Raw genomic sequence first — 64,351 nt, 5'->3', positions numbered from 1 at the left:
GAGGAGAGGAGAGGAGAGGAGAGGAGAGGAGAGGAGCACGGCCAGGCCCTTGGCAGGAGCATCCTCCAGGGAGTGACGGGCTCTGCAGGGCTGGAGCCGGCAGCTCGGGCACTCAGTCGGGCTGCCGTCCCTGCCGCCGTGCCAGCTGCCCAGGGTCCGGCTCCTGGCTGCAGGAGAGGAGGGAAACGCTGCCAAAACCTTTCCCTGACACTTCCCCCTGGGCTGTGGGCGCTGCCTGCACTCTGCAGGGACACTTACTAATAAGTGTTCAGTGCTTGAACGTGTTTAGCAAATCAGCTACAAGTCAAAATAGTTTTATACGAAGGGATGTTTTTCTGCCTTTGACAAGGAGACACGGTGGAATGTGTGCTCTTCCTGCTCAGCTCGGGAACAGCAGCAGGAGCAGAGCTGGTGCTGGCAGCGCCGCAGGGCAGCGTGGCACGGCAGCAGTGTATTTCAATAACATGGCATTGATTAATTCCGTGTGAAATTCTCTCAAAAGTGCACTTGAAATGCATCAAAACTTAAAAAGAGACCAGACCACCAGCAGACAGTTGTGTGGACAAAGAAATAATGTAGGATGTAGGACAAATTGGAGTTGTGTAGGTGCCAGTGTAAGGGTTACCACTCCTGGCTCTGACACGGGGCACGGTTATGTCAGGAGCTGCTGAGTCACCTCCCTCACCTTCTCTGGGGTGGAAGCTCCTGTGGCCACAGCTCACCTCCAGCCAGGTTCCTAATGCTGCCAAAGTGACTTTGTCATACAACAGGGTCCTAATACCTGAGATTTTGTAGCCTTTACATCTAACGCAGTTGCTCTTCAATGGCTTGCCAGCTGGGTGAACACAAGCTCTAAAAAGCTGCCAATTTTGTTCAGAGGAGGTGGGAAATTGAAGTTATGGCTGGCAAGTCAAACAGTGGATACCACAATTCCCTGGGTCTCTGGTGGGGCAGGTTAAATGGGGACACGAATTTTTGAATCAACTTTTTTGTCCCAGGGCAAGTAGATTTCCCCAAATTATATTTTCCTCATCTCTCGCATGTTTTATGAAGTGTTTCTGTGGTGTTCAGGAGAACTAAGACCTGCTGTAAAAATAAGTGTGATGTCTCAGGTGACATTTGTGATTTGCTTTACAGGTGATCAGTCTGACTGATCAATCACTAGATGAGAGAAATAAATTTAGACTGAATCCTGGTATGATCCTTGGCTGGCTACTGGCAACTGCCTTGAGACAGGCAGCCATGTGCTGGGAGCTGTTCGGACAGACAGAGCCACCTGTAAAACCAGCAGTGAAGCCCTTAGGTCAAGCTGCTTTACACCAGCCATAGACCTGAACAGAAAGGGAGTTTATACAAAGGCCAAAGAATAATACAAGTGGCAGGACGGTGTTGAAAACACCTCTGACCTGGCTGAGCAGTAACTTCTGTGGTGTTAAGGGTGCCAAAGATGGGTAGTGTTTGGCCACAAAGAGAGGTCTCTGCAGAAGTATGGCAATATTTCACATCATCTACAGCTGGCAATAATGTTAGGGAACAGACCTATCAGAGAACATTTCCCAAACCAGTACACTGATTCCTCTTTAGCCCTCTTACAGAGTGATTGCAGAGCTCCCAGGCACAGGGGAATGGCTCACATCTCTTAAACTTCTTCTAATTCAGTCTCAAACTTTAATTCGCAGCAGCAGCAGAATCTGTCCAGGTTTACCTCATTTGTGGGGCTTATAGCTGTGAGTGTCTTTAAGGTATTATGTCCCTGCACATATTTACCCCAACCACCTGTGAGGGATGAGAGCAAAGTGAGACATCAGAGGAGATGCTGGTCAGCGTGGGATGCCCAGCTGCTTCCTTACGGATGAGTTGACCCATGACAGCGGCACGAGCTGACAGGAGAGCACAGCACTGGAGATTAATTGCTTCTAATGAGAACCACTGCAGCCCACAGAGAAGGGTGAACACGGGACTGCCTCAGAAACTACAGCACTTTAACCCTCTGTGGTGTGAGACCCCACATCAGAGCTTTTTGGACAGTCTGAAAGGGAGAGAGGGTTTCTGCATGGTCTGTTGCCCACAGAAAGTGAAAAGGAGGAGTCCCAGCTCAGCTTGCTCAGCCACAGAGCTGTGCAAAACACTGGTCCTGCCACAAGCTTCTAAACCCAGCATGAATTTGTTTAAATCTCCCCTTTCAGGACAGACTTATTTTCTAATCTTGCTGCAGCCTCCCTTTTCCCCCATAATTTGTCCTGTTCTCCTGCAGCGGCTCTTCCAGCTAGGACTGCTTGAACTCCAGTGTAAATTAAGGGTAACTCCATGGAACCTCAGAAGTGCACACTGTATTTACACCTCTGAGAAGGAGCTTGGGCTTGGATATCTGTCATCTATCTGGAAGACCTCTATGAAGTGTCTCTCTCTCTCCCCTCCCCCCCACCGCCCCATTTTTTTCTTCTCCCTTTCTGTAGCTCTTTCTTTGTCAGTACATCTTTTAATAAAAAATTAAAAAACAAAACCCAGAAATAGAGCATTCCCGCCTTCAGGCAGCTATCTGGGGCAGCCATGAAAATAGCAGCAACCACTGGGTAGCTCAGGGTTTAGATCAGGTCAACAGCCCAAAGTCAGCTACCAGCTCTCTTTTAGGTAATTTCTGCAGGGTTCATCAAGTTTGCCATTGGGTCTCTCCGGGTTCATCAGGTCAGTGCACAGAAGCACACAAACGATTCCTGTGCCACCATCCCACTGAAAAATCCCCTCTGAACTTCCAGAGGAAGCAGGGAGAGGAGAGAGCATGGCTTCATACACACAGGAGGAAAGCTGTCAATCAGCAGGTATCAGATCCATTTGCTGTGCCCTGGCAAGTGTGTCCAGGCTGAGCTCAGGCGCCCAGGAGCTGGCACCCTGCTGCCGTGCCAACTGGAGCAGGGGAAGAGCCCTGCTGGGACAAGGGTGCCTGGGCAGGGAGGACCAGCCCTCTCAGTGGCTGTCCATCCACACTGGTGTGAAATAGAGGGAGGGAAGCAAATGAGCTGTAGGTTTCCCCAAAATGAGTATTTTCAGCTTCGGGGGGCAGAGGGGAAAAACAAGCAACTTGATCATTTGATCAGTCTTAAAAGAAACTGTGGAAAAAAAAATTGGTCACTGACTTGTGACAGTTTGGTGGAAAATCACTAAGTCTTTTCCAGGCTGTTTTCATGTCAGAACTGACCTAGTTTTTAAAATGCTAAAGAGGTGGGGGCGTACTGATCTACACAAGAACCAAACTATCCCAGGCCAAACAGAACCGTAAGTTGGGGGAGTTTTTCTTATGTCAGTCCAGACTGAGTTTGTTGAGAAGCTGTAGCTGGTGGATGTCTTTAGGGACAAGGGCAGAAGGTCTTTTCTGGAGAGCAGAGCAGGAATGGGTGATGACCAGGAGCCCTAGGGAGAGAGAGGCTGGGCACTGCCTGAGCCACCCGACAGCTGGTTGTGGGCAGATATAGGTCACTTAGAGGCTGGTGAAAACAGAGCCCACTAATTAGGGCACCAAATCACTCACTAACCATAGACGAGAGATCAATCTGCTTGGTGACATGAAAAGACCTGAAGGCTTGTGCTCTGCTGTTTATTTGGGCACATTCAGCATCTCTATGATCAAAGACACAAGGCTAAGAAATGCTTTTCTAGAAACACTCAAGCTACAACTTGTTTCAAACAACTTCACACAATTCAACAATTGCTCCATAAATATTTCCTAAGGATTTTCATCTGGGATAAGAGACTTGGTATACTTATCAATGTTTTCTGAAAGTAGGAGAGGATTCTTTATTCCACCTGGCTGCTTTTGTGCTCTGAGACCATGTTTCATGGAATGACAGGAAATGTAGTTCAGTTATTCTTTAAGGGTTTCTACTGAACATACCCTAAACCATATAAGCTAAAAAGTATTCCATTTGGAACATTTATTTTTAAAATAATTTAAATGGCATTTAAATAATGAAACAAGCAGAAATAAATATTTTACTTATTTTTTATACTTTTCTACAAATATAGGAATCATGTTCACACATGTGTAAGAACAATATTTTAATCCATTCCAATGCTTTAGTGTTGAAGTAACTCAACTCCAAGCTGTAATATATGTTTTGATAAGTAATATAATATAAAATTATTTTTATTTAAATAAAATTATGTATAAAACTAGTATTTTAAAATAGTTGAAGTTCTTCCTCTAGTGATAAAACCTGAATATTTCCAAGTCAGTTTACAGGGTGTTGTCCTTTTTTGCAAGAAACTGCTGCTCTAGAGCATCCTAAGCTCATTCTTATTGTAGAAGGTGGCAGTAAAAACAAAGCATACTGTTGCATACCATAGATTCAGTTTTAAAATGTGTCTTATAGTACAGTTACCAAGGAAAAAAAAAACAAACATGTGAATATGTTACTTTTGAGAGGAGCTGTGTGACAGAGTTTTTTTTGGTTAGTTTTGGGGTTTTTTTTCCCATGTACTACTGATAAAGAATGTGCTTTTCAGAAACTACCAGGCTAATGTGTGGACACGGGAAAATGTCCTCCTACAATAAACAAGAATTCTCTCATTAGCAAACTGCTTGAGTGCTACTACAAGGCCTTAGTGCAGCTGGCACAGTTCCTAAGAATAGAATTATTCATTGCCATGGTTACCCATGCTGGAAATATTACCCTTTGCAATCATTGTAAACAAAGATCCTTTCACAACAGTGTAAAAATTAGAGCGCTTCAAGAAGTTAAAGGAAATTATAAATTGTACAGCAGTTGAAGTTATGCCTTGTAAGCACTGTAGCTTTTCTAGCACACCAGGGGTTCAAAAACCCTCTGCAGAGGGCTGATCCTCTCCCAGCCTGAACAACGCGTAAAGATCTCACCTATTGCCACCAAGAGCAGGGTCAGACCCTGAGAGCCAGAGTGCCTGTGTAGCACACCAGCCCTTCTTCATGTCATGGGCCCTCAGTGGAAATGTTCTGTAAAAACCACTCAGAAGGGGCTGGTCAGGGAGAGGCAACAGGTGGGAACTTGGCATATGTGTCACCCATGGAGCTCTCCAGGTGAAGGGTATCACGGAGCTAACTCCCATCAAACCTTTGAGTCCTGGAGGAGAGCAGCCCCTGGAGCTGGCACAAGCTGGGCCAATCTCCGGCATCACACTTGAATAGCTGGAGCAGAAGATATTCCAGCAAAAGACACTTGCACTGTGCAAATGCCCAGCAAGGAGGTGGGTTGGTTCACATGCAAGTACACAGCAGGGGAGTGGGAGAAGCAGGACTAAAACTCAGGCATTCTTTGGTCCTGCAAGTGCCTTTTCCAGCTGGACACATTTCTTCTGGGTTAGTTCAGTTTCTCCAGATGCCCACACCTTCCTTCTGCCTGGTCTGTTGGCACTGTGGGGCTGTGGCCCCAGCACACACACCTGGAGAGGATCTCATCCTGCTGGCAGTTGACAGCAGAGTACAAAGACATCCTAAATAAAACACTTGCAGTGCTGCAAAATTTGAAGTATTTGGCCTGATGAAACCTTTCCCCTAGAAGGCCAGCAATCCCCATTTAGAGGTGGAAAAAGCAGAGGGGTGTGGTTCTGCATTGAAGGTCACAGGAGGACATCTGTGAAAGGATATCACAGCCTGACTCCAATTCTCTGCCCTGTTCTGCAGCCATTCTCCTTCCTGATCCATGTTAAACAGCCCCACAGCAGTGCCAGGGAGCCTGGAGAAGCCCTGCAGAAAAGCCCTAGGGAGGAAAGAGTAATTTCAGTGATGCAGAACAAGACAAGGAAACAAGCAGCCTACAAACCTCAGCAAAGTGGTCCTTACCTCTGCTGGGCAGCTGGGGCACAGCAGAGCATGAGTGATCCTCGCTGCATGGGAGCATTTCTGCGGCGGGGAGGTCTGACAGGCCACGGGAGCTGCAGGTTGGTAACCTCTGGAGGAAGCTCCTGCACATCAGCCAACTGGAAAAAACCAGATGTGACAAGATAACACTGAAATGGAATCCCAGGGGGGAAAGAGAAATTGGGGGAACTTGTTAAGAACCCTGCTGCCATCTGGAAGGCAGGAAGAGGCAGGCATCTGTGAGAAAGTGGCATCTCGGGGGGAGCCTGGGTGCTCGCAGCTGGCTCTGCTTGATGAAAGGCTGGGGAGTAGCTGATGGGACTGCCCTTCCCTGGAAATCGGATCTGAGGGTGAAAGGAAGGTTGGCTTCCATTTTCCCAAGACTTCAGGGTCTGTAGCAGAATCTAAAATAATCACCTCGTGCTGATTGTTGTCCTTGGCAGGAACAGTAACTTTGTGGCCCAAAGGGTTTAAATGAAGATACAAGGGGGGAAATGGGAACACACTGGGCTCTTGATTTGCTAATAGGAGTCTTTTGTGCTGTTTATTGGTTTGGAGCCATCTCCTAGGTCTTAACCCTTTACTCCTTAGTTGCCATGAAAACATGTGGTCTTCCTCGACTATGCTTTTTTTTTTTTTTTCAGAGGTAAGAACTGTTCTTTTTGAGCTTTCTCTAAGCTCCCATCATTGGTGCTAAATCTGGGGCATGGAGAGAGAAGAGGAGGCCTATGCCATGGTAACAGATGCCTTTGAATTAGTAACTGGTTTTCTAGTAACTGATATTTTCTGTAATTCAGCCCAATGAACACCAGCTTAACACTGGCCTTCTCTTATGGAAATGAAGGACAAAAGGCTTTTGCTTTTGGTTAGTCATGTAAATCCTCCGATGAAGCCTATTCTACCAGAAGGGTAGTAAAAGGCTGTGCTATAAATAGTGCTGTGTGTTTGCCTGCGCTGAGGCAGAAATGTAAGGTTTCATAGCTCGGACTGAGGACCCCGGTCGTTTCAGAGCCAGGGGCTGACATTTGCCTTTATGCTTGTGCTCTGATGTCTGTTTTGTTTTCCGATACAGTCATTTATTTTAAATCGGTCTGAATATGCTACATCTTGAGAAAGAATTAAGATCTGGCATGGACAAGTTAACTTGTCTCTGTAATCTCGTCCAACTGTTTTTCCATAAAACATGCGGATTTATGGTGTTTTCTATCAGACCCCAGGAGAAAAGCACAGGGAAATTTAACAGCATGTGGTGATGATAGACATAAATATGTTAAGCCCCTGAGAAAGCAGCAATAGGCAGCTCAGCAAAGGATGCAAGCACCATTTCTGCATTTCTGCAGTTGCTGCATAGGAGCATTTCTTACTGATTTGAATGAAGCTGTTTAGACGCAGCAGCTGCGTAATCAGACACTAAATCTGCTATGATAATGACTGGATGTGGTCTAATTGGGAGGATCAAAAACTTAATGAGTTAACAGGGGAGAAAAAAGACATCTATAAGAGAAAGAGTAGCAGGGGTGATTTCTTCACTGTAAGTGCTGCATTTTTTGTGCAATCTGTTATCTGTCATTAAACAAAATCTATTAGTGCAGAATGTGAAAGTCAGAGAAAGACAGATGTAGATTCAATCATCCCAACTGTAAAGATAGACCAAACCTAGCTAAATCCTTATCTGTCTCTATTTTTCCTTTAGGACTACTCAGAACAATCCTTTTGACTGTTTTCAATGTTTTTCTGATCCTCTACATCATTTTAGTAGAGCAGATAATTTTTTCATGTCCACTTTAGATTGTGATCAGTATCTCCACAACCACAGTCAAAAGGAGGTTTTTCCGTACTCGTATTTACTAAGATATATTTGCCTTAATTTATTCAAATGTATGTCCTTGCAAAATTAGGCTGTGTTTTTGTCTTTACAGGTGAACAAATGAAGCTGGGCAGGAATGAAACAGATTTGCTTTACATGACATGCATAATTTATGTCCTTAAAATACAGTTTGGTCATGGGATTTTTGCTTTCTTTGCATTCTGCATGTTACCCTGCATGTTCCCAGCTCCATGCAAAGAGCTCAGCAGCATTTGTTCTCACACTGGCCTACAACTGAATATGCTCTTGAAGCATGTTGAGCCACATTGGTGCCCTGGAGGCATCCATCTCCCTGTGAAGAAAAAGAGGACACTGCTGACTGCAAGGCTTCTGACTGCCCCAGGTTTACTGCCTCAACCTCTCCCATCACCTCCATGATTCTACCCAAGCAACCTCTGCTCATTCAAGACCCCAGAGAACCTTTATTCAAGTCTCTTTTCTATCCAAGGGACTTAAGAGCAGAAGGCTGATGAGGCCAGAGGAGGAACCTATCTGTGACTCCTGGGAGAGCAGACCCAGGCATGTGATGCTCTGGAGCCTGCCCAGTGCAAGCACTTAAATGATAGTGAAATTTGAGGATAAAACTTCAGACCACAGGTTCTGAGCAGCAACACCATGGAGTGCAGCTGATTTTGTGGATGTGACTTTAAAATGTGGCACCTGCAGACTTCTGTAAGTTGGGAAAGGAAGCAGTGGAAGGACTCAGACCTCCCTGGTCCAGGACAGCACTCCATCAGAAGGCACAAACCCTCCCTCCCCTCTCTGGTGGCACCCTTTGCTCAAGGTCACCTTTCCCCTGGCACTCACATGGGAGTGCTGCACAGAGGCACTTTGTGAAGGGACTTTGCATAAGGACGAAGCATCAGCATGGGTCATTTGTTAGTCCTTTCAGTAACTGCAGGGAGCTGTACTTAAGAGACTCATTGCATTTGTCATAAGCTGGAAAATACACACATAATGATTGAGGACAAGTCTCCTTCATTAGTCAAAACAGGAGACCTTCTGTTCCCAAGGTCTAAGTGAATACCTGATCCAAGTGTTAAGGGTCTTAGCAGAGCATAAACAGTGATGTCATTAGAGATGAAGCAGTTTCTTGGTCCTCAGCTGCCATAGGAACATCCATAGCTGCTGAAATAACCCTTTGAAGAACTGTGGAGCCTCCTCCCCATCCCCCTCAGGGCACTGTGGAATGGTTTTAATTGGAAGCAAATGTGCAATGTGGTAGGTGGAAGCAGGCATCTGCTCAATGTGAGCTCCTAGTAAACAACTCCTGTACAATGACTTTGAAAGGGAAAAATATCATGATTCAAGAGAAAGGTTTTAAAATTAGACTGGTACTCACTCATGGTCAGTTGACTCGTCCATTAGACTTGCCAACACTCCTTACCAATTATTCAAAGTCAAGAATATTATCTTCTCTTTGTTGCTTGGTAGATTTTGAATGGAGCATTCACCTTCAGTGTATGGGTCACAGAGGGATTTCCAGGTCATCACTCCCATTGCAAACACTTCTGCAGTAAGATGGGCTTGAAAGTCATAGAGATGTACTGTTGGGAATGATTGATTTTGGTTTGAATCAGCAAGTGACTTTTAGCTCAATATTAGAAACTTCATTTTGATTTCAAAAAGAAAATTTGGACCAAGTCTTGTTTCAGGAGATTTAAAATTTTTTTTTCTGTCACAGTGGATCTGGCAGGTTATTGTCATCTGGGTTTGTGGAAGGTGTTAACAGCTCTATCACACAGATCTACAGTTATCAAGGTCCATGAGCTTGCTGCACATTTGCCCTGCACTTCACTGAAACTCCTTTGACCCCCATTATCCCAGTAGCCACACTTGGACAAAAGCAAGGTAACCATCAGGCAATCTGTGTGGCAACAAATTTAAACCACAATTCTGCTTTCAGATGCATGGGATAAAAGACAGGAACGTGCAATAGCGGAAATAGACTGAGAAGGCCTGAACGTAAAACTGTTTGTGCAGTAAATCACTGGGAAAACATTTCTTCAGCCTCGTTCCAACTACTGGAAAGAGGAGTTATGCTTTTGTGAGCACAGGATCAATTGTGTCACCGTGTCCTTCTCCTTACTAGAATTAATGAGCTTTTCATGCCTTTTGCTTTGTTGTTCCTGAAAACTATTGAGCGGATTTTATTTCAGCTCTCACTCTGGCTGGCTCAGAATATTCCACGGGAGAACCTTGAGCAAGGCACTGCTACTTAGCTCAGCAAAGTAAATAAACTTAAGGATTAAAACTTGACTGATGCAAATGCTTTTTGCATGTTCAAAATGCAAGATATTTAGCGAAAGTTGCAAACCAGAGGTTTTAATAAATGTAATTTAGTAGTCACAGGAAGGAAGAGATGTTTTAAAGGTAGGATAAGTAGCTTACTGCAGGCTGCATTTTCTAGCTGTCACACCAAAACTGCAACTCCAAGGTCAATTTGTGCCAAAAGAACAAACTTACCCACTTGCTTCTCAACCAGGAGTATCACAAAACAAAGCTGATTTGGACAACAAAACAAAAACTCAGGCCATTTCATTGTGTAGGTGGTTTAAAGGGAAAAAAATGTCCAAAACCAAACAAAATCCACATGCCAATGAAACAGAAGACCGTAAGACCAAAACTCTCATTTCTGATAGTCCTCCTTTAAGTAGCAAATTCAGTTTAGTGATTTTATGATGTTATTAGTAAAACTGCTAAAGGCATTTCTACATAAAAATGAAATTGCACACTTGCCCAAGTATCCTCTTTTATGCTATTTTGGTGACATAACTCCCTAATGTCTTGCTTTGAAAAGTTTAGTATTTTCCAGGGCACTCGATAGATTTGCTCTAACTTGAACATCAAAAAGTAACTTTCACGTTCATCAATGAAAAGTGACAACTGATTTTATTGACTGTTTCCATTATAACACATGACAGTGGGAATATCTTTCACTGTTAAGATTTTTGAATGGAAGAAAAGTGCAGTTAGTCTGAGTTCCTTACATTCATTAGAAGCAAGACTATTGAAACCATCAACATTTACAATGACACATAAGCAAACACCAGAATCAGTGCCAATAAATACACAGAGTACCAAAATAAATATTTACAGAATTAAAAATATAACAAACACTGATTAGTATATCCTTTTGAACTGCCAGGGAAGAAAGACACCTATTGCTATCAGTTAGGTTGTAAATACATTAAGAATACAGTGATTCGAAGAGACACGTACTCATTGAAGTTTGTAGAGGTGGAAAGGAGCAGAGTGTGTCTAACAGTCTGTTATAAAAACAGCCCCCTGGAATGTTGTGAGCTTTCATTAAGAAGGAGTTGGTGCACACAGGCCCACCAGATTATTACCAAACCTCTTAGATGTGAAGAGCAGGGAGTTCTGGCTTTACTCACTCATTATCTCAAATAGGTTGTACGCTACCTTACAGGAGGTGGCTGACGCAAAAAATACAAGGAAACATTCTAATTAACAGTGATCTGTCAGCTATATCACATCTTACAGAAGCAGGCTGAGTGACCTCTAACAGGACACACAGGTCCCCTTCAGCACACAGGAGGCACCGAGAGCATTGGTTTGTCTGGTGCAGTCCCTGCTACCCTTTTCTCAGGCACACCATGATGTTTAAGCAGAATTGGGCTGTCATAAAGGACTGTATTTTCTGGGTTTGTTGTATTTCCCATCACCCACTTTCATACCTCATCTCCTATTTCAACAGGGCCATAACACCAGGCTTCAACATCAGAACTTTTCTGAGACAATGTCTATTAACAAACAGAGCAAGGAAAATTCAGATGGAGCCAAGTTATGGGATCCTCACTCAAAAACCATCAGCACATACAGATTGCTGGTGGAATGAGTCTAGCTATTGGAACAGTCTAGCTGTTTCAATTTCACCCACGGTAGAGGATTTATTTTAATTTCACAAAAAAGCAACAGCTTTAGTCTTGCTCCCCCTTTAGAAAAGCAGGATAATGTTGCTCAGTACCTGGTGCTGCTTCACAATGTGTCTTACACTCCCTCCTCACTTGTCCTTGGGCTGCAAGGGTGCAGCCAGAGCTCACCACTCTGCCTAGGGCTTGTGTCTTTGCATCTTCCTGGCAAAATGAGGGTGGAGAGCAGCAAGATGCCATAGAACAGTGCTGGGCTACAGGGTATTTGTGAATGTTTCTGTGCTGAAACTGCCTTTAGAAACTAAGACACTGGGCGCTGCTCAGGTGTTGATGAGAGCAGTCACACAGTAGTCCACCTGCAGGAGCACTGGCTTCAGCACACTTGAACTCCCACTGGCTCCTCCCCCAGTGTAACACAGCAACCCCAGCATCAGTGCAAGAAAGAAAGCACACAGGTTTTTTAGGCATATGTGTAACTCTTTTTCCACAAGGACAAGAGGTCCAGGCCTTGCTTTCAGCCCATCTCCCAGATGCCCTCCCACCCCAGCACAGCACCACCATCCCTGCCTTTCCGGACAAGAGGTCCAGGCCTTGCTTTCAGCCCATCTCCCAGATGCCCTCCCACCCCAGCACAGCACCACCATCCCTGCCTTTTCCTGCTGCTGTCCAGGGCTGACACCTCCACATGGCAACACCTTGCACCCCTCTGCTGGCACCACATGGTGACATCAGACAGCAAATTCTGCCAATTCTGCTGGTGGCTTGGGGTGCCTTGCTCCCCCAGTCCACAGGCTGCAGGCAATTTGGGACACACCTTCCCCTCTGCTGCCGTTAACCAAGAGTTATATTTTAAGGTCAGCCTTAATTCAAAGCATATAAAACCAATTTTCTTTTACGAGAACATTACGTTCAAAGCTTCCAATGTATCTGTAGAAAAAGCCCATGGAAACAACCTGATACTGATTTAGCAACTGTTTTGATGCAACATCATCCAAAATAATAAAAATCGGTAAAAGATCTTACCATTCTTACCATAAGTCCCCACATACCTTCTCCCTAATGACACATTTAAAATGTGGCTGTGCAATAATTAAAGGGAGGCTTCTTTAGTTACCATATCTTAAACATGAACAATGACAAAATAAGCAGGGGGTTAGAGCTCTGGAAAGAATCTGGTTCTGTTTTTGCCATCAAGAGTTAAATTAAGGAAGGCAGTGATTGTGTTAGCTGTAATTTAAACATGCTGAGCACTGGAGTTATGTGCAGGAGTGCAGCTTGTTAAGATGAGAAACAATGGAAAGACATGTTTTGCATTCAGATCAGTGAAAACACTACCACAGTAATATAAAAGACTGCACAAACACCTGAATAACATTAATCTGGAAAAAAAAAAAGGAAAAAAAAAGGAAGACTTGTTTAAGAAACACTTTCTATTTCCTTAAGATTAAGAGATTAAGGACCTCTGCCAGTTCTTACTGGAGTCAGTGGAAGCTTTGCCACAGCAGAACTGGACCCTGGAAGGAGATTGTCCTATTGGCAAATGCCAACAGTTTCTTAACTTTGTGGCCATAGCTGGATTAGCTTTTATTGCAGAGCATTGCATGGATGTGATGTCAAGTAGGCAAAGCAATCTTCTTTTAGCCATTCCTACAAGAAGCCTTTCAGCCTGGCAGTTTAAATTCCTTGCCCTGTGAGGTGCATAACTTTTCCTCTCTATACTACAACTTTGGCTCTATTTATTTAAGTATGTGCAGAAAGGAAAAAGGAAAGCAATGATAAAATCTGGGCACAGTCTCCATAACAAACAGCTCCTGGGCTTTCCTACAAGAGTGACCTGTTCCCTGCTACATTTACTAAATTGTCCACAACAGGAAAGTGGAGGATTGTATTCCATGCTATGCAAAATATCACTCAACATCCTCATGAGAGTGTATGAGATCACACAGCAGACATCTCCATTTTAAATATCTTTGCTACTTATTCTGAGGGAGTTTCATTTTTTCAAGCCCAAGAAGTAGAAGCAAAGACCTCCTGAAGAGGAGGCATAGTGGCAGCAGCTCCTCTTTTTTAGTGCTGGAAGGCTAGATCAAAAATCTGTTTCCCAAGCAACTGTAGTATGGTTTAGAAGGAATGAGAGACGTGGGAAAAAAAAAAAAAAAAAAAAGAAATAAAAGCATCCTAGGCAATAGTACTCGCTGTTTTGGGTGGAGAAGCCTTCTAAGGCAAGAAGAGTTTTAACAACCTGCTTTTGCAGGAATCAAGGCCCCCATGATGTGGCTCAAGTGGTTATAGCTATTATTTCTTTGCATATAACAAGTTCTTCCATTTCTCTCTACATGAAATGGACATAGGAAACACCAAATCAGTGCTGAATGTTCCTACCCAAAATGCTCACAAGGAAGACAAGATATGAACTAATGACAAGTAAAAAATCCCTGTGAGTTAAATTAAAAATAAATTGTCCCCTGAAAACGAACAGCAAGACAAACTGAGATACCTCATGCTCACAATAAACAGCACGTGGACTCAGGACAAGGGAATCCTATCATCCCCTCCCTCCCACCCCTCAGTGGAAGGGAGGGGTGTTCAGCAGGATCCAGTCCCAGGCCACTGGGGACAAATGACAGTGTATTCTTAGCACTGAATCTCAGAAGAGTCAGTTGTTGTGCAGTTCTGCTCAGACACGTGGGGCTATGTCATCGTAATAAAAACATAAACAAAGGGGGAGAAAAAAAAGAAAAGACAAAATGGAAACCAAAAACAAACCCTGCAGAAGCTGTCATGTGTGAACTCTGCCAAGACTCATTTCTGCATTGTTTTTGACTTGGTGTCAATTTGTTTTTCCAAGACAGAAGCCCCAGCCTTTCATCTCAGTAACTATGAAAATACATTTTCAGGCCACCTTGCCTAGAATGCCCTGTTGCGGGCTGTTGGATAACCATCTGCCTTGTAAGTGGCTATTGTTGCTGTGATCTGTCCCTTTCATACCATTATCTTCCTGAAAAGCCTTTTCTAAAAGTAGTCCATCAGAGCAGGGAAAGAAAAACCTCGGTGCATGGCCACACAGCAGAATCAATGGCTCCCTTTGATCTGCAAGCTCAGTCAGTACTACAAATTTAAGAAACAACAAGGTTTTGCTTTGCTAAGCAAAGCCTGTTAATTTGGCTCATCTGCACTCACAGCATCTTACTGAAAATGCCATCTGTATCAGATGTTTTAAGACTTTGGTGCAATATTCGCTTAGTTTAGATAAATAATATTGTAAGATTCATTAAAAAATAATCAGTGAATTAATTTTCATAGTGTACATCTATGCATGTAGTTTTTAAAATTCAGTCCTCTACTACCCTGAATGGCGGTGAGGATATTCACAGTGGATAAAGAAAATGCTGGTTGTTGATGGAATAAGACTGAAGATAGTTTTCTCTTGTTCTAGTCATGGAATTTCCTCTGAAATCTACTACGAATGTTTGAGTCCTATTACTGGCAAGTGCAAAATGCATATGCTCTACATGGAAAATAACACCTCTTATGTCTGTTGCAGGCCACACATCTAGTACAGGAAACTTAGCTCCTATCATGACAAAACAAGTCCACAAAAACATAATTTCATGCTACTGAAAGAAAATCTTTTGTGCTGATATAAAGGAGAGGAGTGTATACCACTGAAATCACTGTAGATAGCTATAAAACACTATGCAATATATAGAAAAACTCTAAGAACGTACAAAATCTACCAGGAGGGACCTGAAAGTGCAAAGAGTACACGTAACTAAATACCAAGTCCTGATCTATAAAATCCTTTATGAACGACACACAGCTGATAATTACAAAGCATCATTCAGACCACCAAATAACAAATGAAACAAATAAAGAAAAACATACTTTAAGGAAATCAAAACAATGACACCATTGGGAATGTTATCTTTGGGACTCAGAACACCGTTTCTACCTCAATACCTACCAAAACCAGGGAAAATATGTGCTTGAACAGGGTAACATAAATAAGAATGCAAGCTACCACAAAATGCCTCAGGACTATTACCTCTTTATGTCTCAGCCTTTAAACCCAGCAAGCCATTAACTGTTTGTTCTTAGGCATCTCACAGTATTTTACAGGGATCTTTCAGGAATTATATATAGGTCTAAAGAAAGCCTTTGAACCTCCTTTCAATGATTGTTTAGGCATTGTGTGGAGCTATACAAATATATTTGTATGAAAATTGAAAGCCCTAGTAAATATTAGATCTTCTTTTACCTTTTGAAATAAAAAACATAGATGGCTTAAAGACAAACGTGAATTTTAGAAGTACAAAGTTAATTTGAACATTAAATTGTATCTTTACTCTTACACAACCATTACCCTGAATCAACGTCAGCATGTCGCAGTGATTCGAACTACTGACGCCCTACTACCAGCTACTTTCCCATTTTCCTTTTAAGGATATGATTGTCCTTAAAATATGTACATAGCAAGAAGCCAAACAAACCGCCGAGAGATTTGCAAAGTGTGCTTACAGCGGGTATGCGACAGAAAGCTTGAGGGAGTGGCTGTGGAGCACCTGGCCTGGGCAGCTGCCCTCCCACCCATGCCCCACGCCAGCCCAGGGCGCCTCGCTCCAGGGGTCAGCACCGAGGAGGAGGCTGCTCGCCACCGTGGATGGAGGAAAAAAAACATGGCAGGAAAACAAAGGAGAGAGAGAAGAATGAAGGGAAGCCAAAGCATTTTAATGATGATTTGTGTTAGTGGTTACGTGATGGGGGGTTAGTCTAGTGTCACACTATTGGTTTCTCAATACAGACATGCCACAATGCAAACAAAACACATATGATGAATAATTTGACACACACGAGTCCTGTAGAGATGGCAGCTGGTATCTCCTAGTGGGTTTAAAGATGCACTACTCCTACTACCTGTACTCAGTGCTTCCAGTTTTTATGGTACTACCAACACATCCTCCCTCCCTCTCAACTTCCAGTACCCTATAGAATCTCTCAGCACAATTTGTCCTTAGAACGAAATGGGGAATTATGACTTTTCTGCAGACTTGTCATGCAAGTAAAGATGCATCCCTTACAGTCAAACAAAAACAAAAGAATGGGAAAAGGAATGTCATGTTTAGGGCTGAGGAGCAGGAAAATATTCCATGTTATGTACATACATCCTTCTGAGGGCGTTTCAGCGTTCATTTCTAAAATGCACAAGTGGAGTCAGACCAAACGCAAATCCCTTTCTCGGGCAAAGGAAAGCATGGCCAGCGTGTTTGGAGGCAGATGTGGAGCACAGCCTCCAGGCTGTGCATGGGAGTGCTCACACGAGCGAGCGTGAGTGTGCACAGCCTTGGCTGGCGCAGGGAGCCTGCCAGGAGCCGCGTGCTCGCTGCACATGCATATGTACAACATGTCTGTGTGAGAGGGCACATAGGGAACCACACACGTACACGTCAGGAAGAAAACATAAAATAATCCTCTTTGAAGTGTATTAAGGTTCTTAAACCATGAAAACAGGGGCTGGTCAGGGAAACTAACACTTTCACTGGGATGCTGCAACTCGGTATTAAATTCTGCAGCAATTTCAAAACTGGCTGTCAGTTTCACCTTCGTGACTTTAAGGTCATTTCCCCAGTGAACCACGAATCATGCATATACATATATACAATTCTTATTATGGTATTTCCTGGCTTTTTATGGTTTGCCTACAACCTTAATATCCTTCAAATGTATATTCTGTATATTTCTTTTCCTTTTTTTTTTTCTTTTGATTTAAGAGACAATAAAACCAACTGCTATGTAAGATCAGACCCATTAGCTTCAATGATGTGAATTTAGGATTCTCTGCATAATATAGACATGTATTTTTTTAAAATGTATATTATTTTTTTAGATACACTGGAGCATATATTTTATATTAACTGTGGTCTGATGATTAAATACTTATATCAAAATATTTTGTAAATACATAACATTTACCTTTAGACTTCAGTGATTTTTAGAGCTTTTTCAGTGTATCATAAAAATATGTCCTCAGGCACATTAAAACCCTATTATATTTCTTTGAAATGTTGCCAATGCCCCTGTATAGTAGCCACTATTCAAAAAAGTCATGGCCATTAATACATTTCTCCTAAAATCCAAGACCATCCGACCATTTTATGTACCACTAGATTACCATATTTTTTTCTCTCTTAAAGTAAAATTATTCTGGCATTATTGAGAATGAAAATAAAAAGCAATGAGAACCCAAACTTTCTTTAAATAGTCAAAAAACTAATTTTATATATTTTAAAAAATAATACTTAAAAAACACATTTCTTTGCTGGGTTCCTTCTTGGTAAGGTTTAAGCCCAGAGCAACTTTGTCTAAACCCCTGAAAATAGAGGTTTGCAGTGGCAGTGCTGTCAGAACATCAGCTCTGAGCCATGGAATATGCCACTGGAATAAAATCAGCACTTCAGACTTACTAATCTGGGGATGCATGAGCCCATACAAACCAGAGTTTTTCTCTAATTTAAGGTACTTACACAAAGTTCTATCCTTTTAGAACTGTAAAATTATCTACCTATAAAAACTAACTCTTGCTTAAACTCTAGATAATAAGGACAGGTGATTTTTTTTTTTTTTATAAAAAATCTGCTAAAACACATATATATTTACACACGGCGAGCAAGTTATTGTATAAACGTGGACAGTGTGTATATATTGGCATTTAGTAAAATGTTTCCCTGAACCTGATTGTATGCATTATCGGACAAGTATTGATGTAAACATCTGAACCTACGTCAGGTGTCTCTGTTACCCATTTACATTAGACCAGATCAAAACCAACCAGACAGACAGACAAACGAAAATATGTTTTCCTGTTAGACGAGTCCACCTAACTCCTTAGTTTTATCTCCTGCACACAAGTCAATCAAGTCTGCTGCTGAGCAGTGTTCTCGTTCCTACAGCAGGTAAAATACCTGTTAGGTGGGTTGTTTTCTGCTTGGCATTTTTTCCAGCGTCTTCTGGAGCAAACATCGTTTCCAGAGCCAGGCAGGCACCTGGCCTCTCCTCCTCCCCGAGGAATGATTAAAAGATAAGTGTATTGGAGAACCTCTTATGTCGCTCCTTTTGTAACGCTGTTCCCTTGAAGAACTCATGACACTGCTTTGCACAAGGAAGGATGGTCATAATCCAAGTCCTGCTTCCAGAAAGGCATGTAAAAATGAACCTCCCCAGTGTTTAGTGTTGCAGAAAAAAGATATAAATGTAAAAAAAAGTGCTCAAAAAGAAGTTGACTTATTGTATTCGGCCATACAGTCTAGTAAGAAGAGACTCAGCAGTGCAGGCCCATGGAGTACAGTGAAGGAAGCCTTTTAGGTGACTTTCTTCAGGTGATGCAAAACAAATTCATTATCTGTGGTCTCCTATGCAGACTTTCCCGCATGGATTTCGTTCTCTGTCTTTGTCTCCACCTCTCACCCAACTACTTTTTGGCACTGTCCTGGTACGTGGCAGTTTTCACTGTTGTCCCTGCTACGCCCCTGTTACTGACCCGGCGTACCAGGACTTTGGAGACGGGGATTTTTGTTCTGTGCATCTCACTTTTGGCCAGGTGATGGTGTGCGATGTGATGGCTGTTACTGGCATCTGCTCCATGGCTGGCGGGATGCGACGAAAGGTGTTTAATGCTGATGGGTATCTTGGAGTCCTTGGCTGTGCTTGAGGGTGTTTTCAGTGAGCTCACGGTCGTTATTGGAGACACGGGCTTGGAGCGTGGCACACTGGAGACTTCCTCGTTTGTAGGCCCCGCTGGTGGGTTCTCATCCGGCTCAGCATAAAGGTCATAGAGAGCATCTCCACTGTAGCTATCCCTGGGAAGGGTTTCCTTCTGGATGCTTGTGGAACTGTCTTCCTCGGGACCAGGGGTGGTGGAATCCCAGTAGCCCTCATCACTGTTTGGGACGCCCTCGTGCTGCTCCTTTTCCCTGCTCTTCTGCTCCTCTTTGTGGTTCAGGTGAATGGCAATCTGGTGGTGGCCACCACGTTTCACCACCACCCTGTTCTGGGCCCCCTCGGTACCTCGGGTTTCCTTCAACCCCTCGGGCTTCTTTGTCCCTCCTCCGCTTCCTCCTCCTTGTGTCTGAGTCTCGTCTGTGTGTGAGAGCATATCCCAGAACTCCTGCAGGCAGGTGTCATCCACCTGGTCGGGGCTGGCCATCTCCTCCCCTCCTCCCTGGTAGGCCACCATGGTGGGGTGCTTCTTGGTGGCACCCAGCTTGCTGGGCCCGGGGGTGCTCTTCTCGCAGACGCCACTCCCGCCGCCCACATCCTCCTCATGGTCCGCAATAATATCTCCGCAGCCTGTAAGAGAGTCAAAGCTTTTCAGTGAAGTCACGTCAGCAAACATCAAACAAATACGATCAATCGATTGCTCTGAGGGTGGATCAACAGAGGAAGGGTCAGGGGCGGCTGCCGTCTCTTGACCGCTATCACAGTGAGGTTCAACAGGGGGGATAGTCGTTATTGGAATGTCACCTGTTATCGCCGCATCCTTCGCGGTCCCAACCTCTCCGGCGGCCGGCTCCGGTCGCTCGCGGCTGAGCTCCTCGGGTGGCCGCGTTGCGGCGGGCGGCTCCTCCCGGGCCGGGGGGCTGCTGGCCCGCGGCTCCGCTCCGCCCGCTTCGGGCTCCTGGGCCGCGGCGGGCGCCTCGCCGCTGCGCTTCTCCCGCGGCGGCTCCGGCGCGGCGTCTCCCGCGCCGCTCGGGCTCTCAGACAAAGGTTTCGGCGGCTCCTCCTTGATGCACTCCAGGCTGGCGGTCAGGGACCCCGGCATGATAAGGCCGGACGGGATGTCCGAGGTTTCCCCCCTCTCCTCCTTGCCGTTTTTGTCCTTTTTGTGCCATCGCATGCTGCTGAAGATCCCCTTCAGCCCCTTCTTTTGTCTGCCGCCGGCCCGCGGCTCCGCTCCCTCCGCCTGCCTGCCGTTCTTCCTCAGCAGCGAGAAGAAGCTGTGCGACTTGGCCACCGCGCTGCTGGCGGGGCCGCCGAGGCTGCCGGCCGGCCGCTCCCGCACCTCGCGGCCCTGCGCCTCGCCGCCGCTCGGTTCCTCCTTCTTGCTGCTCTCCAGCACCGCGTCGGCCAAGCCGTCGTGCGTCCGGCTCCGCACCATCCCCGGCTTGCCGGCGTCCTTCCCCTCCCCGCCTCGGCTCCGCACCCCGAAGATGCTCGGCATGGTTCCCCCGGACTTCCTTCTCCTGAAAAGCTTGAAGGCGGTTTTGTTAATCCTCCCCGACGGCTGCTCGGCGGCCGGGGGCTCGGCACAGTCGCAGTGCGAGTCCATTTCTGCCTCTGCCGCTGCTGCCGCGGCCGCCGCGGCTTCCCCTCCGCCGCGGAGAGCGGTGCGATCCCTCAGTGACAGCCCCGCCGCCGCCGCCCGCCCGTCTCCATGGCAACCCGGCGGAGGGAGGGAAGGAGGGGGATAAGCCGCTTTCCCCCCGCCAGGCCGCCGCCGCCGCCGCCCGTTCCGAGCCGCCCCGCGCCGCCGCAGCGCCGCCCGCCCCGCCGCCCTTACATAACGCAGCCCCTGCCCACCGCCCGCCGCCTCTGCCGCGCACAGCCCGGCTCTCGGGTGCCCCGGGAGGGTGCCGCGCCCGGCAGGGCAGAGCTCGGCGTTTATTCATGAGAGCCTTTTACATCGCCCCTGTGTCCTGCCGGCACGGTCGCACCGCGACCCGGACCGCGGGCATTGCGCGACCGAAGCCGTGGGCTGGGGGATGCAGCCGAGCGCTCCCAGCGCCCACGGAAAGCGGGGGCCGGGAGCGCTGGGGGGTGGTGGAGGTCTGCAGGTGCCAGTGCACCACTGCACTGGCAGACACTGCACTGGGACAGACGGGTGAGGAAATGGAACACACAGACTGAACCCAGTACGTAAATACTCCCGGGGGCAGAGGAAAAGGATGCCAAGTTCTTCCCCTCCACTTGCTTTCCCATCTCCTGCCTCACCAGGACGACTCGCACCGTCCCCGCGTCCCCCTTTCTCCACAGTGCCCGGGGCCACGTGTGCCCACTGCCGACGACCAGAGGGGAGCAGTGGTACACACGAACCTTTTCCCGGCCCCTGCATTCACAGCGCAAAGTCATGGCTCCAAAATCATGTTCATGCCGAATTCCCACTGGGGATGATGGCCAGCCGTCCAGTCACATCTGGTGGCTGGTGTCACCCTGACCGCGAACTTCCTAACTGGCTGTAAATCTATCCCAGCTGGGAATGGAACAGAGCAGAGAGTTGGGAGGAACCTACAGCGGTCATCTAGCCCTGACCTAACGGCGTTAGTAGGGGTATTGTCCAAATGCCTCTTAAACACCGACTTGGGGCATCAACCACCTCCTTAGAAAGCCTGTTTGAGTGTTTACCACCCTCTCAGTAAAAGAAATACTTCCTAATATCTGAGTTTGAACCTCCCCTGGTGCAGCTTCGAATCATTCCCATGCATCCTGTCACTGGATACCAGGGAAAAGAGCTCAACACCTCCCTCTCCACTCCCCCTTCTCAAGATGCTGTGAGGAACAGAGAGGTCACCTCTCAGTCTCATTTTCTCTAAACCAGACAACCCCGGCCAAAATAACCAGCCCTGGGCTCTGGACTCGCTGACCTCTCAGCTGGGCTCTTTCAGCTTGGGGCAGCACTCTGCACCAGAGCTGCAGGGCAGACCTGCTTTCACCCAGAGCTGTAATAGTGCCTGTGCCCTGGCAGCCCAGCTGTGCCATACAGCACTAGTCCAGGCTTCTCAAAACAGAAACACTTGTCTGGGTTTAAGCTCTAAATGCAAGTGAGTACCACTAAAGAGCTGTTGTGTGTGAGCCCACTGGCATGGAGCTCCCTTTGAAGTCAGTAAAAGGCTTTGCCATTGACTTCACTGGCTGGAAGAATTAGTTGTGGGTTTGGGTGCTTTTTTAACATCATCAGACATTCATTGCACTCTCCCATGAGAGCAGGTTGAATTATCTGTTGTGAATAATTTATCCAGTGAATTTAGTCCTGTTCATGTATAAAAGTGCCATTTGCATTCAGAATTAGAAGTGTTCAATAAGAGCAATATGAGCAAGACATCATTCAACTTACAGGTCTTTTCTGCCAGAGACAGAAGAAAGGACAGATGAGGCAGAAGCCAAGATATTGGCTGGAGGAGGAAGTGTGAGCTACATTTTACAGAGTACAGTTTGTAAATGTGCCTAGCACCCAGAAACCACAGAGACAGGAGACAGAGCAGAACCTCGACCCAGAGCTGCAAGTTCCTCACCTTGACTGTGCCTCCACCAATTGTACCATGTTAGGAGTTTCCCCATCTCTTGGTCATATTTCTGCTCTTTACACAGATGAAGGAAATGTGATAGAAGAGAGAGAACACCAAATGCTCTTGAGAAAATGCAAATAGAAACAGCCAGGCGTACTTTAGAAATCTGAAAGAAGAAACACTGATCATGTATCTTTGGGGAAAAAAATGGGAAAAAATGCTAACAAATAAGACTTGGCCATCTGACTAAAATTCTCAGTTTTTGCACTTTCATCCTGGTGCTTTACTGCATTTCACCAATCCTTTATATCTCACCAGTTCTTCTTATGAGCATTGGGTCCAATGGAAGGAGACTCAGAGATACAAAAGGCAAAGGAGAGGTGACTCAATGCTTCACAGCTGTATGGAACAGACAATTTATTGTGTCATCTTTCTTTCTGTGCCAATATTTGTGGCTATGACAGAAAGAGTGGACTTTCAGCTTGTTTTTCAGCCAGCTAAAAATCCAACTGTTAGTGGAGGAAAGTGACTTGAAGTCAACCTGAAATTACTACTTGGGAAATGTTTTGACAAACTGATATTTTTCCCTATGCATTTGGTTTTAAAAAAAACACTATTTAAATAATCTTGAAGTACCTCTGGAAATGGATAGTCATTCCAAAAAGGAAATGGTAAAGCACTGAATTTTGAAAGTGACAAAGGAAACATTCTCATTTTTTCTTTTATCCTTTTGTTTTAACCTGAAGACATTTATGGATTCATCATGAAACATGACATGCTTTTCAGTCCCCTGAATTATGGCAGGGATTTCTTTACGGCTTCCCTTCATCTCTGTAGGTCTAAAATCGAAGTCTGCTTCTGACAGTGAAAAATGTCATAACTCCACATGCTTGGCAAGGGGGGAAGAAGGACTGACAGACACCTTGCAAAGTGAAAACAAATGAGGAGCTCTAATTTAAAAGCACAGAGAGCCAGCAGGGAGCTCCTGATGACATGCAGACGAGGGGCAGCTGAGCTGCTGTTGATGGGAGAGCTGTTCCTACAACATTTCCCCCGACCTGGCTGAGCCTGAGGTGCATCACGATGCTCCCATGCCGAGCTGCACAGCACGGCCACGCCACCAGGTGTGTTTATTCTAGCTGAAGGGGCTATCAAAAAGGGTCTGTTCTCCAAGGTGGATTTTTTTTTTCATGTTCAGGTTGAGTATGAATGAAGAAAACTAGACAAGAAACACTATATATTAAAAAAAAAAAAAAATTCCCAAAAAATAATATAGAAAATGTAGCATTTATAGGGCTTTGCTCATTTCCGACCACCGTGCCTTCTCCAGTGACCCAGGGGCGGCACCGTCCTGCCCCAGCCTCAATCCCCATGGATCCATCAGGTGGAACAGCAGGATCGGCAGGGATTACAAACCAGCTGCAGAGCCTCACCCTGCTCTCTCCCCAGTCATTACATCAGGCAGATGCTCTCAGTTGCCCCAAAAACCGCAGTCTGAGGCACAGAATAAGCACTGAATAACATCCTAGGTTTCATCGTGTATGAATTAGTGACGGCAGTGACAGGTAGCAAATCGTCTTGTACCTCATTTTGACAGAAGCCTCAGCTTTTGCTATTTCAAGGCTGCCTCATGTGCTGAATGGGAGCACTGGGCACAGGGTGACAGGACAGCGGTGTTTGAAAATCTCTGCAGGAGCTTTTCCCTTCATGATTCATTCCTGTGAAGCTTCAGTGGCTTTGGAGAGTCAGGAGCAGCCCTCCCAACATAAGCAGGATATGCTCAGTTCTAAGACAGAAAACTGACTATTTCTTGGCTGAATTTTTTTCTTTACTTCTTTTTCTTTCTTTTTTTTGTTAGCATTGTCTATGGCCTATTTAATCACATATACTATAGCCTCACAGAATTGTTCAGGTCAGAAAAGACCTTAAAGACCATTGAGTACCGCTGTTAATTGTACATATGCATATATAATTCATGGGGCTCAAAGATGCTACATCAATTTAAAACTTGTAGGTCTTCTTAATGATAAGCAGTGAGTCTAAATCACAGAAGGTGAATTGCAAGACTTTGGCTGGCACAGTGCCTGCATCTAGGCCCCAGCTGGTAATGGGAGAAAGTCAGCAGGCTTTTAGAAAGCAATAGATTAATTAACTTGCCAGGATCTAGAATTTAAGGATGAGTGCAGGGAGGCCCAGAGCAATAATGTGTCCATTGGGAAAACAGTCTCACTACCTAAGAAGTTACTCTGAACACAGCAGTTTCTTTTTACATGGGTAGGTGTGCTATTGCACAGTTAAACTCTTCGGTGCATTACAGTCCCAGGAAATGGGAGAGGTGCTGTTTGCTGGATTACTAAATCAATGGGCTCATTAAGACAGACATAAGTAGTGTCAGATCTCTTTTGATACTTAAAATCTGCTTAGGGAGCCACTGGGAGTAGAAAAAGAGAGCACTTAAAACCAGAAAAAAAAAATCAGGAAAAGAAATGAGGAATTAAAGAATCCCTCTTATTTTCCATGTGAGCATTCTCGCTGTAACACATACCAGTGGCAAGTGGGTGCCCACACAGGTAAAGGGGGAAAGTGTCTGGATTTCTAATATTGCCACTTGTTTGCATTTGTTTGCAATGGATCAATATCCTCTAATTCTGCATATTTCCTTCCTCCCTCTCCAGCCCATTCAGCAGCAGCTAGCACCCCTTCAGGACCATTGCTTTGTTACTCCTACCTCTGTTTTCCCAGGCCAGATCATTTTCCACATCGTTTCCTCAAACCAAAATTTCCTCAGCTGCAGAGACATAATGACCAGAGGTGTGCAGTTCAGCATGACCAGAGCCTGGCTGACTCTTGCTCACAGGCAGCTCAAATTTGGGGACGTGTGTCAGGGAAAATGTTCCTAAGACAGTCTAAAAAATGCAGTATATGGAAGGAAGACTGATGAGTGGCACATAGAAGATGAGGTATAAAGTGAGGAAACTCTCTCAGACTGTCATCTCCACACAGGCTCACCAGAAAATTCCTGAATAACACATAGAAAACTGTCACCAGCAGAATCTGGTATCAGTGCAATGTACAGATAGAGAAGTTCATCATGACTAGGAGATGTGCATGTCCCTGTACAGTATATCTCCAGTCTCTAGGGAGATAATAAACTGTCATTACTGTGTTTTATTGGCTGAAGAGCTGCAGTACTGGGAAGTGTTCAGTGAGCAGAACAAGACCTGTTTCTCAGAATAGTGACCCAGACTCTATTTTCAGAAAATTACGTCTAAACTCCACAAATTTATAGAATTCGAAAGTGCCGGCTGCAAAGCTCTGCAATTTAAGTAAACCAGAACATCCTCTAAATCTCCAAGAAACCATACCAAAAAAGTGCCAAGTTACAGAATCTTGAAAATAAAATCATGCCCTTCCACAGCATAAATGTGGAGGAAAGAAGAAAGCAGCTATTAACTTTTCAGGTGTTTAAACACTGGCCCAGTCAAGCCAAAATGGGAAGAAATCTCATTTCATGAGCCTGCGAGACTGTTAGACTTGAGATCTCCAAGAGAGTGCTTCATGAGAAGGAATACTTGCCCTCACTGGTAACATCCTTGCAGCAAAGGCCAACAACTTCTCTGCATGTGAAAGGAATCCTGTGGCCACCGTGAGGTTTTCTTTTATTACTGCCCCTCAGCCCCAGCATCCCTTCTGGGTGCAACTTCAGAGAGAAAAAAAAGTTCAGCAAGAAATGGATGTTCAGGTTGAACAAACAACCATGGGGTTTCTGAAATCAAGTAAACCATCTGAACTGAGAAAGGATGAGGATACAGTAGTGCATCCAAGATTTTTGTAGACTTTAAAAACAACATTTCTGTATAAATGGCTTATATTTTGCTGTTTTAAAGAGTAAAATATGAAAAAAATAGTAACCCCCCAAAATGAAGCAGAACTTGATCTTGACCCCAAAGAAAATTATTGAATGTTTTCCAGTTCAGTCAACAGACTGAAAAAAATAAATTCTCTGCATATTATATCTGTGTTATCCAACTGTTCTTCCCAATGCAAAACAAAAGGATTACAGCGAAATAAGGAAACAACTGAGAAACTGAAAGAGGGGAAATATCCATCATTTGTCTTAAAGCTAAATACAAATTAAAAATGAAGGCAGTGCATGTAGTCCCCCAAGGGACAGATTTACTTCTAATTAATAATATGTTAGAGCCCTAGCACTTTGCATTAAAAATCCAAAACCTTTTAATCCTACTGGAACAGTATAGTTAGAACCTCAAAGAATTAACCTAGTCCAATCCCAGATTTACTTGCACTGTAATTACTGGAAAATTTTAGACTTTATTTCCTTCCGTATACTGAACTGAAAACAGGAAGATGAAAAAAAATTGCATAAGTATATTTTTTTTACATGGGCATGCTGCCATTTTTTCTTTGGATGTTTGCAGTACCTGAGACATAATAAAAACTTAAATTTTATTTTTAATTCTGCTGGTTAAGTTTTTCTATTTCAAAAACAAATGAAAATAAAATCCTGGCTGTGCAGACTCAGCAGACCTGACAGACAATAGTACCACAGGAGGGATGGGTCTTCCCCACTATCTTTTAATTAAAGCCCAAACAGGAGTGTAAGCAGATTAGGGAGACCATGGGGAATACTGGGTCAGAATATGTTTTTCAAGAAGTTGAGATGCAATTGAGCATGGTTTTTGGAGAACAGTTCTGCTGAGACACTTTTATTGAGAGGTAAGCATTTAGAAAACTTTAATCATGTTGGGGATGCCTGAGGTTTCTCCTTACCTTTGTACTATCTCTGACCTTTCCATTGACTTCAGCAGAAATAGTTCTGATTAGTGTCAGTAGGTATAAAAGAATTGAAACCTTAATTAAAGATTCAGCCTCCCTAAATAGGATACCTAGATAAATGTGAACTATCTTATTTTTAAAGTAAGAAATACTTACCCAATTTTCTAACAAGGCTTTTGTGAGATTCAGTTGACACAGCTACATTTATAAAAAAGTCCTTTCATTACAATTATTGATAGATTCGCTATTAGTTTGATTTCAGGAGTGCTCTGTCTCACTTTCCTCCTCTCCCCTCATTTCATTTTTTATAATACAACCAGGCCCTGGGCAGAACATGGGTCAGAGCAGTTGGGAGCCAGCACCATAGTAAAATGTGGAAATCTTTGGGCTCAGATGAAAGGACTCAGAGGCCAAATGTGAAAGAGGAAAAAGACCACTGAGCATGTGTGAAATACACAGGCTTCAAGGGAATTATTGAAAAGCTTTGGGACCAAATTTGTGCCTTGGGACATGGTGGGAAAGGAGAAAGAGAACTGTGATTTTCATTGTGACAGATTTTCAAAACTAATGACGACATTCAGTCACGCAAATTTTTTTTTAGGAGCCCCAAAACTGCAACTACTCCTCTCTGCAGATACACACTATATATTTTGTGTTTGAAATAGGGTATGTTTTAGCAACTTCCAAAAGGGTTGGCTATAAGATGCCACACAAAACTAGGCCATGCCTTGCAAACCTGTAGGAACCATTGGCTTCCATCTATCTCAAACCAAAAGGTAACTTTTGTCTCCCTGTTCCTTCCTTAACCAGCTGCAGAGTAAACAGCTGCATCTCAGCTAGTTACCCTAAATCCCCTTTCTTTTATGTGGCAAAAGGCAGGTATTCTTAGGGTGCAGTTTATTTGACCTGTGTTTGACCCAGCTTATGGGTGGATGGGGTAAAACTAATTCTAAAAGCTCTGAGCCTGAGTTAAATGTTCAGAGAAAACCAGTTTTCTCAAATCAGCCCCTCTCCAAATGTTTTGATATTCGTGGGGTTTAAGTTATTTCCTCACTTTCCCAAAAACATCAACCAACATTTTTCAGTTCCCATATTTTCCATTTGGGAAAAACATTGTTACGCAGAAATAAAACATTTTCCATCATCTCTAAAGCAAGCATGTGCATTGCCCGATGTACATGCACACGGCAGTGCCTTCTCCTTGCACTGGAGGAGCTACTAAGATGGTCACAAGTTTGCAGGACTGGGACTCTGGTCAAGGTCACACCATGAGAAAGGCTTGGCGCAGACTGGATTTTGGTTGTGTTGGTCCCTCAGAGCTGTGAGGGCTCCTAGAGAAATCTGCCCCCTCTTTTTCTTTCCAGAAGCTCTGCCTTGATGCACACGGATGAGCTCGTTAGCTGGAGGCAGGGGCGGGGATGCTGGTGGCTGGTGGAGCAGCACACGAATCATTTCACAGGCAGCATTTCCCCTGATCCCGTTTCGCTGTCGGTCCCTGACGCGCTGCTCTCACCGAGGAGCTTTGTGTGGGACACACGACACAAATAACACCAGAGGTTTTTTTCCAGGGGGCTATTTTTGACAAGCGCCGTTGCTCTGACAGCAGATCGCTCGATCAATTCTAGCTGAATGTCAGCTAAAGGACGGCTTCTCAGTTGTCTCTTTTCTGCTTTTCTTTTTTTTTTCCACCACTAAGAAAAACGAAGCAGTGGGTGTTGATTTATGACAGTTTTACTGAAATATCTAAGGAGTACAGTGCAGTTTAAGAATAGATTAGTACCAAGAGGAATAATCACTGGGGCTTCCACTCCTACTCTATTTTTCACTTGGACAAAACAGGTTCCCAGAGAAGCACCATTTGAACAAGGGCCGTGCAAGAAACATAGGATTAGGCCCTCTGAGTTGGCTGGAAGTACAGCCAAGCTGGGTACCTGGTGGGCAGAGCAAGCATCCCACAGCCTCTTGGAACATGAAAGTCTCTCTCCAGTGGTGTTTCCACACAAAACAGCTGGATTCAGCATCTACCAAGGACGGTACCTGCAAAACTCCCACCAAACTCTGCAGTCCTGGATCAGGGCCAGGGACAGGCAAACTGGAAACCAGTAGCACCAGTTTGCCCAGTGTCTCTGGCTGATTGTGAAAAGCCCATTTCTCTCAATTCCTGGGCAGGGCATATCATCTCCTGCTTCCAGCAAAACTCAATGGGAAGATTATACACCAATCCAAAAGGTGTTATATCTATTAAATGGGACAGTCAAGATCTTCCACTCTTTTTTGTGGAGTTTTCCATGGAGATTCACAAAAATAGGCTGACAGGTGGTCACAGAGCCTTGCCTGAACTCATGGATTACCAGGACAGAAGGAAGCATCCTGTGGCTGTTAGATCTGCAGACCTGGAAGAAACAAACTGGAGAAAATGACCTGATTTTTTTGAAAACATATGACTATGGCCTGTCTCTCTTTTGACTTTCTTGCTTCATAACACACATGTGCATGCATAGATATGTGCATATCTAAACACACAGAAGTCCCAGAACGTATTTTTCAGAGATTCCTCTCCTTTTCACGCTGGTTTTCAACATGACTAACAGTTTTCTCTCCCTCAAAGTAACTCTCAGTATCAGTTTTTTATCTGTAATTTTATCTATGAAATAGTAGAGGGGATAAACAGACAACAATCTGCATCCTTCACTAACACTTATCTCAGATCAATTGATAATCCCTTGTCGGGCTGATTGCTGTCAAAACCAGGACACGCAAAGGCATTTTTCATTCCCACCATTGCAGCTGTTGTCTTTTTCTGTTAGCCCAATTAAGCAAAGCAAAAAGGAATAGCACCGTATCAGAGCCAGTTTGCCTTAGGATATAAATTGTCGTCTTTTATTTGTTCATAGCCAATGCTGCAAGAATAACAAAGCGATTCCCTAAAACTCAACCACTGTGCTGAAAACACAAAGGAGCCGTTTTTTTCCCTCCAACTCTTGATGGCATCCAGCCACGCTGCCCCATGGCAGCGCCAGCCCTCCCTCAGCCTGGCTGATGGCAGGGCTGTGCACAGCCTCCCCGTGCTGTGTGCGGCCAGCCCCGTGTCCCTGCTGCTGGGCACCGGGGCTCAGCCTCCCTCAGCCTGAGCCCAGCACAGCTGGGCTTCCCCCCACCACTCCACAGCCAAGGGGTTTTGTCTGGGTGCCTCCATCAAAGCTCTTTCCCCTCCTCCACTGCTCCTCCACACTTGGCAGGAGAGAGTCCTACACCTTTCATCTTGGAAAGCAAGAGGGAGCCAGTACTTTTCTCTGGCACTGTTAGCCAAAGCCCTCCTGGAAAGTAGCTGACGCTATTATTGCTGAAGTGTAGCTGACTTATGGTAACAAATGCCAAAGAAGTGCATCACCCTTGTGGCTTGTTGTCTGCATGGCAGGACACCCTGTTGTGTGCTGGATTGTCACATGTAATCTATGCAAATGCAGTCATTAGCTTTAGCAGATGTTTTTCTTATTATGCTGTTTCAAAACTGAAAAAGAGATCAGGAGGCATTTTTGTTTTCCTACCTAGATTTTGGGGAACAGAATAAATTGCAATGGCCCGTTGCTACTGTGAACACACCCTTCCTGATACATAACGCTCTGTACCTACTTCCACTGTATATAAGAACATTTTCATTACTGCTTTTCACTTTCTTCATCTAATTTTCAACAAAAATCATTCTAACAACTTTAGGAAAGTAGGTCTGTGTTTAGTGCCTGCCTCTGACATAGACAGACAAACAGATAACTTAACAAGGTGTCAAATCAGAGAATAAACAGCAAATTTAAGTTCTTCATTCCCGGTCGTTGCTACCAGGCAGTGCCCCTCATCACAGAATACACTTTTTGCCCTCCCTGGGCTCGTGCATCTCCGTTAGGTGCCTATGACAGCTACCAGACAGCAGGTGAGGTAGCTTGGATCCGGCCACTGGGTCTGAGGGGCAAGATGGTTTAGTGGCACGAATGCAGGCTATTTTGTGCCTGGTGTCTCACTACCAGACAGAGCCCTGTGCAGAGAGCAGATACAGCCTCAATGTCCCATCCATGAGCTGTGGTCGGGCCATGAGAGCACCGGGGGCACAACCACGGTCTGACCACGAGAGCTTGCAGTGGGAATTGGGACTGGAACAGGGACCAAGGCAAGACCGACATCAAAGAGGCAAGAAAGAGGGCGAAGCCGAACTAAGAGGATTTGCTGGGGGCTGTGCCAGGAAGCTCCTGGAGCAGCCATATGGCTGCAGGCAGTGCTGGGCACCACCAGCCTCCATGGCTCCTGTGGCCATCCAAGCAGCTTCTCCTCAGCAGCAGGGCAGTGGCATGCTGGGGTGGCCCTGGGCTCCCCACCTGCCTTCCCTACGCTCCGCAGCTGCTCGCCCAGGGCCACCGGGGTCTCCAGGGTGGGGACACAGGGTAGAGAGGCTCAGGCGTGGTGGGTAAGTGAAGCTGGGAGTGGGGGGCTGGAGCATCCCAGCAGAGCTCTGCACCCCACCAGCCCCTGAGCAGGAGCCCACCCATGGGCACAGAAGAGGGCATTAGGGCTGTGCTGCGGTAATTAAGTGAGGATAGTGCATGTATCTCCTGGATATTTAAATGTGAACCAGTTTAACTGAGGTTTAATTAAAGCTGTTGTGAATCAGCTTAAATCTGGGCTCCTTCAGTTCTCTGGGAAGTTTTTAGCTGCAGAGGTGGGATGCTATCTCCCAGAGGCAGGAGGGTTTGAGCTTGTTAATTGTTAGAGGCGTGTGAAAACCTAACTATGCTGACCCAAATGCAGCTCTCAGAAAGGGCTCAGCTCAGTGTCCTTGGAAATCACTGAGTCCCTTAGCTCTGGGAATGGAGTCTCACAGGAACTGGGGACATTCAGCCTTTCCCCTCGCAGTCCCAAAGACAAGGTATACTTTTTCTCTCTTTGTTTTCACCCAGATAAATAGGTTTGTATATCCTAAAGAAAACCAGCCCTGCCAAAATACTCAGCTGCACCAATAAAAGGGAAAGGGTAAGAAAAAGACCAAATAACAACCATTATAACCCCTACTAAGCAATTGGAAAGCACTTAGTGATAAGAAGGTATATAAAATAATAATAATAATGAACTGATCACAGCAGTGCAGAGCCCTCAAGTAAATTTGGTGTGATTCCAGCATCTGACTTGCCTTTTGTATTTCAAATATGATGAAGGATTTAAAGGGAATGATGCTTTTCTATTAATCATTTATAGTATCAATAACTTCTTTTAAGAGTCTTTTTTTTCCCCGTACACTGAGCTTTATGGATGTTCATTATATCAAAGGATTGCAAGTAATTTGCTTCTAGCTAAGGAGAAAGATTTTCAGAGAAGTTTCTCGTAACATCAAAAGTAAAAAGTCATTTCCACAAAGGAAATACATTAACCTGCTACCAGTTAAGAGAATACAGTATCCACAAAATGTCCTTGAAAATTCTAAGTAGCATCAGATGATAAATTATTATCTTGTAATACAGTGCTTGTGCATAGTTGGTTGTGTTAGTTTTACACTTAATAAGAATTGAAAGGAACAAGAATGGCACAGGACACTCCTAAAATGGCAGGAAGCAATAATCAAACACTTTTATCCACCTTCTTTTTACACTGGTAAGGTGTTTTTTTTCTCTCTTTCTTTGAAAGAGAGAGTGCCACAACATACCACTACAAACCTCTGTCTGGTGTGTTGCTCTGTACTGGGGGTTCCCTGCTATAAGCCTTAGCTGCACAATCAGACTACCAGGCTAAATTACAAAGGCAGGGCTCCAAAGTGCAGTTATTTTTATACCACAGCTGTAACATCAGGATCAAGCAGAACCCCAGGGTCCTGGTTGTGTAAGGCAGCATTATCAGAGATGTAGAAAGCTGCACTTGCCAGTAATTTACATGAACATGTTTCCAAGTGAGAAGTACAGATGTAGACATTGTATAAACCACAACCTGAGTGCCTACATTTGCATTGAAGCATCTTACTGCATAGCTAAATTGAAGTACCAAAAATCAAAGTTTTAATGCAAGAATAGCAGCTCTGGCTGAGCTCTGAGTTAACTCCTAACTTAACTCAGAGCTCAGCCAGATCCTGCAAAGCCTGAGCCAAACACCAAGCAGAGTAGTGGGGCTCCAGGTTTAAGTGTGAGGATGCTGGAGAGGGCAGCAGGATGCACTGGGGCCAGCCCTGGGGCCAGTAAGGAGCTGCTTCTCAAATTCCTGTTCCTTGCTGCTCCTATCCCCTGTGTCTGGAGACACCTGAGGAACAGCAAGGAGATTACTCTTGCACAGAGTCAGGGAAATACGGGTTGGATGTGTCACACAGAGCCAGAAGAGGATTTCCCTTTCTCATAGGTCTCATGAGGACTGCAGAAGAAGAAAAAGCTTCAAATTCCAACCCCTCAGACCTCTCCAAGGGGAGAGGAGCACCCCCAGGGGAAGCAGTCATGGGAAGAGGAGAACCACGGGCAGCATGGAGGGCTATGCCAAGTGCAGCCTTCTTAGTAAGGCAAAATGTGCCCAATCTACACACAATGCTTCCAGGAGCCTCCCAGGCCATGCTCGATACACCTCACACTCATCAATTTTGGATCTTTACCCCTTGCTGATACTATCTGTCGGTAACAAGGATGAAGTATAAGTTTGCCTCACACATAAACAAAGACTGGATATTACTGGATTGTAGAAGGCACTGACCTTGTAGGTATCACAACATTTTTTTCTCTTGTGTGCAAAGACATCACTATTACAGATATACAGGCTCCATACAGTAGACAGTAATTGTCAAAAAGGTTTTTTTCCTGTCCCTGTGCTCACTTAAGCAGTTTTCTGTAAAATTCAACTGGGAATTTCCTAAAGATACTAAAACTAACAGTTTCATCCCTTCTTGCTTTATCTGCATTTCTAAGTCTCAGAATGATTTAATTAGTAACCAGCATTACAGCATGTGTGGATTACTGTCCTATCAAGACAAAAATATTTTTAGCAGGATTTAAAAAAAAATTTGCAAACCTTCACTTTCCCCCAGTCAGTTCCATTCAGATGGACAAATGTGAGCTCATGTTTGTGAAACAGTTTTGGTTTTGAGCACATTTCTTAAGTTGTTGCACCAGGGAGCAGACTTTTGAACCTCCTTCTGTGGCTCCTCTGGAACACGAAGTGTATCATGGATCACTGTTATCCAAATAGAAATGGCTATACAGGACTAGAAGCTGGATTGGATGATCCTTGTGGGCTCCTTCCAACTCAGCTTATTCTTTGACTCTGTGTGATTTTTTTTTCTGTTTTTCCATAAATATGAAAATAACTTTATTGAAATCTGGGGTGGACAGTGATCACTCCTGACATCTTGTAAAGCAGAAGGAGCTGCTGCATGCTGGAGATGGTCCATGTGAGTGGATACAGCCCCACACCTCAGAAAGCAGCTGGGCTAAGGAATGGAGAATAGTTTAAAAAGCAGCAAAAGGTGAGGGCAGAAAATTTTTTTAAGCCATGCCATATAGAAAACACAGCATACAGACCTTGTCTTCTGTCTCTGACATTTAACACAGACCAGTTCAGCTGGGAAATACCCTGGCCTACTGCAGCACAAGCTGACACAAAGGCTAACACGTGTAGAAGCAATGCCCAGGAGCAGATCCCAGGCACCAGAAGATCCCAGCCCTGGCATTTCTGTGATGGTGTCAGAGTATCAGCTGCACTGAGAAGCAATCTGCTGAAAAGCAAAGCTGGAGACTCAGCTGGAATGCAGGGAGTATTGGCTGACAGAGCAGCCAGCAGTCCAACACCTTGTTTTGAAGGCAGGAGCAGTCATGAGTGCTGAAACAGAAAGTCAGCCCCAAACCTGGCTGCTCTGGAGCTGCATCACCAGAACTGACCCAGCTGGGACTTGGTGGGGAGACAAGGAGTGAACAACCACAGAAGGTCACTCAGGAACCTCCTGGCTGCAGATACTGCCCATCCCCTGCTGCTTTCCAGACAGAGGGGGCACCAACTGTGCGGCTGGAGGAGAGGACCCTTCAGGCTACTTTGTCCTGTGGGAAGTGACTGAGACCCTTGCTCCACACCCATTTCCATACATGACTGAAAACCAAACTGAAATATCCCTGAACATGCAGGCAGTGTTGCATAGAGATAAGAGGAAGGAAAAAACACACGTGCCTTTCTCTTTTGTCCTTTCCAGGCAAGGGCAAACAAATCTGGCCAAGTTAGTAGTTTTGTAACTAATTAAACTTGAGAAATATACCTACTTCTGCATGAACTGAGACTATTTGAACTCTCTCTAACACACAAAAGGTTGCTGGGTTTGCCTGCCATGAGCCAAATTCCAGCCAGCTGGCATCCTTTTTGCCATGTCTGACCACAAAGGCATCATCACTGGTGTGAGTGAGTTCAACCCACCAGTCACTGATCTTCTGGCCCTTCCAGATCTTCATCACATACTTTTCTCTCACTGTTGAAGGACAACACCCACAAGAGAGGAATGTGACAGTGTGGGAAGTGGCTGAGCTTCACAAAAAGTCCCAGGCAAAACCCCTTAACCTGATTTCTGTTTCTGGTCACTTATTTCCAGCCATTTCTCAGCTGTGTCCTTTACAAATTCCTTGAGGGAAACATATACCCCATGGAATTGGAGATATCCTTGATACCCTTCAAAGGATGAATGTTACAGGTGATTTGTTCTTTTCTTCCTGTGCATGCAGATGAGAGACATTGTGTTCAACACTACTTTCCAACAGACACTTCGTATTCTTGTCCTCAAAAGCAACACATTCAGTTCTTTATTGCTTTGAGACAGTAAAGAAAAAACAGGAAAGGCTTTTTGAGGAGCACCTCCAGGAGTGAAGGATAAAATACAGTGCCCAAAATGGGCCAGTTATAAAAAAGAAACAAGAGCAAGGAAAAAGCAGAAGTAACAAATGAAAGGCAGGGGAGAACAAGCTGGTGTGCAACAGAAGTCTGGCTAGACTTCTTGCTGGGCCTGATGAAAGGCACACAAAACAGACTGGAAAGCCAAATGAGAGGCCAAAACGTCCACTCTGCAGTGCTGTATCCTGACACATGCCCCAGAGCCTGGGGCCACTCAAAGGAGAGGAGCCAGGGCGTCTGCAGCCAAAGCCAGCACACAAAGTCACGGAAGAGCCACGAGCACCACCAGGTCCACACTGCAAAGGCAGCCATACCAAAACTCTCTGGTGCTGAAAAGGGCATCAAAGCCCCTCTGAAAAGAAATGGCCCACGTGTGACACACACAGATTCTCTGATTTGTGTACCTCCCTTGCTTGAGGGGACTGTTGATTCAATGGATATGTGTCATTTGAGTAAATGTAGAATTCAGAGTCAAACTGATGTGTCTGTGACAGAAAAGTTCATTTAAAAAAAAACAACCAAAATCAAAATTGCCAGTTTTTCTAAGTGTCAAAGACTTGGGGAGACCACAAGGGACTCACAAGAGTTCAGTGAAGAATGAACCCTCAAACCCAAGAGCTGCCAGCTGACAAAAGCAGCCTGGAATTATTTGTCTTAATTAGTTAAATCTGTGATTTCACTTCCTCCGGGGTGGGGTTTCTTTGTGTTTTTACAAATAAATTCCTTAAATCCTTAAATCTTGACACAACAGCTGAATGCCAAGACTCTCAATTTACATTACTTTTCCTCTCACCAGTTTTGTAGGAGAATACAGGCACATCATTTTAAAAATTAGGTTTCTGTTTCTCCAGCTATTCAACAGATTAGTAATATGGTGAAATAATGTTTTAATTTTTGGTTCCTTAAATTTATGATGCTGTGCAAGTGGAAAGTAATTAGCATGAGACCTCCTAGTATCTACAAAACTTACTGCAATTGTGCTTGTAGATGGTTATTAGTGTTTCTTCAATATAAAATCTGTCAATTAATGTATCAAGACCTTTTTTCTTGCTGTTTTTATCTATGTGAGAGCTGTAAGAGACTGTGGCAGTTTCATGTTTTCCAAGTACAGAAATCCAGTCTGTTCCAGCAGAATTTTGATATTTCTGTTAGTTGGTGTAAGGCTGTGTCTAATTGCTCCTGATTTCTTGTTTAATTAAGTCTACAATATTCCATAATTAATCTCTTAGACAAGATCTGAAATGGAGATTAGCTCTTGTTAGAATTCTCAGCTTAGTCATCTCTTTTTGCTACATGAAAAAGCCCATGCATTTATCTCAGATACTGTGTTAACTCTTCATGCTGTTGCCCTAGTCCAAATATTCCAACACTTCCGATCAATATGTGCAAAAACCCAAAAACCAAAAAACAACAACAAAAAACCCCAAAAAACAAACAAAAAAAAAACCCCAAAACTAAAACAAGCATTCTGAGATGGGCTGGGGTGTTTTCCCCCTAGCCAGGCTCCCACCTATACAATTTCTTCCACCACCAGGTCTCCTGTCTGCCGTTCACTCCCACTGATGCAAAAGCAAAACCAGCCTGCATGACTGCTCTGCTGCAAAGTTTCCCTCTTTCCACCCCAGCTCCCAGCCTGAATGTGCTTTGTCTGGGCTGCTGCTTTGATGTTGCATCAGGCAGTTTTGGAAGAATAACTTGAAGACAGCATTAAAGCCAGCCAAGGGTAAAACATCCAGCCACTACTGTGCAATTGTGCAGATAATGTGCTGTGGCTTTGCAGGAAACCTGGAGATGGGCACACAAGTCCCCAAATTTGAGACTAGGGGCTGACTGGCTGTCTCTCACAAGGAGCTTTACAAAAGCCGGGCCAGAGGAAAGCTCCCTCCTATTTTGAACTGGTCACTACTTTGAGTGCAAACAAGATGGACACAGCTTTGCCAGAGCTGTTGTCCTGTGTTGGTTTTGAACAATGGAGGATTGAGAGGGAGGAAAAATAAGTTGTTTGTGTGTGTGTGCATCTGTCAATAAGGGAGCTTAAGTTGGGGATGAGAGACGAGTGCTGGAGAGGTACTTAGAGAGATTAAGTGCAGCAGATTTATAGGTGAAATCTGGTTAGTGTTGATGCAAAAGGTTGTGGGGGAGATTTTCAAAAGCACATGTGGGAGGAGACTGCTTGCATACTATTGATTTTCTATTTTGGTGCCTAGCTCTCATCACTGTATGACAGTCTTGTGAAGCACCGGAGCTTCTGGAGACACTGGAAGAGGTCTGTGAAGCAAGCAGGTGATAAGTCAGCACTGACAGCATCACCCACTGCAGAAAGGAAGAAAGGAAACCACATGAAAGAGGCCCCCTCCTCCCATATTGCAAAGTGAAAGCAGTGCAACGGTCCCTATTCCCCATGTTTTCCAAATAACTGGTGGCACAGGCAGAGGTCAGAGAGCAGGAGCATGATACACAGCACACATTCATGAGCTGTGGGCATGCTTCCAGCTTTGTGAGCAGGAGTCATTGCTGCACAGAGGGGACTGCAGCCCATGAGCCCACTTTCCCTGGAATTAACCCATCCTCACGTGGAGACAATCCTTTCTGGTTTGCCCAGACCCGAGTGATGGCATCCAAGCACCAGACAGAAGGCTGCAGCCAGTGCAGGGAGCAGGGAGATGAGGATGTGAAAACAGGAATGGGTTTAGCAGAGCTCTAATCAGGGGCACTACAGCTCTGCACTCGCTGTCAGGAAACAGCAGCTGCTGCTCCACCACGTGCACTTTGTTTTTCCTCTGAAGGCAGAAAATAAAGTAGGTCACTATTTTATTTTCCAGAAGCTGAGATTAAGGATATTAGGAAATGGCACAGTATAGCATAAGCTGCTGATGAAAACACCAGAGACTCAGGCTGCTTGTGTTTATACATGACATGAATGAGAAACTCAGTTGTTGACATGAGAAACAGAGATCACGTGTAGATACTACATAAAGAAGAGATGTAAGGTGCATTAATTAGAGGCTATTAAGGCAAAAAATGTAAGGTTTCTGGCTCTTGAAAAAAACAGGAGATGAAGTAGGAAAAAATATTAGCTGTCACATAAACTGTAGAGTGCTAGTCAAGTACATGTTCATTTTCCTTAAGAGGGCTCACTTTTTGTAGGTGTGCTGTGTTTTACAGCCTCCCCAAACCACTGTGGGTAACCAACAGTGTTTAAGATGATTAAACTGGTGCTGGGAACAGCAGGACATCAGCTGTAGAACCACATCTATAAATCCATAGCCATTAGGCACAACAAGCATTGCCATATGTGAAGAATGTTTCTCCATTAAATCTTACACCTGAGATGATAATTATCCACAGTCTCAATTCAGGCATGTTCCATCCAGCAAGAAACAGGGAACATATTATCTTAGACAAGTCCAGTTAATTCTAGGAAAAAAATCTAGGAAAGTAAGAGAACCAAACCCCTTTTTTTTTGTTTTTAATTAAGAAAAATAATGAAGACATTTGATGAAGAACTACAGGAGATCATCTGCAGAAATTATACAATGCAACAAGAATTTGCACACAATTCTCAGAACTATGAATGATACATGTCAGTGAAGTGTGCAGTTTGAAGCTCTCTCTGCCTTAGACCCCTCTCTTGTGACTCTGCCCACACAGATGTGGCCTTATATGAACAAGGAGGCAGCAGGCCTTGTTAAAAGTAGTGAAGGTGTTAAGAAACACCCGCTCCAGCACAACGTGTCAGTACTGGGACCTCTTCTGAGCAAGCACGTCACAGTTTGTGACAAATGAGGTTTGTGCAAGTGGTCAAAAGGCCACAAGACTGCAACACTCACTTCTATCTGTGATAAAACAAGAATTTTAAGGTTAGACATTATTATAATGTATGTTGCAAACAGATAACATCTGAGAGGAAGGGAGAGCAGAGGGCAGATTTATCCCTAAGTAATTATATGAGACTAGCTCTGTTATTCAGAGCATGGTGCTAATAATACGTGTTTGATCCCTGTATGGGCCGTGCACTTTGTAGATGGTCTTGATGATCCTTGTGGGTCCCTCCCAACTCAGAATATTCTGTGGTTTCTTCCTCTCTTTTTTTTTTTTTTTTTTTTGTTAATTAATTTATTTCTAAATCCCCTTTCTTTCAGTATATGAGGAACGACTCCTGGAAAAGCTAGCAATGAAATCCCAGCCCACATCCCTGTGTGTGTTTCTGCCTAAACTTTCCCAGCACAGATAAAGGTTTATTTGCCATATAAACCCAAACCAGGGCTTTCACAGTGTCCAAAACTCAGCCCAGCTCCCCAAAGCTGAGAGCCCCCTTGGTCTTTCCCACAAACAGACAGGGAGTCCCAGGCCATGGCAGTAGTGGCAGGTTGGGAATGCTCCTGCAGGAAAAACAAAGGTAGAATTACCGAGGTGGTCAGTCAAGGCAGGCATCAGCCCAAGCCACAGCCTGGACATGGGCTGCCCTCTGTCACAGCAGAAGAACCTGGAGCTTGTCTAGCCCCTGGGGATCCACTATCCTACACAGGATATCCTGCCACACTTATCCTACAGAGGGGAAGAAAAGTTATTTCAGACACGATTCATCTGTCCCAGTGAGGCAAGAGAAACCCAGAGTTAGAGGTCTAAAAGAGGATACATGGATGGGTACCCAGAAACATCTTTCTCTCCATGGTCTACAAGGGAGTCCAGAGCAGTTTGAAATGCTGTCACCCAACACCTGGACATAAGCACTCAGCCTGCAGCCTTGTCCCAGCTCCTCCGTGCTGCGCAGGAGGGACAGCTAAAGCCACGCTGACAGGTGAGAGAATGAAGGAAGCTCCTTGGCCCAGCCACGAGCAGGGCAGTCAGAATTCAGAGGATTGGACCTGCTTCACCAAAGGCAAAGAAATCTGGATCCTTGATGTTATTTATCTGAATCTGAACAGCTTTGTGGAAAGATTTATGTTATTCACATCTTCATTAACTGTTGCTTAATTCTGTACTTCCCAGTTTCTCGAGGCCTCTAGATGTAACCAATTCTTCTCTTTACAGAGGAAACCTAATGCATTCAAACAAGTCACTCCAGACTTTCATTTTGCATGTTTCTCTTAAGTTGTTCTTATTCTTCCTCAGTTTTGCCTCACAAGATAATGGAAAAGAAAGATTTACTGTTTCCATTTTCACTGGTACTTATCTTTAGTACTTTTTCTTGCCCAATAGACCTGCTGCAACTAGTAATAAGGGGAATTGCTACTATTTGACTTCTGCAAAACTTACTTTTCCTCCTTTACAAGCTTTTATGGCATTATGTAAATACCAGTCATCTTAGATTAAGAACAGCACTTTAGCATAAAATATTCAGACTGTGCCAACACTGGGGACCTTCCTATGGCAGATTCCTGCTGTTGTTCTAGTCATCTAGATACAATATTGCCATTCTGCAATTTGATAGAAGTTTAAAGCATTTTGGGAGGAATTGTTATTCAGTGTGATTTTACTGGATTCATAGATTAACTGTAGATATTTTCCAGATAACGCTATTAGAAAATAGAATTATCTGCAGATCCAGCCTCAGGGTCCTCAGTGAAATTGGTCCATATAAATAAGATAAGGCTAAATCTTTGACCTGAATAGATTGCAATCTAAGCAAACCAAAAGGAGAACTGATGAAAAGAGGATATTATCATAGTTTTCCACAGGCAAACAGGAGTAACACTGAGATTAAATTATTTATCTGAGGTCAGAGATAGCCTGCAGCAGACCCTGCCATTCAATTCACATCTCTTAGAGCTCCACATTTAACTATGAAGCCATCTTCCTACTCTCATACACTCATACAAGATAATTTTAAAAGCTGGAGAATTAAATCTTGGTTTATTGCTGTCTGGAAATTATTACAATGTCTCTAAGAGAAATAAAATATCTTTCTTTGCATCACATATCTGTTCGTAATTAGGTGTTTTTCCAGAGAGCAAAAGTAAAATCAAAGTTTTTTGCTTGTTCCACCTAGAGAATCTGGCATATGGAAATATTTACAAAGTATCTAAGATGCTTCAGTGAAAACAAGTTGCATAATTCACATCACCTATTTTGTTAGACTTGCCACATGGAAAGGAAATATTGTTTTCTATAGCAATTGCTACATTATTTCCCACTTACCTCGAAGTGAATCTCCTTCAGAGAGGCCAAAACTGAGGTAACAAATTAAGATCTTCACTGCACAGCACAATTGCTGACCACCAGAGGGATGGGAATTTACATCTGTGTTTCAAGCTCTGCATTTTCATAGAGAGGAGTGTTTCCTACATGTCCAAGGGAATAAAAACTTCATCTCCACACAACACCTGGGGCCTCATCCCCAGTGAGGAGCACCTCACTCTATTCAGCACTACAGACCCAGCTCTTCCTCCCCCACTTAAATGTGTTCAACTATTGGCATCACTTCTCATCCTCAAACCTTGATACACCATTGACACTGTGACACATCCACAACATGCCTTGGAAATGAGGAGGATCCAACACCAGGACCAGTGAGTCCTTTGGGAAGTTCAGGAGTAGAGGGAGAGCAATATTACATGGGGACAGGTGGAGAGGGCCCACAGCAGGCTGAGGGTCAGACAAAAGAGTTGACAGAAAGAAGAAGCCATCAGGTTCCTGTATGTCTGTGAGAAGAAGAGAAAGAAGATAAAGGTAGAAGAAAACAAACAACATCTGTCCTGCGAAAAACACCATGGAAAAACAGGATTTATCTGTATTTTGGATTTTTGGGGATGCTTTCTCAAAACAGTGCTTCCACCAACGGACTTGAGGGGTGGTGTGATGGTGGCCAATAGGATGGGGTGCACTGTGGGGTCAGAAGGGTGTAAAAATGCTATGTGTGCACAATAATAAAACTTGGGAAAACTTTCTTAAGGATCTGCTTTATGTCGTGTCTGCTCTGATGGCGACAGGGACATCCCAGTTTAATCACACGAAGTGCATCTCCTTTCAGCATAGCAGAGCCTTGCAGAAACCTGTTTTTTAGTTCTAGGCTGGCTTTCCCAGCACCCTACTTATAGCCCAGACCACTTCAGACACCCTCTCAGAGCTGACTCATCTATTTAAAAGTCTCCTCTGGCCCATTAGGCTCAAATCTTCCTACCTGGGGCAGGGACTCTGGTTCAAAGCCTTCTTCTCATCCAAGCTGATCTCATGGCAAGCTCTGATCCCCAAGGAGTCCCAGAGCACTTGACTAGGAAGATGAAGACCAGGGTTACAGTGATCTTAGATGAGTACACAGCGAGTTGTACTCCCTCTTACACCTCTTTCCTTCTCTCTAATTCATGTATCTTGGTTAGTTATCTGGAGGCCAGCCTTGCTTCCCTGGGGGCTAGAAAGCGCTATGGTGCTCTACGGCAAGCTTTGCTCATCCCAGAGAGGCCCCAGGAGAGACCAAAGATGAGAGGGGGATGCTCTATTAGGGTTTCTGTTGCACTGCAACCCTGCTCAGTCCAGCTTGCAGCCCAGGAGCCAGGACAGTGAGAGTGAGAGGTGTCTGCCTGAACCCACCCAGGTTTGTCAGAAAATGAACTAGAGCCTCTCCTTTCATGTGCAACTCCTAACCACTACATTAATAACTAAAATGCAGAAGAGCAGTGGGAGATTTGGGATCTGACCTCTTTGCCTCTTCCACCAAACACCAGCATCCTCTGCTGTCAGTCTCAACCAGCTTCGTGCTCTTCACATCAGTGTTTTGAATCCTATTCTTCAGTGTCTCTTTCCAGCCAGGCAAACCCATCTCTGGGCTGCAGCCCAAGCTTTACTACCAGTGGGATGAGACTTCAGGCTCTGGTGTCTATAAATAGCCCCCTATAAGCCCCCAACTCCCCACAAACAGCACAAGATGCCTTGCAATGCTCCCCAGTGCTGCTGTAGCACTTCTCCTCCAGAGAAGTGGCACTTTCACTTGCAGGAAGCGCTCCATCCAATAACCACTGTAGTGTTGAACCTCCAGGCATTTTCCTTCTCCATCAGCCCTTACCTTCCCAGGCATGTTTCTGAGCTACTCCAAATTCCAGCCCTTTAACCTGTAAAAGCAGCAGGGATGTGGCTCACAGTGCCTCACTTGGCACGACTGAAGGGGTCACCTGAGGCTCCCTGCAGTGAAATGACAGAAACAGGCGTTTGCACCATGTGGTTCCTGTGACCCATTTCAGATGTGCACCATCCCCAGGGCAGCTGTGCACCAGAAGCAGCTGCTGCTCTGTGCTGAAAGCCAAGGGTGACCAGCTCCGAGGTCATGTCTGCACTGAAGTGGGCACATAAAGCTGGGGATGAATCCCACAGGGTGCCACTGGGATCTGGGTACATGCCAGCAGCCTGTGATTCCTCCTTCAGCTCTGCTAGGAAGAGTGCCCAAGGATTTTGATAATTTACATGGATACTGGCTGAAGTGGGCAGAGTAATTTCATCTCTCCATTCCTTGTGCATGATTTACAGCTTTGACATGTATTTCTGCATTGCTCCTGTTTTATTAAATTAGTGCTAGGATCTCTTGAGGCAACTTTTAAATAATTTGCACAGCTTACCTAACATCACTTGCTTGCTCAGGGTCTCATATGAAACTCACTTGCATTCAACCTAACTCTTCCAACCAGATAAATGTATTTTTCTGGAAACAACTGAGAACTGCAGGATTGGTGAACTGTTTGAAAAGCTCATCATTATTCTGCAGGTTTTCATTCCTATTTGTAATCTTAGAGGACTTGATAAAAGTAGTAATTAGGAAGCATCTTCCCTAGGAAGTTACACAGATGTCTTTCCCCGTCATATTTGTGACTTTCAGTTTTAAATTAAATCTGTTTCTCAAAAATCAAACTTTTCCAACTAAATAGTCAGATAAAACATAACCAACTGCACAAAAATGTCTACAAAAAATGGAAGAAAGAGGGCAGTTGCTATTATCTTTGTAGCAAGAGAACAAAAGAATAATGCTTAAAGGAGCAATGGATCAAATTATAGCTGAAAATGGTAACGCCACAGCGACGTAACTGCATTATGTAAGTAGCCTCAGGCTCTTTCCATAGTTCTAACTCAGCCTTGATGGCACGTAAAGGCTCATTGGACAAGGCTGGCAGTGGCTGCGTGGCTCCAGCCACACTGTCATTAGGATGGCAGGAAAAACAAGGAGCTAAACAGGATGGAGAGCTGCCCCTCAAACCAAGACTGACAGCAGCTAATATTTCAATTTTCAAGTCACCACAAAGACTGGTTCCAGGTATTTTATGCTCTAATAACAAGGTATATGTAGCTTTGACAGACTTTTTCTGAAGAAGATGCTTCTCTCCTCCACTCCCCTGGTTCTTTATGTCCAGAGAGTCAAGATCCCTAAAGCAGAGCAAGCAGCTGGTTGAGGGTATCATGAATGCATTTCTGTGCTGAGCCCTTCACTGTCCATGAGGGTTTAAAAATGAAACAAAGCTTTGCTTAGCTTGTCAATATCAGCTGGAGTACAAAGGCTTGACAGCTCCCTCTCCTAAACATCAGTGTATTCAAAGACTAACACTCCAGAATGGGTAACAAAAGCATTTTGGAGCACATGTCATCATTATTTGATGGATATTAATAAAATATTCCACAAAGTAAAAAATATTTGGAAAAGAGACAGAGACTGTGAACACATCATTTCCTTCACCCAAAACAAGTCACTGCCTCCACAGAGTATCTGACTAGGAACATCTTCAAGACAATGGATCACTTAGAAACACTCCTTGCATGCAGGAAAACATCCTATTCCTAACAAAGTTAGGAAAATATTGACAAAATGTTATGGTTAGCAAATGTTGAGGCCACAGTGCTCAATATATTGTCTTCAGAGAAACTTTACTTACCCACTTCAGAGAGTGTGAATCCATTACAAAGAAAAGTATGAAAACATTACACCAAATGCTCAGTATTATTTTCAGAATTAAGCCAAAATTTATCTTCATTGTTCTGTTTTTTTCCTTTCTTAAAACTATATGGCTTAAAAAGATGCTTTACACAAAATCTCATCAGTTTTAAATTGCTACATTTAATTGAAAAACTATTAAACAGACACAGGAACATGCTGGATATTTTTCCTTCCTATAAAGCATACTGGCCAATATGGCAAATACATAATTTTTGGCCAAATACAAATTAAATTTGTTATCGAAAGTGAAAAACTCAGTTTAGCCCAAGCCCTACCAGAGAGCTGTGAGGGAAGCTTTTCCTTTATTTATAAGCAGTAGACACTCACTCAGAGATGTATTTGTAGCTCTGTTTCATGGACCAAATGCTGCTAGAAAATCAAGTTCCCTTGACCTGGTAAGACCTGAGACTCTTTAGCCCCTTCTAGGCTGTGATTACCAATTCTCACCACCTTGCCAGGGAAAGAGCATATCCTCAGCACACACTGCCTGCTTAGCCAACACCAAAGACACCCCCATTATCTCTTACTCTAATAAGCCGACAAAGCCACAGACTGAGCATGAGCAGCACAGTTTCAGAACGCCTTTCAACTGCAGGAAATCAGAGCAGCTCTCTCTAATCCTCACAGTGAAAGAGCACCACGCTCTTCAGATCCTCAAGTGCTGCTCAGAAGTGCTATTCTTGCAGCACTTGCCTAATGGTCCTTTTCAGAATGGGGTCAGGCCATTAGGAAATGTGCAGACCTGCAGATACCAATACCAAATTACTGTGCTGGGCCACAGCTCAGACCCATGGCAGTGCATTGTTGCTAGAAATCCCCAGTGGTGGTTTTCCACCTTGCTGACTTGGATAGCTGCTACCAAGAGGAGCAGCTCACTAGTAAACCACTGTCCCTTGGCTGACCTCTGCAGCTACATGTGAACAGCTCTCCTCAGCCTCACTTGCCTTGGAGTCTGACTGAATATAGACATAGAAAGGAAAAGCAAGAGAATAGCAGAAATCACCAGAAACTGAATAGCCACTTAACCACAACAGATCATAGAGGACTCAATGCAAATCTGCTGATAAGAGAACAGTCTCTGCCAAGTTTTGATCTTTAAATAAAATTTTGGCAGGACTTAAGGATAGCAAAGCAAAATTTTACATATGAACTCTCTTCCTAAAATAGAACAAGCCAAATAGAGACCAAGGAATTTGAACTTTTAGAGCTATATATAACTCAGATTTAGGGTAATATAAATAGCTCAATTGCTCTATACATTATAATACTTCAAATATCAATAAGTTAAAGTAGTTCTTATTGCTGACCCTAATCCCTTCCCTACTGCCCCACTCCAGCTGACCAGCCTTTCTCCTGAAACACTCCAAGTAGAAATTCATCCTCTGATAACCACGTGACCCACTCTTGGTATGCAATCTCCTCCACATGATCTCTGCTTGGGATGCAGCTCTCCTTTCCTTTTCTTGGCTGCTGTCAGGAAAATGCCAGATACCAGTTATCTCTCTTCTCCCAGGCTGTCCTTTGGCAGCATGGATGGACCTGTGTGGCATGGGATAGAAGTAGCAGCAAAAGAATAACTGAGGATTAGTGCAGTTCAGCCTCAAATGTTTTTATAGCTACCAAAACCTCAGTGCTCTCCTCTGCAATGCATTTCCCAAAATTCATAGTGATGCTTACATTCAGCTGTGCTTCATGTTCCCCATTTACATTTTCCTGTGGCCCCAAAACGCATTCACCATCCAAAGTCAATTCACCATAATGTTTAAAAGAACCATAAGATTAGTATTTACAAAGCTGTCTTGATAGAGCACCAGACACTGAAAGTTCTTATGCATCACTTTAGAGACTACTGCCCATGCACCTCTGTCATTCTTGATGCATTCCCACTGGAATTCAAAATCATTTATGAAGTAGCATTTTCAAAACAAACCCATCCTTAAATGTAGAGTTAACACAGGTATAAACACTAATTCTTTTTCATCCACTAACCATTCCTTTCAGTATATGTCATAATAGCTGTAGGCAAGTCTCCTCTGACATTTCCTGTACCCACAATGAGCATTTAAAAGCCATTCAGATAAATGATATAATAGCAATTAGAACCATTTTTCCTGCTAGCATGCTGTCCTTACCACATCCAAGGAAAAAAGTAATCAAAGTTATTATTCTGTCTTGGCAGACACACTTTAATCTCTTGAATGTATTGTGGACTAATGGGACACGTCACCAGTTAAACCAGAAAGCCACTGAATATGCAGAGTCCAGCGACCAAGCAAAAACCATTTGGTTTATCGAGAATCATTTCCTCTGCCAGTATACTACTGAGAACAAGTTTACTAAAAGCTTAAAGTGGGATTAGAAGATAAAGAGGGATCCAATCACTGACAGCATTTTCCCCTCTAATGCATTCTCACATGAATCTTAGAGCACTAAGCTGCTGCAGTCTTGTTTTCATAGAGGGGCTTGGCTTGAGCGGTGTCAGAGCCGAGGAACACATCTGAACAACATCCACACTGCTGAATATTCTGAGAACAGCCTTGTCCTCTGCTAAGCCATATTCTTGCAAGAAAGCAACCATCTTAAATGTGTTACCCAGGGCAGCTTCAGGGATAGAAAAACAAACACAATGCAGACAGCATTTTTAGGATCACTCAACCTTTCGTCAAATTCTGGAACTAATTCAGCCAGCATTGAAGCCCTCAAGCCACTTGCCATATCAGCCCTTCCTCCTCTCACAGCCCAGCGTGGCCACCACAAAGATGAAGAATGACATATCCATGTCTGTCAGCTTTTATATAGTTTTTATGTCCCACTTGCTTTACTTCAATCATTCTGCACAGTAGGCAGCCATTTCTCACACGTGTTGTCAGCCCTCAGTCCGAACATGCACCCTACAAATAATGCATGAACTCAGGCAAGCTGCAGTTGCAGACAAATGAGGCACTGGATACACCCTGGACTAAGTCAGTGACATAAATCAGCCAGCCTCCTGGTTAGCCTTGGAGCAAGTTAAGCTTAGATTTTCCCCCAAGTTGAGTATGCAGATCCGGAACCAGTGCTTCCACCCCAGCCAGCAGCATCCATGCACAGGAGATGCGGATGAACACGCTCACGCCCTTCATGTTCTGTGCCACTGCACACAGAACCAGCTGACAGATGCTATCACTGGTGTGGTATATGCTTAAATCATACTGCTCTGACTTATGCAGGAGTTTTGGCATCTTCCCCTAATGATACTAGCCAGATTCTCTCACAGTGCATTCTGACCACCCAGCCTGCCCTACCTGAAAGGAAGCCATTGAATAAAACAGATCGAGGAGAGTCCTCTAAGTTGCATCTAGCTAAAGCAGGAGGGTCTCATTCTGTAATAAAGATCACATTGTCTAGAAAATGCATACTCCAATGCTCTGGTGCATGAGTTGCTACCTGTACTATGCACAAGAACTATGTTCTCAGCACAGAGAGTGATGAAGCTGGATGTAGCTTAAGTAAACATGAGCTGTAGGAAGAAGCCTGAGCACTCTGTAGCAAGTATATTTTAAGGGGAGCTTTAGCAATCATTTTTGTCATGGTACTATCTTTACTAAATGAGGAACACAACTGTATAGACCCTAAGAAGACTCACAATTAAGAATTAAAGAAAATTGTTCTTAATGGAAAAGCCACTGAAAAGAGAAGCTGAAATTTTCAGAAAATCACCCCCATTTCCCAACCAAATTTATTGTAGCTGTTGAAAACACTTATCTGTATAACCAAGTATGCAGTAATGGCAACAATAAGTATTTACAGTAAGTAAACACAATACTCTCCTGACAGTTAAGTCCTAAATTAAGCTCAGAACACTGTCTGTAATTAACAGGCCAGCAGTCAAGAGTCAGTAACACAAAGCTGAGCCAGTCTCCCATATCTAAAAGATACAGAAACATTCAAGAACCTAATGAATAGGTCAACTCATTTCTCTATTCTGTATCAGGTATGATTCATCCATAAAATTAAAATTTTAATGTTCACACAGTTATTATAAATGCTGATATATGTTATTTTTAATATTTAATGTCCAGTTAGATTGGCAATATTAAGATCACTTTTATTTTAAGCCTTATGGATTTTGAAAACACATACAAATAAAATACTTGTTACAAAATTCCATTTGCTAAAGTTTCTTCAGAAATATACATCAAGCATGATCCCAGCACACAGATAGATGACTTTTACAGAAAGCACATTACATAGAGCAATAAATGTTAGTGAAACAGCCAGTCTTTCCAGATATTTTACAATGAAAAATTTTCTTTCCCTTCACCATATCTAGTATTTGACTAAGTTTTTAATTTCCTTATTTTAAATAGCCATGACTGAATTTAAAATGCGTAACCAAACCAACTGTGGAAGTCAACAGGCACTCGGAAGCCCCAAAGGGGAGAGCAAGCACTGTTTTTTAAGTTCACTAGTTCAGGGGTAAAAATCCCTGAGAGACAGAAAAATGCTAAACCCATTTTCTTGGCAAGATGCTTGTCAAGGGACATTGTCAACAGACAGCCGTAAAGACAAACCGTAAGGCTGAAGAGCAATAGTAAGACAGAGCAAGGAAAGCAATCTGTAACCCTAGGTAATGAGGAATGCTTGGTGGAGCAGCATCATGGGACTTCACCAAGGTTGCCTGCTTGCAAGAAAAGCACTCACCAGAAATATATGCAGAGATACAAAGCACAAGATATGTATGTGCTTGTCATTGACATGGAAAACAGTGTGTGCCAAAACTATAATCCCACTTAGTTATAAACAGTATGCAACTGACGTCAAGAGTTAAAATTCAAACAAGAATAAACAAGATATTGTGCTCCAATTTCAACATCACCATCAGGACATTTATTACATGAAGCCAGTAGATTAAGAAACACAGATCCATATATCTTTTCTGCTCCTTGATGCCAGTACAGAACTGCTCAACAGTAAGTGTTTAACAGACCAGGTCGCTGAATTCTCTGGGACCTGGAAACTAATCTCAGAAGCAGCATGCCTCTGACCTTCCACTCAAGTCCCTGAGTTGCTGCTGGACATCAAAACCACAGTACTGCTTCTACTTTATGAGTCATATCCCTGCAGTGTCCTGTTCCTTGCTACATGCTGTGACACAGGTCCCTGACTACATCCCTTTCCTTAAGCCTATTGTGCGTACAGAAGCTGCACCACTGAATGATGATGCCGTGCTGATTTTCAGTGTTACTTAACATGGAGGCAGGTCAAGCTAGCTAGATCAAGCATGAGTCCACTCACACTGCTCACTAAGGCTGATGTGAGTCTTCAGAGCAGTGGAAGAAAGCCACGGTACTCTCAGGTTATTGAAACATCCAGAGCATTAAGAAGCCCGTTACATCTGACGGACGTCAAGCACCACAATAAGCAACGCTAGGAGGAAGGTGTGGCGTAAATGGTGAAAGCAAGTCCAAGCAGACTTAAATCTAAAGATCTAATCCTAAAGGTTAATATAGGTTTCACAACCAGTACACTTAGCCTATGATCAGCCACAGGTTTAAAACTATTATCAAATAAACAGGACTTCTAAGAGCAACCTTTAGGTTCTGACCTAAAGATCTATAAATACCACTGTGGGGAGATGATCTAGTTTGAAATCAGATTATCTTTAAACTAACTAGAAAGCAATCATGCTTACGAGAGGCCCTCATGCCAGTCACATTTGCTCCAGAACAGCGCAGCACTCTAAAGAACAGATGTTGACAGCATGTGCCCTGTGCTATTTTAACATCATGTTTCCTTATATTATTTATATCACTTCCTTAAGACAGTAGTTAAGCCAAGCTACCCCAGCCCCACTTCAGCCCAACCATGCAGGCAGTTTTGTGCTCAGTTTACCAGAATGGAGGAGAAAGTTCTCAGAGATTCACTGATGTGTTACTTTATCCAAAGGCCTCAGGAAAACAGCCACTAAAGAGGAAGATCACCTTTCCCAGCAAGGCATTCTCCACTGTGCTTACCCTGAGGCAGAGACACATCAAACTGCCACAGCCTGATTTGTGCTAGCTTTTCCTCTGCAAAACCATTCTATTATGGCATTTGTTCCACATAGGGGTGTGCTGTTTTCTGGAAGAACTGCTGTTCCAGTTCTCTAAAAGGACTCTCCAGACTTCAGGCTTCTGCCCTAGATTTAGGTCACTAGTAATTGGACATGTGTAGAAAATGCACAGGCTCAGTTCAGTGTTGCCTAATTAATTTCTTAGTCTGTTGATTTGGCAGTCGCCCTACAAAACAGAACAGTTGGATACTTAAAATTGTATTGAAGAATACCTTATGACACTAGCAAGCCTCTCAAAAAATAAGCCTAACTCTTTTGGTACTAAGGAAATAAATGTTTTAAATTGCCTGGAATACAAAAGTGAAATCAGTTTTCTCAGGTGAGACTATAAGCTTGGTTCACTAAAACAAAAAAAGATCCAGCACAACACAGAGCGTAGAAACCCAAAAAGTTCACCTAAGGAGACATCCTTAGGATGAAGCACAGAACTGACAGGTGCCAAAGTCTAGCAACCTACAGAGCAGAATCAAATGTACCAACTTTCTGTCTGGGACATTATATTCCAAATCAACTGGTAAGCATACCAACCACAAACTAATGTCACAGACTGAGAATTCTGCACATTATTTTGATCTGTATGAGGCATCTTTCAGTATGGAACTGCTTTTGGAGTAGCATATCCATGATGAAGAAAAGCTCATCCACTGAAATAATAATTAAAATTCTTTGTTTCCTAGGTTTCTGTCACAATTTTTTAAGTCAATTTGCTTGATTTTTTCTTCTAAATCCTTCTTGAAGGACACAGAACAGCCCCACTGTGCTGAATGTTGGCCATCCTGCCAAGCTTTCTGTTGGAGCTCGCTTGACTACTGTCTATTCACTTCACCACAGGTTCCACGTGCTTTAGGTACTTTTGGCTTAGGCCTAAACAGCAAATGAGAAGAGACAGATGCCTCTCTGCAGGACCTTTCCTCACTGGTGACCCTGGGGGTTGAGCTGGCAGAGCTACCTGAACCTTACAAGGTGGTTGATGTACAAAACAGCCTTATAAAACTCTATGCACATATTAACTGGAGTAAAATATTTAATTCAGGTCCAGAAGTATTGTATTTTTTGATCAAGAAACAAGCTCAGTGCCTTAGCAGTTTTATGGCACTTTAAAAGTAACCTAATACATGCCTACCTCGATTTCAAATAAAAACATATTCCAGTTCCTTTCCCTAAGAAGTGAACTCTGCCAATAAAAAGGACCTGAAGACTGAAATAAACTCTGTGTAACAGTACTGAAAGGGAACAGATCTTCTCTCCAAAAGCCTTGTATACAGGGGCACTCAGATGGCTGTTAAAGTAAAAACAACATACAACAATATTTGCAAAAACGCTTAGTATAATCTTTTGAGTCTATAAACTCTAAACAATAAATAGGAAAAGTGTACATGGCACACCAGAGCAGCTAAATATTAAAACAAATACAAATTGTTAAAACTTACCTATATTGTCAGCACTAAGTTTGTTTCACTACTATGATACAATACAAGCTTAATATACAAGATGTTTTTACAAAGGAAAACCACAGAATAAAGTCCATACAGAAGGGGAGACAATGAATAACAAGGCACAAAAACCTCTTGCAACCCTGTAAGGCACCACTTGTGCAAACATGAAACTATCAAAACCTGTAGGGGAGACAATCTAAACGTGTTTTAAGTATAATGTATTTTAAATATGACATTGTGCTTACATCTTTGAAAATAAAAATGCTTATGTTTCAAAAATCAAGTTAGTGAAATGGGTGAATTAATAGCCAAATACAAGAATCACAATTGGATTCTCCCAGACAGCTCCACAAGTGCACCTTGATCTTGACCTATAGTGGCCTTGCTAAGAGTCCTGGATTCAATATGGTGCAGAGGGAAACGCTGCCAAATTATGTCAAATTGTGCACACCAATAGTTGTGACAAAACACACTTCAGGGATTAGGATGAGATGAAATTGTTTTCATTTGAAACCAAAAATTATTTAAATCAAGAAATAAAAGGTCAGTAGCATTAATCTAACATAATTAGTGATCTTAATAACTAAAGTTGCAATTCATACCTCTATTTAAGAACTGGGCACCAACATTTTTCTTTCTTATTCTCTATCTGCTCAGAAAATCTATCATGAGACAAACTTGAGAAAAACCTTCTCCCTTACCAGAATAAACAGATACATAGTTAAGCACACAAACTGTAAGTTTCCCCCTTTTTTCTTATTTTCCATGATCTCTACTGCATCCTGCTAGAAGTTTTTGTCCTGTCTCCAAATACATAAAAATCTCTGGATACTAAAATTAATTTAAATATGCAGGGGCTGGACAAATTTTTACAAGATGAGAAGGGTTTTCATGAATAACCAAAGTTTTCTTCTAATTAAACATTCACGAAGCACTTAGTTTCTCGTGAGCTTCAGACATGTGACTTTTTTTTTTTTAAATTGGGAACAATGCCAGCAGGCTACATTTCCAAAAGTTTTGCTTGCATTCTAGCACCTTGAACAACTGCACAACACACAGTAAACAATCTGAAAGAATCTGATAATTCAGTTATTGGCTAGTTTTGTTTTCTTATGTGACATGTCTTATTTTATACTTAAATTCCTTGCCACAAATCAAAACTTAAGGTCAGACAACCTGCAGCTTTAATGATGCTGAATCTACTGAGCTGCCAGAGAGGAAAATCAGGTCAATCTATTGTATTTTAAACAACAGAACAAATGGAAGAAAAAAAAAACCAGTCTCTAGTGATAAGTTAACATTCATTTAGCTATTTGCTGAAAGGCTGCGCCAGCTTAGGCATGCTTCATTCTTTATATTCAGTCCTGTTTAAAGGATATAAAAATTTGAGCAAATACAATGTAAACAGAGCCAGGTAGACTGCAGTAGTAAAGGACAAAATCATTGATCTGATAGGTTTAAGGCCAACTATTTATGATTTGAAATATGTCATATTTTTCCATGGCACTTAATGCACTGAAAGTTAGTTCTGGGTGACACTAAGCAAGGGAATATGTATTCATATGAGATATATACACGTAGCTTCAGTTCCTAAAATAGAAAGTTCAAGTTTTCTTGTCCAAACAAAATCAATTTGTGAAAGACCACCTGTGGTTTCCTATACTGAATAAAGTAATATTACAATTTAAATCATTTTAGTGCAAACTGACCTAAGTCCAAAGATATAACATTCTTGATTTTCAGTCACTACTTACCAAATGCCCCTATTTCTTTCAAAAAGACAACTACATCTTTTTTCCCCCCCTTAAAAGAACAGCAAACACTTGACAACTAGCATGCTGTTCTAGTCTACATTAACAAAACTTGCTGATATACAAATCGTGTTCTGGCCATGCAGCACAGACCCATCCTAAAAATGACCCATCTCTCCATTGAATCAGTCTAGAAGAACACAGTGCCAGATGTCAGTTAGCAGGTCATCCTGGCCACTCCGTACTCCAAGCTGACAACGGCAGGCTCGGCTTTGGAGAACTCGGACACGAGTTCGCTGTAGCGATTGTCCGCTGTGTTGCCGCCCTCTATGGTTCGCACGGCGTCATTCACTGGCATCGGCGGCTGCTCCTTCTGGAAGCACGGAGGGGACTTCACTGCCACGGGGGCAGGATGAGCTGTCTGCTCCTGCTTCTTCACAAGGACCACATCTGATTGCCCGTTTTTCTGCTTTATTTTCTGAAATACAAAGAACACTTACTAACAGCGGGTATGACTCTTTACTGATGATATTGTGCTTTTAAAGGAAATGTATCCCCTTCTTCTGCCGGCCAACTCAGCGTCTGCAGAACTCTGTTACATACCCTAGCTTACATAAGAGTACATAACAATACACATAACATACATATGTAATGGTACATAACAGTATTGTTAAACATTAAGCCATTCCTTACGACATTCTCCCCCACAGTTTACAGCAGATGCTATAAGCACTGTTTGATTAAAATCTGCAGAAGGGCAGAAGACAAAGAATGACTATCAATGTCCCTAGAGGAGGAGAGGTTCTTCCAGGCTTGCCCCTCTTTTGGTTGCAATCAAGATGGAAATACTTTCTGGAGTAGAAGCAGAGGAAGACAGGCCTTGGTACTGTAGCAAGCAGGGATCTTGCAGTCTCCTAAAGACCATGAGACTCTTAATGACGAAGCAGTTTGATGTCTAAAGCCCATCTATCCTTCCTAAAAACCTTCTGAAAGACTTTTCCTTTAGATCTAACAAATGCCAATACAGTTTGTTCAAATGCATAAATACTCAAAAAAATGTCAACTAAAAAACAGGAAAGGAGAAAAGGATGTCTCCTGCCACCATGAGCAAGAGAACAGGAAAGATTAGGATTAAGGGATTTTTCAGTTACATGGTTTGGGTTGTTTGCTTGTTTTCTTTTTATTTTTAATTCAAAATCACACAGTAACTGGGAGGTTGCACTAGTTAACTGATTTGTCTGTTGATGTGTTTGTATTTTATTAGATTTGAGACTAAAACCGGAAGACTGGTGTCTCTTGGCATCAGCTTTATCAGGATCTATATCAGGATTTCAAACAACTACATCTCATCATCACTCAAGGGAGAAATGTAGGCTCTGGTGAAGTTAAGATCTTGGAATGAGGTTCTGGAAAATTCAAAGCTGAGACTTCACTTTCCCTCTTGCTTATTCTTTAGGTTACTTTTTGAGTTTTCTTCACCTTGCTGCTTCAATTGTACAAATATTTTAAAATATAAAACTAAGATTTGAAATAGTATTAGATTAAGTGACCTGCATTCACTACTTTACAGTAGGATCAGTCTAATAAAATCTTTCCTCCTAGAAAAGCTGTGCTTCCCTGCCTCCTCCCCAACATAATATGCAGGAGTTGTTTCACCATTTCTGTCCACACACAAGTATTAAAACTGATAATCAGAAGACATCTGCATTCCTCAAAAGCCAGTATTCTGAAGTTTCAGCACCTTAACTGACTAACAGAAGTATCAATCAGCCTTTCCTGACTCTTTACTGCAGCACCTAGAAATCAATTATAGACATCTGATCTCTGGATTAAGCCCTGTCTTCATAAAAACATTACAATATACATGATCCATAATTATGAAGACTTACAACAGCATGCACCTGCATACAAAGTTAAAAGAAGGACAATACTTACTGCTTCCATTTTAGTAGCTATAATAGAAATACAACATTTTCAGTCTCTTTAGTTTCGCAACACAGCCGTAGGTACATGGATACCTTACTATCCAAGACAGTCTAATGTAGGTTAAGTTTCTGTGAAAATTACCTTCAGTAAGGCTTTGATAGCAGCACTTTGACATAACAGAGCTCATTAATAAAGCAGAATAAATAGTGCCTTTGAGCACTCATCATAGAAGCAAGCAGTGAAAGTCCAAGTCACCCTTACACAGAGTATGTGCTAGGCCATACAGCAGTGACTCTCATGTAAAAAGTCTCACTGTAACAACTACAATCTGAAGAACAGGTCACAAGTACACACACTTATTTTGTAATACTTACAGCTTCCAGTTCTTTAATGTCTTCCTCCAGTTGTTTATTTTGCTCACTTGTATTCATGATAAGGTTGAGCATAGATTGCCTGGGATGCATACTTCGATCAAACTGATGATACATATTTCTCCAAAACCTGCACAAAACAGGGTTTTAACTATGCAAGATAATGACAGAGCTGAAGAAAAGATGCTCTTATTTAAACTTACTTAAAATTGAATGATACTGTATTAGGCTCCAAAAGAGTTAGTTCTGGAGAAAAGTCTGGATTATATAGGGGATTCTGATATTTCTTCTGTTCAGCCAAAAGGAACGGCCACAAGGAATAGGTCTTCTCTTTTAGTCTTAAAGCAAAAAGAGATAGAGGTCAACACACTGACTGCAAGCAAACAAGCAGAAGATACTGCTTATGGTATACAAGTTTTCCCTAGTTTAAATAAGTACTTTTAAAATACAGTGCAAGAGGAACTGATAAAACCTTCACAGTTTTCCACCTAAATGCATTGAACATATCCTAGTAATACTTCTAAATGAGTAGTCATGAGCAGGCAAGAATTTTAATGTTACCAAAGAAGAGATTGGGAGAGGATATGACATGATACTTCCAAACTTAAGCTTACCTATTTTAGAGGGGAAAAAAGCCAAAAAAAAAACCAAACCAGATGAGCAGGAAAACCTTAACTTTCCCTATGAAAAGGAAGATGTGATTTTCTACCAGAATTAGAAAGACTGTCTTCAGCGTGCAAAAACACAAGAAGCACTACTGTTCCCTGATGCAGTTCAACCTAGGTTTCAGTACTACCAATCCTTCTACTCAGAGTCTAAAATGAAGAAGATTCACAGAAATTCTTAGTCTTTCAGAATAAACAAAAGACACATTACAGTATGCCTGCTTACTTTAGCTCTTCTCGTTCTTTTTGACAATTTCCAAGGAAGTTACCAAACTGGCATGAATGGACATGTTCATGGATTTGAAGGAGGAAAGCTTCATTGTACTCAAAGGCTTGTGGAAACTGCTCAGTCAAATTCCACACACTTTCTAAAAACTGGGTGAACACTGGCGAGATCTCTTTTGGATCACCATCCAACTGACAACATCTGAAAAAGATTACACAAACAGACTGAAACTGGTTTAAGTTAGAAGTAATCAAAAAAGTCTTAGCTGCAATTGTTTTTAGATGACAGCACCTTCATTTGACACTAACTTTGATTTGGAAATTGAGCAGCTAAGTTCAAGAACTGGGGCAATTTCTGAATAGAAATAAGTCTATATTTAACCTGTTTTTCTAACTTATAAGTAATCACACATCTATACTAAGTACAAAATAGCAACATAAGACAGTTAAGTTCCTTTGTGTCTAATAATGTCACAGTCAACATGCAGAGTATACCAGCTAAAAGCAAATTAATAAGAAGTAAATAGCAGCAAGGCTATTGTCATTGCTGATGACAGGCAGATCAAGGGAAAAACCAGAACTCTTAACATATAAGGTAGGCGTGACTTAATCATCAAAGCAAACATAAATGCAAACTTATCTTTAAAGATACCAAAACTGTGTGTTTCATATTGCCTAAATAGCTGGGTTGTAGTTTTAGATTGGTTTTGCCCTGTCTGTACATTGGTGCAGACCTCAACCTCAGCAAGCAAAGCACCAGTAGCACTAAAAATTTACATCTGCAATATAAATCAATTATCCAGTAGGTATATGAATAAACTGCAATACACTGCAGACAGCAAGAGAAGTGCCTTCTCTACTGAGAACAGCTTACTCACTGCTGAACTGGTGCAGAGTGGCTAGAAAGGCAACATCTACAAGCTGTCTTTTGTTTAAGAATACTTAGCTCAGTTTGCTGTATATACTCTACTATATCAGAGGAGTGAACTACCTGTCAGAGAACTTGTGTCCAAAGGAGATCCAGTCTTTCTCTATCAAGACCTAGAGGGCAAAAAACCCAAAATCTCATGTAAAATATTATTCAATCTTACACCTACAAGTATTAATCCCACAGCTTATCAATATACTTTAAATCGGAGTCCAATAAGTTACAGTAGAAAGAACTATTTATCACTTTGTAGTTTCTTTATTTTCTTGGAAGTTTTTCACAAGATTGTCAAAATACATTTGTAAAAATCCAGTAAAAAAAGTTAAGCAACTTGCTAATCAGGTAACTTATAATTTTAAGAAAAATGTTGCATGACTTCACTAGTAGATTATTAACTTTCTGTGGCAAAGAATAAGAAAAATGTTAGTACTGCACGACTGCTATCATAGTTTACATAAAAGCACATAAAATATTCTTTCCAACATTTATATCAGTAAGTTTGTTCATATCAACATTGTTTTATCACTTCGGTCACACTATCAAGCACCAAAAAGAGCACAGGACCTTCACAGAAATTCAACTGAAAGCAAGGATTACTCAAAACCCAAAAAGATTAAATTACTTCCCTAAAGATTACTACACACATTCTAACTATTCACAACAGATTAATCCTCTTCCAATTCTTCCTCAACTTCACTTTCAGTGCTTGTAATATTTGTGGCAGTTAGTTCTAAACAATACACTGAACCAGTTTTATGTACTATCCTTGAGGAGTTCTCATAACACCTTGACTTGTCATTGCAGAACATTTTTGATTTTCCCAGTCTAAAATTTGGAATAATTGTACTGAAATTCTTCTCTCTATATAAAAAGATGAAGAAATTTAGATTGCTTAGATATCTTTAAGTCTCTATCATTGGGGGAATTGCAATTTTTAGATTTTAAAAATGTTTTGGAGACAGACAAAAATGTTGTTTTACAGCAGCACAGAGCTTCTGTAATCTAGCATGTGTGCTACTTCACATAAGCACTTTGGAATCCTTCTATGCCACAGATAAGGGACCCGTTTGGATGTGAAAGGCAATCATTATAACATTTTTGCAGGGTGACCAAAGCGATCTGCTATTTGTATTTCAGTTTTTTAGATTTTAATTTTTTTTTTCAAGTAGCAAAGTATTTCTATATGGAATACTTATCAAGATACTGCAAATCTCATTTTACACTTTTAACTACAAAAAAAAAGAAAAAAGATGTTTTCTCCCTTTCACACTCAAACATTTTACACCCTTTCTTTACCAAGGAACAACTAAACACTGCAACAGTCTGCTTACCATGAATCCTTTGATTGTTCTGTAATAGGAATCTAGCAAGAGAGCTCCAAGGGAACAAACTTGGGAAGTCCTATCCCAGCCATCTGAACAGTGCACCAATACACTTGCACTCTCAACTGCTATTGCCTGCAAAACACAGTTATTACTTAATCAATGCTCTCTTCTAGACATAAGTCAAAAGCTAGTAAATAAAGAACCTGAATTTATTTCCAACTCATAGCATAGGCCATCTTATTTAACAAAGCTAGAAAAATGTTTACTATGAGGAAAAGATTTAATAGTATCAGAAAGTAGGAACTTGTCTCCATGGAAATATAGAAAACTCCTTGAAAAGAAAAGAAATTCCACTACCACCTTTGCATAAACTAACCTCTACAGGGGCTCTCAGTTCTCTCTCTCCCCCTAAGAAAACTAAATTTACAAGAAAAACTAACAATAACTAGATTACACATTACTGAGTACAGATTTAAAAAAAACCAACAAACCACATCAACACATTAAAGATACCACTTGTTCATCATTATGCTACATAAAAGTAAAGGCTAGGAAATGCTTATTAACTTCAGATGAGAAATTGGCTCCTGTTGGCTCAGACATTTTTGAGGGTCATCTTTAGGACAAACATCCACTTTTAACTGAGATAACCCCTATAATTTATTATATTTATTATATTTACAATTATTATATAATTGTAATTTCACCTAGCAAAAACAAGGATCCAAGTTTTTCTTTACCCACTACCATCAGATCAAGCCCTTGGCTTCCTAAGTACTTGGCAAAGGCAATTGTTCCTCTGAATTATTCACAGAATCCTACTTCCTTGCCAAATGAAGTCAGCATAGCCATCTTGGCTGCTTTACAATTACTGCCCCAGTTCTGTTTTCTAGAATACACTAAATAATAGTTTGTTCCATCCACCACCAAACTGGTTACACTTTTCAAAAATACCTAGAGAACCAGGAAGCATAAGAATCCTTTTGCCTCCCAATGAGATGACCAAACAGCATCTATAAAATCCCAGAACATTGGCTGGAGCGTTTAATATCTCCAATCATAAAGAAACACATAATGCTTTAACCAGCATATTAGCTGTACTGATATATATATACTAAACACCTATCTCCAAAAAGATCAGTTGAAGAATTTTACACATTACATAATATTAAGCATAATTTTTCTGGTAGGAAGTCAACTTTATTCAAATAAAGACACAGCATGCAAGTTACCTTGGCTAGGAAGACCGCAGCATCCAATACAGCTTTGATGTGACGCAGCCATCCAGAATTCTCCAGACCAGACAAAAAGTCATTGACAGACAAACCCCTTGTGCCACTGACTGAAAGAAACCAAGAGTTCAAAAGCCTTAAGCAGTTGTAGCTACCTACACCCTGCAATGTAAAACGCAGAGTGATTGCATGGTGTATCTAATCCCCTGTGTTCTAAGTTGAGTGGGGTTTCCTGAGAGATTTCTAATCAAAGGGTTATGGGATGGATACAACAAAATGTTCTCCAGTCAAAATTCAAGTCTGTTGAACTATATAACCATGAGTGGCAAGAGTAAGATCTTTGTGTCTTTTTGACAAAATAACATTTCACGTAAATATACTGGTTATCCCCATCGAGAAGCCTTGCTCCTTCTAAGGAAGGCAATGCAAATACCAAAGACTCATTGGAAATACCTAATTAGTACTAGTAGTAGGGAAGTAGCTGCATCCAGACAATACACACAGCTCAGAGTAGTCACACTGCATGACTTTTGTCACCTCCACCCTGCTCAAGAGAATCAAGTAAGTGCAGTACAAGAACACAGGGATGAATGACATCCACTAAAATTTTGTCTACCTTCACACTTGAGACACTACATTTCTGACTGATCTCTATCATTCTTCCCTAATATAAGTGGATCCTGTTAAAAAAATGTCAATTCAGAGAGCAAGGAAGAACTCAAAGGAAAGATGCCTTGCAATGCAGCAGCAAGAGGTACAGAGGTAGATTGAAAGATTCTCACACAGAATCAATTCACATGTTGGACAGAAAACCTCATACAATTTTGAATAGTAACTCAAACAGTTACATTACTGTCCAAATATGACAAACTTCTGGCAACTAAAAAAAAAAAAAAAAATCTGCTGACTAATGTAATTTCAGCTATGTGTAATTCTAAAAGAACCTTCCTCTTCCACAGTGGAAGCCTACTTTCCATTAACTTAACAGCAAGACTTGATGATCTTAAAAGTCTTTTTCAACCTAAATGATTTTATGATTCTAAAGCATTGGGCCCCAGATGAAAATAAAAAGGTTCTGCAGATCAAAGTCAGCAGTAGGGATACAACAGCTGCAAAATCATCTTTATTCCTGGCCATGGAAGGAAATGAGTCAGCAGCAAAAATAGAGAACAAAATTCACCAAATCATTCTGTGATGCAGCTTCATATTCAAATCCCCTGATGTAATGAGGGCTACAAACTCCAATCACTGCCTCCAAGAGCTTTCCTGTATCTGTACTAGATGTTTCTCAGTTTTCAGTCAAACAAGTTTTGGTCCACGCCCCACTGCTCAGGAAGATTCATAATGCCAGGTGCTGCTGAACACCAGAAGAATGACAGGCTTCCAAGTAAGTACTGCAGCACCTCTTCTAAAACCCACAGATCTCCATCATCTACAAAACTACCTAGCAAACCACAGCACAATGAGGTAACAGAGCATCAAGAAACCCCAGGACAGAAGACCTACTTTTAAAGGTTAGTCTGTAAATATCAGTAAAAGAAGTAAAAGCAAGCTAGCTTTCCCCTGTCTTATGGGGATGATGATGATGTCCTCTGGCATCATTAGGCAAGAGCTCTGCTTCTAAGAGATCTGGCACGTGGAAGGAATCAGATGAGAGTGTGAGCTACCTGGAAGAATCAAGTTATTCTCTCTACCAGTGGTTCCATACACTTGATCACAAAAATACACAAACCCATCCACCACTCTATGGTAAAGGAAAGAAACTGAAAATAGTGAAGTATCTGGAAATTCAAACATCTGCAGAGAAGGAACTGGAGAGACAAAGACATGTCTAAAGGTACTCTTCACACCTACACATTCTGTAACTTCTGATTGAAAGCACAAGCTTTTCAGCTAGAAAATAAACAGGCTTCCAGCCCTCAGTTTGTTTTCACCCTGATAC

The 64,351-nt window shown here is 42.8% G+C and overlaps 2 protein-coding genes across 7 annotated transcripts in view; both read right to left on the bottom strand.

Annotated features, from left to right (window-relative positions):
- Nucleotides 1–3,622: 3,622 nt before the first annotated feature.
- AMER2 (APC membrane recruitment protein 2) lies at nucleotides 3,623–21,005 on the bottom strand. Of its 4 annotated transcripts, XR_001524423.2 has the most exons (4): nucleotides 18,550–21,005; nucleotides 9,040–9,244; nucleotides 5,813–5,949; nucleotides 3,623–5,729 (listed from the first exon to the last, which is right to left on the bottom strand). XR_001524423.2 is itself a non-coding variant. In XM_015645437.1 (2 exons), the coding sequence occupies exons 1-2, from the start codon at nucleotides 20,910–20,912 to the stop codon at nucleotides 19,056–19,058; spliced, it is 1,683 nt and encodes a 560-aa protein (XP_015500923.1). In that variant the 5' UTR covers nucleotides 20,913–21,005; the 3' UTR covers nucleotides 16,298–19,055. The 4 variants fall into 4 exon arrangements, 1 of the variants encoding a protein (XP_015500923.1); XR_001524424.2 differs by lacking the exon at nucleotides 9,040–9,244 and having other exon boundaries at nucleotides 3,625–5,729; XR_001524425.1 differs by lacking the exons at nucleotides 3,623–5,729; nucleotides 5,813–5,949 and having other exon boundaries at nucleotides 6,457–9,244.
- Nucleotides 21,006–50,443: 29,438 nt separating this feature from the next.
- MTMR6 (myotubularin related protein 6) overlaps nucleotides 50,444–64,351 on the bottom strand; it is a 27,077-nt gene continuing 13,169 nt past the window's right edge. The window contains exons 8-14 of one of the 3 annotated variants that reach the window (XM_015636949.2): nucleotides 62,410–62,519; nucleotides 61,184–61,309; nucleotides 59,916–59,965; nucleotides 58,926–59,126; nucleotides 58,238–58,372; nucleotides 58,038–58,164; nucleotides 50,444–56,215 (exon numbers count right to left, since the gene is read on the bottom strand). In XM_015636949.2, coding sequence (XP_015492435.1) covers nucleotides 55,955–56,215; nucleotides 58,038–58,164; nucleotides 58,238–58,372; nucleotides 58,926–59,126; nucleotides 59,916–59,965; nucleotides 61,184–61,309; nucleotides 62,410–62,519 — 1,010 coding nt within the window. In that variant the 3' untranslated portion in view covers nucleotides 50,444–55,954. The remainder of the gene's footprint in view (nucleotides 56,216–58,037; nucleotides 58,165–58,237; nucleotides 58,373–58,925; nucleotides 59,127–59,915; nucleotides 59,966–61,183; nucleotides 61,310–62,409; nucleotides 62,520–64,351) is intronic. The other 2 variants (XM_015636959.2, XM_033515512.1) reach the window with 2 other exon arrangements.

This window comes from Parus major, chromosome 1, assembly GCF_001522545.3.
Source record: "Parus major isolate Abel chromosome 1, Parus_major1.1, whole genome shotgun sequence".
Taxonomy (NCBI): domain Eukaryota; kingdom Metazoa; phylum Chordata; class Aves; order Passeriformes; family Paridae; genus Parus; species Parus major.
Note: the sequence above shows the minus strand (reverse complement) of the source record. Positions and strands in the feature narration are given on the sequence as shown.

Excerpts from the sequence above, each read along its gene's own strand:
- AMER2 (XM_015645437.1), bottom strand. The coding sequence starts at position 20,912 with ATGGACTCGCACTGCGACTGTGCCGAGCCCCCGGCCGCCGAGCAGCCG. Across the intron at positions 19,934-20,107 it reads GAAGGATGCGGCGATAACAG|GCTGCGGAGATATTATTGCG; the intron begins GTGACATTCCAA and ends ACTCTCTTACAG.